General features: G+C 43.6%; 6 protein-coding genes and 1 non-coding gene across 7 annotated transcripts in view; 5 read left to right on the top strand and 2 right to left on the bottom strand.

The window, feature by feature from the left end:
* LOC8068849 (transcription factor JAMYB) overlaps positions 1-1295 on the top strand; it is a 2552-nt gene extending 1257 nt beyond the window's left edge. Inside the window, exon 2 of the mRNA XM_002443324.2 lies at positions 194-1295. Coding sequence (XP_002443369.1) covers positions 194-869 — 676 coding nt within the window. The 3' untranslated portion in view covers positions 870-1295. The remainder of the gene's footprint in view (positions 1-193) is intronic.
* Positions 7824-9662, top strand: LOC8068081 (putative pectinesterase 63). Its single transcript, XM_002443323.2, has one exon. The coding sequence runs from the start codon at positions 8044-8046 to the stop codon at positions 9340-9342; it is 1299 nt and encodes a 432-aa protein (XP_002443368.1). The 5' UTR covers positions 7824-8043; the 3' UTR covers positions 9343-9662.
* On the bottom strand, positions 25120-32410 carry LOC8068079 (probable Xaa-Pro aminopeptidase 3). Its single transcript, XM_002442287.2, has 13 exons — positions 32272-32410; positions 30134-30241; positions 28895-29158; positions 28731-28823; positions 28379-28582; positions 27242-27345; positions 27010-27076; positions 26810-26917; positions 26605-26697; positions 26402-26492; positions 26201-26271; positions 25596-25724; positions 25120-25407 (listed from the first exon to the last, which is right to left on the bottom strand). The coding sequence occupies exons 1-13, from the start codon at positions 32305-32307 to the stop codon at positions 25282-25284; spliced, it is 1494 nt and encodes a 497-aa protein (XP_002442332.1). The 5' UTR covers positions 32308-32410; the 3' UTR covers positions 25120-25281.
* Positions 34224-37793, bottom strand: LOC8068848 (rhodanese-like domain-containing protein 6). The gene is made up of 9 exons (XM_002442286.2): positions 37512-37793; positions 37207-37368; positions 37000-37105; positions 36698-36899; positions 36528-36609; positions 36335-36417; positions 36101-36233; positions 35815-35980; positions 34224-35166 (listed from the first exon to the last, which is right to left on the bottom strand). Exons 1-9 carry the CDS (start codon positions 37698-37700, stop codon positions 34442-34444), a joined length of 1848 nt encoding a protein of 615 aa, XP_002442331.1. The 5' UTR covers positions 37701-37793; the 3' UTR covers positions 34224-34441.
* On the top strand, positions 37938-40461 carry LOC8068847. The gene is made up of 5 exons (XM_002443322.2): positions 37938-38300; positions 38882-38936; positions 39045-39101; positions 39223-39300; positions 39724-40461. Exons 1-5 carry the CDS (start codon positions 38046-38048, stop codon positions 40203-40205), a joined length of 927 nt encoding a protein of 308 aa, XP_002443367.1. The 5' UTR covers positions 37938-38045; the 3' UTR covers positions 40206-40461.
* TRNAG-UCC lies at positions 42511-42582 on the top strand. The gene has a single exon. It is a non-coding gene; the product is annotated as a tRNA-Gly (tRNA).
* On the top strand, positions 45166-47502 carry LOC8068078 (probable glycerol-3-phosphate acyltransferase 3). The gene is made up of 2 exons (XM_002443321.2): positions 45166-46092; positions 46191-47502. The coding sequence occupies exons 1-2, from the start codon at positions 45226-45228 to the stop codon at positions 47133-47135; spliced, it is 1812 nt and encodes a 603-aa protein (XP_002443366.2). The 5' UTR covers positions 45166-45225; the 3' UTR covers positions 47136-47502.

Below are 70707 nucleotides of genomic sequence, written 5' to 3'. Positions count from 1 at the left end.
AGCTGCACGAGTTTCAAAGCTGCACGTCTCTACTTGCTCTCTCTTTTTTTTTTCTGAGAGACTTTTCTACTTGACTTAAGCTTCTCTGTTCTCTCTCTAGAAATTTAGTTTCGTTCTTTCAGTTCTATTTTATATCCCTCGCATTCCCTCTAATTGCGTTTCCATCCTCCTGTCATTGTTAATTATTTTTCAGGTGGTCAAAGATCGCGCAGCACCTGCCGGGCCGGACGGACAACGAGATCAAGAACTACTGGAGGACACGGGTGCAGAAGCACGCCAAGCAGCTCAACTGCGACGCCAACAGCAAGCGATTCAAGGACGCCATGCGCTACCTCTGGATGCCGCACCTCGTCGACATCGCCGCCGCTGCTGCCACCGACGACGAGCACCACCACCACCTAAGCCTCCTCCACCACCACCAGCAGCAGCAGCAGGAGGTTGCGGGCGGCGCTGGCAACAACGGCGACCTTGCTGCTGCTGGCTACGCCGCCGCCGCCGACGTCCAGCTGCATGCTCTGTCGTCGTCGGGCTTGACGACGACGGGGATGACGACGACGACGACGTCGTCGTCCGACTCGTTCGCGTCGGGGTCCTACGAGGACGGCGGGGGCCTGCGTCAGTTCGCGAACGTGCTTGCCGGAGAGATGCTCCTCGACTGCGGCGGCGGAGACTGGGCGGCGGGGCAGGAGGCCAACAACCAGGGGCTGTGGCCGTCGTTTGATTATGATCAGTCGGTGCCGGCGCAGGCTGCCGCCGCCGCCGGCGGCGGCGGCCAGTTTCAGGACCCGGAGCTCAGTGGATGGGTGCAAGGCTTCTCCGAGAGCATTACCGATAACTTTTGGGCCTTGGAGGAAATTTTGAGGATCTAATCGGCAATTTGACGTTTCCCCACGTCCAATTCAAAGGGCTGAAATATACATACGAGACTAGTGATGTTGACATTAGATATAACTTAAGAAACAGAAGTCATATATAATACTCTTTAATTATATATAGTTATATATATACTAACTCCAAAGATACTATAATACGAAATATGAAAGTTGTATACCTCTTTTTTATATTTTTGGTCAGTCTTTTTTTTTTGCCTCATAAGGTTCAATTCTTATAGAGGTTGGAAAAGAGGGTATTGTTTATGCAAGGTTGAAACAATATTGTTGTGTGTACAATGTTAGTATGTAGCGGTGGCACCAGGGAGGCCCATTTATTTGTTAGCCTCCTCTAGTCTAGTGACAGAAAGGGGCAAGTATATATGAATATATTATTCCACTCAAAAATGTCTATTATTATTATTATATTGGTATTCAGAGTTTTGGACAATTATTTGTGCGTTCAAATTGAAATGACTCCTCTCTCTCTCTGTGTGTGTTCTTGCAAGTTTCAACTATTTCTCTCTCCAATGATGTATATCATCTTGTTCGTTTGGCTGATGATAAGCCGGCCATGGCAGAAAATACTGTTAGCTGATTTCTTGTAAGAGAAAAACACACTACTGAATGTGGTAGATTCAGCCGATAAGCCATGGCAGGTTAACAAAAGCTAGCAAAATCTATACCCAAGTATATACTACTCCTATATGCTATTCTATATGAAGAGGCTATGCGCCTATGCATATATAACTAATCAAATACCTTGTCCATTATTTCTTGATACTCATATTATGTCTAGAAATCACAGGAGACATATAATATAAGAGAATTGAGAACCATTATGCAGTGAGAGAGAGAGAGACTGCAAGCTCAATATGATATCTTCAACAACAACAAAAAACAAACAAAGAAAAAAAAGTCATGTGTATGTCATATATGACTAGATAGGATAACTAACTCCACTCATATTTGCCTTGCTCACAATGTGCAAGGCGAAAGCAATAGAAGCTCGCTATGTATAGAAAGATAAGGCGCACACACACACACGACTCGATCACTTTCGTACGTACGTCTTCTCATGCATCAACTAACCAAGTCGTGTCTATCACAAGTCACCAAACATTGCATCTATCTATATATGCATGCATGACTTGCACCTTGCTAGCTCCAATTAATATCTAGTAGACTAGTACATAGATTCTCTCTCCCCCATGCAAAAAAAAAAAACATTATTGGTTCAACCTCCACTGAAACCCTCCGTGCAGGCCTTACCTTCCTACACTTGTGAGAATCCACAGCCGTATAGCTTTGCATGGTCTCTAAAGCCTTTTCGGTTTGTGGTGGGCATTCAGCACATGTGTGTGTGATCGATAGAATTGGTTCAGGACTTGATCACATCATGGTCAGTAATGGCTAGAAGGCATCATCAGGCCGCCGGCCACTACATACTACGACTCTTTGCTGAGCAGATTTGGGAGGAATAAAGCTTGCTTTCCGGTTGCTTGAAAAGCTTGAGCACCCAAAAACAAGCCCCTAGATTTGGAGCTTTTGCATATGCACTTGCTTGACCTTGGTCGACAAGCAATTGAAGGTTACGGTAGAGTGTTAGGCATTTTGCATGCATTGGCCAGGGCTAAGCTAGCCAGGATGTCACGCACCTGTCCCCTTCTCAACCCCGCTATAGCTAGCTCTATGCCATGGCGGCATCACCTTTTCTCATCTGTCTTGGATACATGCGAAAGCTTTACACGCATTTGCACTTAAAGGAAAACAGAGAATAATTTTTGTCATAGTAGAAATTAAACAAGATATATATGAACGGTGGCACATGCAATAAAGATTCTCCATTTAACTGGCGTGTGATGAATAAACACGCACTAGTACAAAAAAAAAGATGAACGATTTACTTAGCAAATCATTCATAACTAGCTCCAGGAGCACAGAGCTTATAAACCGCCCCTAAAAATACATTTTTATAGGTGATTTTGGTAAGTAAACCACCACTAGAAATAGATCTATTTTTTTAAGACGGTCAGGTTAAGAGAGCCACTTCTAAAAATTTATGATTTTTAGGGACGGTTGTTTATGTCAACCACTTCTAAAAATAAGTGAATTCCAAGGATGGTTGACTTAAGTCAACTGCTGCTAGAAATTGATTTTTAGAGCTCGACGAGATCTAAAACTTATTTATAATTGATGAAATTTTTATTCAAGATTGTTTAGGGGCCCAAGTATATATTTTAAGTTCTCAGATTTTGAGTTTGAATTTTTTTTAAATGTCCTTGGATAGAGACATATCTATATATATTAAAATTGCAATGCTCGACGAGATATAAAATTTTGTAATTAAAAATTTTTTCATTTAAGAATGTTTACAAGTCAAAATATTGATTACAAGATTTGTCGTATTTATACAAATAGACAACATTGTATAAATAGTCACAAGTGACTAAGTGGTGCGGTGGTAGGGGCCCTAATGCCTGCAGGAGGTTGTGTGGAATCGAATCCCAGCAGCTGCGGTCTATTAGAAATAGCAAAGTAAATCAAGTGGGTTTTTAGGGACGATTAACTTAAGTCAATTGATTCTAAAAACTGGTTTTTAAAGGCAAACCTTTCTTGAAAATCAATTTGTAGGAACGGTTTTAAAATCTTCTCTAGAGAAATACCTTATTTTTACAATCCGTGGTATGTATCGGTTTTGCTACTCGACTCTGAAGATCTTGGTAAAAAAAAACATTTATGTACTAGTGATGGTTCTCTAGAACTAGGCTGAAATATATACAAAATGATCGATAACCATAGATTTTTAGAAAAGAACATATATTCCAGCCTCCCTTCAACCTCATAAGTAATGCCTACTTCTCAGTCCATTCTTGACGAGAGAAATGAACGTCAATGACATGCTTGCCAAGTGGATGATCTCCCTAGTGTCATCACCCTGCAACAATGCCAAACATTATTATAAGGTTTTTCCATATGTGCCATTATAAAAGATGCTCAGCCTACGTATCACTAAAAAAGTTAGAGCGGATTTGTATGCTATAACACTTTTCTTTTTTGCCTTTCATGCCATTCTGTCAGCTCTGACGTGTGGACCCGGCCAGGAAAGAAGTCCAAAATACCCCCTCCCCTCTCTCTCTCTCTACACCTTATCTCTTCTACCTCTTCTCGTTCGCCCGATACAAACACAGAGCACCGACGGCCATGGTGGCGGGAGCTCGTGGGGTGGGGCACATAGGGACATGGCAGCGCTTGAGGTGTCCCGGCCTCAAAACGCACACGCCCATCATACCATGGCCGCGCACTTCGTCGCTAGCTATCGCGCACGCCACCATATCCGCGTGCGCAGGCGCCGCACACGGCGCCATAGCATCGGCCCCAGGCGAGCGCCGTGGCTTCCGCTGCCTCATAAACTTGGTCGCCGGCCACGACCAGCTGCACTCCCGGCGCAAGAGGTTCGATCAGTCTACAGTGTCTGCAGAAGGCACGGATGCTCCATCTGGAAAGAAAAAAAAAAGTACTTAAAAGCCACCATTAAAGCACGCAAATATTTTTCTTCATAACTATAGGTCTTGTTTAGTTCGCAAATTTGGTTTTTGATTACTATAGTACTTTCGTTTTTATTTGACAAACATTGTCCAATCATGGACTAACTAGGTTCAAAAGATTCATCTCACAAATTACAGGTAAACTGTGCAATTAGTTTTTATTTTCGTCTATGTTTAATACTCTATGCATGCAACCAAAGATTCGATGTGACGGGAAATCTTGAAAATTTTTGTGAACTAAACAAGACTGATGGGTGGTGGAACAACAAAGCAAAACATAGGCCTTGTTTAGTTCGCAAAATTTTTGTTTTTTTTACTACTGTAGCACTTTCGTTTTTATTTGACAAACATTGTCCAATCACAGAGTAACTAGGCTCAAAAGATTCATCTCACAAATTTCAGTTAAACTGTGTAATTAGTTTTTATTTTTATCTTTATTTAATACTCCATGCATGCGACCAAAGATTCGATGTGACGGAAAATCTTGAAAATTTTTGCGAACTAAACAAGGCCATATTATCCTGCGTGGGAAAGAACAGAGATCTTTGTTCACGGTCCTTACGTGGAAGTTGACTTACCATTCTATATGCTTATAACAGTTTCATGAACTATTTTTTTTTTTTTGCCAAACACACAGTTTTTCTTCTTTTGTCATAAATTAAAGACATGAGTTAGGATGAAGCTGAAAAAATTATTTTATTGCAGCTTTCTTACTTATTTCTCTCTCTCATCTATGCATGAAGTAGTTGGCGAAGCTATTTTACGAAATACTTTTTTACAAAATAACTAAATTTGACCTAAAAAGTTGCTCATAATTTTTTTAAAAAAATAGCTTTAATAATAAAGTTAAGTTGTGCCAAACAAACTTTATATGTTTACATTAAGCTAGGCTGCCCTGTGCGAGCTAGGCTCACACGGTAATTTTTCTCGTGCTCTCTCCTTTTGGTTGGGCAAGTGTTGTTTCAAGCTAGGCCTTGTTTAGTTCCAAAATATTTTGCAAAATGGACACTGTAGCTTTTTCGTTTGTATTTGATAAATATTGTCCAATCATGGACTAACTAGGCTCAAAAGATTTGTCTCGTCAATTCCGACCAAACTGTGCAATTAGTTTTTATTTTTGTCTATATTTAGTACTTCATGCATGTGTCTAAAGATTCGATGTGACGGGGAATCTGAAAAATTTTGTAAAATTTTTTGGAAACTAAACAAGGCCCTAATGACCTTGATTGACACCGTTGGGCACGCCTTCGGCCGGGGCACAGGATAAATAAAACCCGGGAACTAAAAAAAAGATCGACTTCCTCTTAATAAAAAGTAGGTACAAACCCGGTCGTGAAAAAAAAAATCGAGAAGTGGAAGGACAGGGTGGTCAAAGTCAAACAGTACAGGCACCACGTGCGGAAATTGAACTGTGTCTCTGTAGAGAAGAGAAGTCACCGCGCGGCGTCGAGTCGAGGGGAGCCGCATCAGGAGCTGCCGCACATCACGGGCCGGACTGGGCCCCACCGCAGCATGCTGCCACGTCAGTCAACGGTGTAGTACTGTCAAAACAGAACAAAAAAAAAACATCTCCACGTACGTACGCATGATGAGTGACTAACTAAATTAGGGCTTCCAAGTGATGGCATGTTAGATTAATTATTAGGGCTTAATTGACGTACGGCCGGTGACGCTTGGAGTGGTACACGGTCAAAACTGTCTACCTCGATCCTCCGGGTCTCGCGCTGCCGCTGTACTTGCTCGATTTTATCCATTCTAGATGTAGCGAACGATTCACAACCGTTAATGTAGGCTAACCATCCACCTCTGCTCCTCTTTTCCTGGTTCCTTATGTCAGCATGCAAAAAACAAAACATTTATTTCAAATCACTATAATTTATAAACGGTGTGTCTATTTTTAATTCCGTCTGCAACGTGACAAGACGAACAAAACTAGACCCTAATTCCATATATTTCAAAGAAATTTATTTTTTAGTAGCAATTTATGTATATCAACTTATAATATGTAATTATGCTCTTAACTTATTCTGCTAAGTTACGTTTCTAACCTATTATGCTAAGTTGCACTGTGTAACTTATGTTTGTGTAGAATAACTTTTTATAAAAGCACAACTTTGTATGTATACTAATATATTATTTCGGTAACTTATGTACATAAGTTGTATTGTGTAACTTATATACTCCCTCTATTCTAAATTACTACCTCTGTCCACAAAAGAATGCTAACTAATTTATTTCATTAACTTATTGTACATAGTTATATATCTAACTTATGTTTTCATGTGTATGCCATCTTAACTTATTTGATGAACTTACTGCATTTAGTTTCATGTGTTATCACATTATGTTAGATAACCATGTTAGTATTTACTATTAACTAAAGTGTTTCTTCTAGTCAACTTTGTTACTTGAATTTATTATTTTACATATTATATATTTTGCATATCTTTCAATTAAAAACACATAGATGTTGAATATCATAGTTGTATAAGTTATGCAAATCTATTATGTAACTTATTATGTAGCTTTGCATTATCTATATGGAAGTTGTTGTGTAATATAAGCTGTAAAAGTTATTTTTATTTTACTCCCCCACCTTTTTTAAAATCCTTTTTTCTACGTTATTAATTTCTGAAAAAAGCCGATGAAACGTAAAGAGAATGCTATTCTCGTAACTGTTTTAATAATATAAATTTTGCGCAAAAAAAGTAATGTTGTATAACTTAGAACTACTAAGTTAATCTTAAAAGTTATGCTGCGTAACTCAGTTTTCTAAGTTATGCGTGTGGTTTAAAAAAATACAAAAGTGAAACTACCATCGCTCGTGTGGTTGCATACGAAAAGAAAAAAAAGTGCACGCAACGTCGGCCCGAAAGAAGTCTCGGAGTCACGTGCCTCTAGGTCCGTCCACAAATGGTATTATACGGGATTAAATATTTTTTTCTAAAAAAGATAGTTTGATTGGTCGGAGATCGTTCGCTGGATTCATTTCAAATAAACGTTCGCAAATTAGTGTGGTCGCTCTCAAATAAGGCCTAGGTATAGTTGGTCTGTTTCATTTTGCCGTAACAGAAGACAGGATTGTGAGTATATATACAACATACAAAAGACTAAAAGAAAAACCTTGCCCACAGTTCGGAAAATCGGCAACAAAAGGTAGCCCAACTAGCATCATTACTGGGCCTCCAATTTGAGGCTCAGCTGATGAATTATGGGCCAAGGCCTTGTGTGTTCTTTTCCATTGGATCCATGATCTATATATGTATGTATAAAAGAAAAAGTACCAACAGCTTTGACCACACCTGGAAATAATAAGTCCACATTTGTTTAGTACTCCCCAATGAAGCTATATATATAGCTAAAAATAAGCTAGACGCAGGTGAGGCGATGCATGCCTGTACCAGAATGAACTTAACAAGAACCGGCCAACAAAAATGGATACTGGCCTGCATGCATCCTCCCATTATTCGTGTCACCACTCCAAATTAACCTATGAACACAATGCCTCACAATTCCGTTCACTCAATAATCGACCATAGCAGAATCAATAATCAATAAATAGTATAAGAAGCTACTCTGATCTTCTTATTGCTTTCTGTTGCCGCCGGCCATAACATAATCCAGCCATGGCGCGCCAAAACTGCCATCGTCCGTCTGGTGTTGCTCTTGTTGCAATTGCAATAACAGCAACCACCCTGCTGCTACCATGCCTCGTCTCGGTCGCATCCTCGCCGGAGGAGGAGCCTTTGCCGTCGTCGTCGTCGTCGTCCGATGACTCGGTGGCCGGCAACGGCGGCTACGGGGCCACTAACAACAACAACATCAAGATGCCGGCGGCGGACGGCGGTGCTGCTGGCAGCTTCACCGAGTTCGTGACGGAGAACGTGGAGCTGTACAGCAACGTGAGCAGTGAGCAGCACAAGTACGGTGCCGGCGCCGGCGGCAAGGTCTGGGACCCGGAGCTTCTGGCGGCGCAGGGCATGGCGTTGCGGTACGTGGTGAGCCCCGACGGGAAGGGCAAGTTCAGGAGCATCAACGAGGCCATCAAGGCGGTGCCGGACGGGAACAAGAGGAGGGTCATCCTGGACATCCGGACGGCCACCTACAAGGAGAAGGTGGTGGTCCCGTACATGAAGCCGTTCGTCACCTTCTCCGGCAACCCAAAGAACCCGCCGGTGATCATGTGGGACGACAGGGCGGCGACGCGGGGCAAGGACGGGAAGCCCGTGGGCACCTACGGCAGCGCGACGGTGGCGGTGGAGTCGGACTACTTCATGGCGTCGGGGGTCCACTTCAAGAACGCGGCGCCGCTGGCGGCGCCGGGGACGGAGGGCGGGCAGGCGGTGGCGGTGCGGGTGTACGGGAACAAGGCGGCGTTCTACGACTGCACCTTCGACGGCGGTCAGGACACGCTGTACGACCACCGTGGCTTACACTACTTCAAGTCGTGCCACATCCAGGGCACGGTGGACTTCATCTTCGGCTTCGGGAGGTCGCTGTACGAGGACTGCGCCATCACGTCGGTGACCAAGGACGTGGCGATCGTGACGGCGCAGCAGCGGACGAGGAGCATCGCCGACGCGCTGGAGACGGGGTTCTCGTTCCTCCGGTGCCGGATCGGGAGCTCGACGGGCGCCGGGCAGATCTACCTCGGCAGAGCGTGGGGGGACTCGTCGAGGGTGGTGTACGCGTACACCACCATGGGGAAGGAGGTGGTGCCCGTCGGCTGGGACAAGTGGACGGTGCAGAAGCCGGAGCACAGCGGCATCTACTACGGCGAGTACCAGTGCTCCGGCCCCGGCGCGCTGCCGCACAAGCGGGTAGGGTGGTCGCTCGTGCTCAACGACGCGCAGGCCAAGCCATTCATCGGCATCCACTTCATCTACGGCGACTCCTGGATCCTGCCGCCGCCAAATCTCGCCTAGCCCTGCTGGCCTTCTTCAATTTGGAGGATCGATGTAAAAACCATTCCAGCGTTATATACAATCTATTAGTGAACCATTCCAATTGGGAATCGTACGTTCAGGGGCTCGTTCCAAAGGAACCGAACAAAAGCGATCGATCGAGCCCTAATGATTTTGTAACTGATATTTCTGTTCTTTTTTGTTCATAAGTTTGTTCTCGATTCGGGACGTAGCAGCAGCACCCAAGTGGACGTGTTTTATTTTAGAGAACGGCAGTTGACGTCATATTTGAAGTTTGGAGGCGCCCCAAATACGTGATTAAAGATGGTTTTATATTATTATTTAACTGTCGGTTTTTTTTTTAAAAAACTAGTACTATTTATAAAAAAAGTATTGTTTATCGTAAAGGTGTAAAAAGAAGTTCTAAAAAATCTAATTTAATATTTGAGTTCTTAGGCCTTGCTCACTTCCAAAAATTTTTAGGTTTTAGATAATGTAGCACTTTCTTTTTTTTTTTATAACTATTGTCCAATCATGAATTAACTAGGCTCAAAAGATTAATCTCGTGATTTACAGATAACCTGTGCAATTAGCTTTTGTTTTTGTCTATATTTAATGCTTTATGCATGTGCTACAACATTTGATGTGACGGACAATCTTAAAAAGTTTTTGGTTTTTGGTGTGAACTAAACAAGACCTTAGGCCTTGTTTAGTTGGGGAGTGAAAAGTTTTTAGGTGTCACATCAAATGTTTCATAAGATGTTGGAAGGAGTATTTGGATACTAATAAAAAAACAAATTAAATAGCTCGCCTAGAAACTGCGAGACAAATTTATTAAGCCTAATTAATCCGTCATTAGCACATGTGGGTTACTGTAGCAGTTATGGTTAATCATGAGCTAATTAGGCTTAAAAGATTCGACTTGCAGTTTACAACCAAACTGTGTAATTAGTTTTTGTTTTCGTATACATTTAATGCTCCATGCATGTGTCCAAAGATTCAACGTGATGGATGAAAAAAAATTTAGTGGGGAACTAAACAAGGCCTTAGACTGTCTCCAACAGGAGACTTATATGGGCACCTAAATCCAAAATGGGTCGCAGGAGACCTAAAATTAACCTCCAACAGATTATCTCTACGAGAGACCTATGAGTATCCTCTCTCTAAAAACTCATTTGAAGAAAGAATTCTCTTTTGGGTCTCGAATGAGTATTGAACATTTTGTCTGTAGCATTACCAAACATTGAATAAGTTTTGTATTTTAGGTGTTGTTGTTGGAGATAGTCTTAGTTTTTTTATCTAATCTAGCATGTTACTAATGGAAAAAGTCCACATTACACTATACCACAGCCTATCTATAGCGGTCTGCGGTTGGTCGCTATAAGTCAGTTTAGTGGCCTATGGACGGTCGCTATAAACATATAGCGACCGACTTGCACGGTCTCTGTAAGTGGCGTCGGTATAAGTTATAGCGACCGACCATTGGACGATGCCCTAACCATATATCGACCGACCGTTGGACGATGCCCTAACCATACAGCGACCGACCATTAGTTGATGCCTTAACCATATAGTGACCGACCGTTGGATGATGCCTTAACCATATAACGACCGACCGTTCGACGCCAGTTACAAACTTATGGCGACCAACCACCAGACGCGATATATTATATAGCGACCAACCATCAGTCACTCAACCAATGCAAGAAATTAACAGCATAATTATCCTTTAATTAACATTAGGATTAACACTAATCATATAATCAAACATACGATCAATGAACCATGAAATCACCAATTTTATTTTGGACAATACACAATCATGACAATGAGGTTTATCATAGATTACAATTATATCATATATCCATAAGCTCAACTTGGATAAATAAGTTGCATCAAAGCAGTTTGGCCATCAAGATAGAATAATACATAACTCAGATGTTTGCACTAGTTGCACAGTTCACATCTCATATATATGTAGTGCTTGCACTCATTACAATTCATCACTTAATAAGTCTTAACAGCAAAAGCATTCATCTCTAATTAGGATGTCCAAAATAATGCACTAGCCATGCACACTTCCGATCCATCCAACTGCTTCATGGTCACCTCTAGCCATTACCTCCCACCTGCAAATAAAGATTAAATCCATCAATGAAAACTAGAGATCCAAATTCTACAAAGTTCTTAAATTCATGAGTGCAACAGTTGTACACAGATAATAGAATTAGAGTAATGCTACAAACCGGGTCCAACTAATATACCACGTGGGCAACATCATTTGCACTAGTTCCACTCATTACAGCAAAGAGTCCAGGAAGCTAAGAACATCACACTAACAGAGTAGCACGATTAATAATGCTACAAATTGGGTCCAGCTAGATGGCTTAAACAAGTTATATGTTGTTGATACTGCTACAGCCAACATAGTTAATAAGATTTTCTCACAAAAGAAGGTGGCAAACTTCAACCAATAGTTTCCTTGTCACATGGTGGCATTCAGACATGTGGGAAAGCAAGTATCAGATAGGTGGGAAAGCAAGACAGGTGCATCAGGTATCAGAAAAGAAGGCAACAAAACTTACTGCATGGTTCACTTATGAAGAGATGGTTTTCCAGGCTGCCCTTGGCCATGTACTCCACCAGTAGGACCTCCTTGTCTTCCCTGCACAACACCAACAGCCTCACCAGGTTGGGATGATTTTGATGTCTTGCAAAGCTTCAGCTGTTAGAGACATCACTAATTAATTCATCGGATATGGAAATAAGAAACAAGAAGAGGAGTTGCTTATTACCCAATTGTATAGCCATGCAATTCCCAGGTCCTTTGCATCAGCCATAGTTTCAACACCAGCATAAGGACGAGGTAACACAGCATCTCTTTTCATCACAAGCCTAACAGCAACTTAACAAAATTGCCTTCCAAGAGCCTGTCACGCAGCTAGGATTAGTTGCAATAATGATCTCTTTGGCCACAGGTTGACTATACTTCATGTTTAGATAAAGTATAACTTCTCTGCCAATCTGAAGCAAATGATGGTGTATGAGAATTGTATCAACTAATGAAAACACCATTCTTGCTAAAAAAAATTAAAACACCATTAACCTAGAAGATAAAATTTATAGGATGAATGAGAACTTACATATTCATTATATGAAGAACAATTGGCATCACCATTCCTTGTATCGATGCCCAAACGAGGCTGCGACTACTGGACATGAACATGGCTGGATTGAGGGGGCTGCTGGGGGATGGGGCTGCTCTCATGCTAGATTGAGGGTGTTGCTGGGATGGGGCTGCTCTCATGGTGGATTGAGGGTGCTGCTGGGATGGGGCTGCTCTCGTGCTGGATTGAGGGTGCTGCTGGGATGGGGCTGCTCTCATGATGAATTGAGGGTGCTGCTGGGATGGGGTTGCTCTCATGCTGGATTGAGGGGGCTGTTGTGCTAATGTGTCTGCATGAACAATGCTAGACTGACGATGAGAAGGTTGTTCTAATGGGGCTCCACTAGTAGGGATGAACGGACGAGGCTGCATAAATAGAGTTGCACACATGGGGCTAGACTGAGGGCGTTGCTGGACTTGGGGGTGTAGCATGCCTACGCATAGTCGTGTAGTCACACTCATTAGATTGTCCATCATATGTATCATCATCTTCATGAAATCTAACTTCAAGATGTGTCCCAACACCATCATCTTCAGACCTTGGGCTCTATAAACATACAAGATAGATTAAAGATCAGATTTATGTAGCACATGATAACCATGAATTATAGTATATTAGCCATGAATTAGAGAAGGTGTAAATGATTTACCACGTGATGTCATGAATTAGAGCCATTCTGTGAGATGTTTTCCATATTTGACCTTTCATGTGCTAATCTTTCCTCCAACAGTTGTTGTTCTAGCTCTAGAACACGTTGTCGTAGAGCTTCTTGCTCCGCTTCTGCATCTCTACGGGTTGCTTCTGCTTCTCTACGGACCATCATTTCCAATTGAGTCCTTGTTGGTATGTAAGACTTCACCCCTGTTGTACCAACACTTTGGGGAGTTGGACCTAGACCCAAAACAAGCACACATCCTTTTGGCTCTTTTTCTCCACAAACAGCAGCAAAGGCATCGCCTTCTTGGATTGTCTTTTGTGTCAACTCAGGATGTTCCTCAATAATTAATTTTAGTTTATTCTAAATATATAGAGTATCATTGTTAATACACAATAAAGGATTTCTAGCTGCGACAAAATTCATTAAAGGAAAAACTTACAATAATTGGTTCTGCAGGTGGTAATGGAACTCCATTCTTTCTTGTATGTGTTGGGACATACACTTCATCTCTTCGAGCAGGACGCCTTAGTGCAATTCCCTACATGTGTTTCACTCTCAATACCAAAAAAATGTAGCACATTAGTGTATTAAATAAAACTCAAATATAGTCTGACATACCATTTTATACGCTACTTGAGCAAAGCTCCTGCTGCCTGATGTATGATGTATGGTTAACTTTGCACGGTTGGCTTTTGCTTGTATTGTGCGAGCCTATGACAAAAAATATTAACTTCTACAAAATCATTGTTGAATTCATATATTTGATTGTACTTACTTCACATTCTTCGGATTCCCAATACTCCTTTAGTTTTTTCCAATCATCATCATTCACTCTTTCACCATGTATTTTCCTTATTTCCTGTTCGGTTAATTTGGCATTCAAATACTGCTTCTTTAAGTCTGATTTATAATTCTTCCATTTCTTTGCAGCATCACGCAAAAACCAGGGCACGACTTCATCACTAATATCAAAGGTTTCCTAATGAAATATGGAAAATAGCAAATGAGTACTTAGATTTCAGAATACTATCCCGCCAATATCAAATACAGTAATAACAATTTAATAGCCAATAGCTAAGAGCCTAGGACATACCTTTATGTTTGCCCATACAGCCATCTTTTTTTTAATATCAATTTTCCTCCAATCAGGACAAGCAAGTTTCTTTCTCACATAGCACCCAACAGCACTACAGAAGCGTCTATAGTTGTCTCCAACAGGCTGACCAAGGTGATTCACTGCAACTTTCAGCAGGATGACACCAACTAGATCTACTCCAACATCTCACTGCTCCTACTCCCTCCTGTACACTGAGAAGTCCATCAACACAATGAAAAAAATATTTCAACATAGCAAAATTCTATGAATCTAGAGGTACAGAGAAAAAAAAGAAAAAAGAGAGAAAGCTCTCCTAGACTTACTGATATTTTGTCGCTGTCTGGTAAAGTTCGTAGCTCCGGAGAGAGGATTGGGGAAGGAGTTGCCAGCCGTGGAGGGGTTGCTGCTGAAGGGTCACACACTACCAAGGCGGAAGTCGCCTACATCGCGGGGCAGGATAGGGTGTGGAGCGCAGGGGAGCCGTCCAGGGGCGTTGGGCTGGGGTGCCGGCAGAGGGCACCGAGCAAGCCGCCGCTGGCGCTCGGGATCTTGAAGGGGCGCCGGGTGGGGGGCTGTTCGGGAGTGCGGCGTGGAGGGGAACCACCAACAGTGCTGTGATCCGCCGGAGGCCGTCAGGCGGAGGGTCGGCAGGGGCGTCAGGCAGGACCAACCGGATGCACCAGGGAGCCGCTCCAGGAGCCGCGCGTGGGACTCGGCGCGCGCGAGAGCAGTTGCGAGCGCGCCGACAGGGGCTGGGGAGATCGAGTGCGGGCGTCGGGTTGGGGAGAGTGCGGGCGGCGGGGTTGGGAAGACTGGAAGGGAGGGATACGGGCACGCGCGCATTAGGGTTATCCCAAATCAGACTTGGGCTGGATGACAGGTGGGCTCCACTAAAATTTCAGGCGCTAATATATGTGGGATGCGTTAGATTTTAGGCGCGAAGTGGTGAGCACAGGCCCATTCCAATATAGTGACCGACGGGCAGACCCAAAACTAAGATTTAGCGACCATCTGGGGGATGCTAAACCAAAATAACTATATTGTCTGATGGTTGGACGCTAAAGAAAGATATAGCGACCGACCGTTGGCCACCATGTTATACCGTCCGACCATCCAACGCTAGTTCCGTACTTATAGCGACCCTCTGTTGGACGCTATGTTGAGCTGTGGTATAGTGTTAGCTCCTCGATTTTCATTAAAATCCGTCTTTTCTCCTAAACTCCAAAACCGACCAAAACATCTCTAGACTTTTAAAATCGTTCATCTTACTTCCCTTGCCATGTTATAAATAGTTTTGAAGGTGGTTTTGTCTTTTTTTATTTATTTTGGCTGAATATTTAAAAAAACATAGTAAATCACAATAAAATTATAAAATTTAAATTTAAATTTTGTTAGAGTCCACACCAGTAGATCTACATAGTAAATATATAATATAGTATGCTTTAGTTTTTTATTGTGACTTTAGATATATACTTATCTGTAATTAATTGTAATAATTTGTAATGAAAGTTTTAATGGTTTAATTGTAATGAAAGTTTTATGGTAGATTAATTATTGTGTGACTGAATTGTAGTAAAATTTTTATACTTTTAGATCATCTATAGTTTTATTATAAATTTATTTATATTTAATAAGCATGTAGAGAGCAGGTCGAGAAGTAGTAGCAGCGTGCAGAGAGCAGAGTTGAGAGACGAGCAGACAGGTTGCTTTCGTGGGTACCGGCGTATATAGGCCAGTCCGTCTGCGTGCCTGTGTGGACGTGTGGTCGCGTCGCGTGGATGAGTAAAAATACCCGGTGATGATGCAACCGCCGGCAGCCGCAGTCGAGCGGGTGATGTACACGGGCTTGTTAGTTCAAAAAAAATTTCAGATTTTTAGTCACATTAATTCATAATTAGACAATAATTACCAAATACAAATAAAAAGTATCAAAAAATTTCACCAACTGAACAAGCCTAATTTTTTTCAGATTCGGCTACTATAACACTTTTATTTATATTTAGTAATTATTGTCTAATCTTGAATTAACTATGCTCAAAAAATTTATCTTGCAAATTATAGATAAACTGTATAATTAATTATTTTTAATTTATATTTAATGTTTTATGTATATACCGTAAGATTAATAGAAAATCTTTGAAAAGTTTTAAAATTTAGGGTGTAATTAAACAAGGCCGTCCAGCATTCATCAAATCCAGCAGGTTCCAGCCCGGCCACTTTGAATTGAATGCACTCCCACCCAGCATTCAAAACCATCAACGCACACGACAGCTGTTTATTTGTGAATTTTTTTAGTTTTAACTACAATAGCACTCTCATTTATATTTAATAATTATTATTCAATTATAAATTAACTATATTCAAAAAAATTACCTTACAAACAAACTATATAATTAATTATTTTTATTTATATTTAATCCTTCTTAAAAACTTTGCAAATTTTTTGACAAACTAAACAGCACCAGTAGCTGCCACTCGATCGAGAGCTTCGTCGCTCTGCTATGGTCCTGTGATTCCTTCCAGGTTTTACGGAGTATACCCCGGCCGTACGTAGTACTCACGCACTGCTACTGTAGCATCTCGGTAGACGCCAACCAGCAAGGAGTGCTACTACAGTACAATCTACAGCGTAATTAAGAAAATGGATCCATGGACAAGCATATGCATGCTACTACTTTCTTTAGGTAAACAACAGCAGCAGCAATTAAGTTTATAAAAGAAAAATTAAATAACAGACGTACGGTACATGCGTGGATTATTCAGAATGGAGGACACATATGTATCAGACGACCGAGCGAGCTCTCCCATCTCGCTCGTCGTCGTCGTCTCCGATGGATACATGAGTAGAGATCTTCTCCTCCTCTTCAATTTCTGTTTTTTTTTTTTCTTCAGTTCCTCTGACGATGCGTATGGTGGTGGTGATTGCTGTGGACGAATGAATGCGGTGGACACAGTATATAGTAACTTTAAATAAATGGCCATGGCCGCCGGCCGGCCCGGTGGGTGGTGTAGCTATAGCTAGGTAGGTGCACCGTGCACGTACGGCGGCGGCCGAGATCGATCATCATCCCTCTCCCATCAGTTCTTGGCGGCCACCGCCTCGCCCTGAACCACCTGCTGATCGCCGCCCGTGCTCATCTCCTTCAGCTTCTCCTCCACCTTGTCCACGCCGTTCGCGGCTGCTGCCGCATCCTTGCCCCCATCCTCGCCAACGGCGGCGGCGGCGGCATCTTCCTTCTTGCCCTCCTCCTCCGCCGCCGCCTCTTTCTTCTTCCCCTCCTCCTCCGCCGCACCCACAACAACGCCGTTGCCGTTGCCGGCAGCAGCAGCAGCGGCAGCGGCACCGGCACCGGCACAGCCACCGACGTTCCTGGGAACAACAACGCGGCCGTCGTTGGCCTCGAACGCCTCGACGGGGAAGCTCCGGGAGAGACCCCCAATGGCCTTGCAGTGGAGCTTCCCCTGCGGCGGGTCATCGACGCAGATCTCGTGGAGGGTGACCCAGATCAGCATCTCCTTGGCCTTCACCCCGGTGATCTTCTTGAGCCGGCCCTTGTCGGCGACCGCCGACACCTCGGCGCCGTAGGAGACGTGACGGCCGGCCTTGGCGAAGTAGTGGTCGACCTTGCGGCGCTGCTTGAGCCACACGAACCCGGTCTCCTCCACGTACCCGCACTCGATGATGTCCTGCAGCGGGAGCAGGCCGCTCGGCAGGCCCGTCTCGTGGAGCAGCAGCCGGGTCTTCTCTTGCCCAGCTTCGTCGCCGAGATAGATCTCGGCTTTCGCGCGGACGTCGTCCGGGATCGTCAGCGTCATCTTCGCCGCCGGCGGCGGTGGTGGTGGTGCTGGAGGTGTGGGAGTGTGGGTTGGTTGGTTGGTTGGAGAGAGTGGTGGAGCGAGGAGGGGGAGGCGAGGGTTGCGTGTTTGGAGAAGAGAGCACGAGCTGCGTGGGCTTATATAGGACTACTACCACGGCCATTGCCACTACTAGGGAGAGGGAGAGAGATGGGTGAACATTTAAGAGAGCGAGTGTCCCAGCAGATAGATAGCTCACTGGATTTGGGTTTAGATTTGGGCCTTGTTTATTTACAAAAAAAATTTGGAAAATGTAAACAGTATCATTTTTGTTTGTATTTGATAAATATTGTTCAATTATATATTAGCTAAGCTTAAAAGATTCGTCTCGCAAATTATATGCAAACTGTGTAATTAGTTATCTTTTTTACCTATATTTAGTGCTACATGCATGTTGCGCAAGATTCGATGTGACGGAGAATCTGGAAAAATTTAGGCCTTGTTTAGTTGGCAAAATTTTGGCTTTTTGGCTACTGTAGCACTTTCGTTTTTATTTGATAAACATTGTCCAATCACGGAGTAACTAGGCTCAAAAGATTCATCTCACAAATTTCAAGTAAACTGCGTAATTAGTTTTTATTTTTATCTTTATTTAATGCTCCATGCATGTAACCAAAGATTCGATGTGATGGGGAATCTTGAAAATTTTTGCGAACTAAACAAGGCCTTAACAAAATTTTTTGGGAACTAAACAAGGCATTGGAGTTGGATTTGCATTTTGCTTGGAGGAAAGCAATGGAAGGAGGGGAACGGACAAGAGAGGAGGGGGGATGTGGTTGGGGGTTGGAATATACGTGTTTCATTTCATTATTATGTTGGATTGGATGGGGAATGGATTTTGGTTGGGTTTTCCTTTGGATTTGGATTGGTGAGTGATGATGAACAGGTCAAGTGTCCAAGTCGGCAATAACGTTGTGATAATACATACGGCGATCGCAAATTTATCTACTTAGACCTTGTTTAGTTTCTTGGGTGAAAAGTTTTGTTTATTATAGCAATTTTGTTTGTATTTGGTAATTATTGTCCAACTATGGGCGATCGCAAATTTTGATTTTCTCTCTCTTCTATGGTGGTTGAGCCATTTATGGAGCAAATTAAACCAACATTTTTAAGGTACTAAGATGAATTAATCAGGGGAACATGTGGTTCTTTCTTGATTTTAGTGGACTATTGGTTAGTTTGATGGATGTAGGACTAGGTCTACATGTAGAACTAGGGTTTGAGTTTTTTTACTAATAGCATTCATATTACTTTTTTCAGAAATGGGATTAAGTTTTTCTAAAGGATAATTGGTAAAATATTAATTGTTGCTAATTATTTTCTTTGAGATTGTTTATTATAATTAAGGAAGTGGAATAATGGGATTAAGTTTGCATTAAGGATATATAGTGGGTAAAATATTAATTGTTGAAGGATATATAGTGGGTAAAATATTAATCATTGCTAATTATTTTTAAAATTTTTTATTATAATCAAGAAAGTGGAGAAATATATTATTTCTAATTTGGTTGATAACGAGGTTATATGGGAGTATGTAGATTAGCTCGGAAAAATGGGTTGGGTGTAGTGCAGTGCAGATTTGCATTTGCTTTGCTTCGCTTGGAGGTAGCTTATGCGAGGCGACAAGAGAGTAGGGGGATGTGGTTGCGAGTTGCGATAATATGTTTTCATTATTCACTATATCCTTACATTGGATGAAGAAGGACGAATTTGGTTCGGTTTTCATTTGGACCAATGAGTGATAATACGATGTAAAGTGTCTAAGTTGGCACGTTGTTGTTATACATCATACGGTGACGCAAAGTCATTGTCATCGTTACTTAATCAGGCGAACAATGTTGTACCCTTATTATTTAGTCTTTCTTCCTTCATTTTAGTTGACTATTGGTTAGTTTTATGGATGTAGATCTACATGTAGAACTAGGGTTTGAGTTTTTTTACTAATAACATTCATATTAGTTTTTGTTTCAAAAATAGGATTAAGTTTCTATAACATATTAATTGTTGCTAATTATTTTCTTTGAGATTGTTTATTATAATCAAGAAAGTGGGATAACAGGATTAAGTTTGCATGAAGGATATATAGTGGATAAAGTATTAATGTTGAAGGATATATAGTGGGTAAATGTTAATAATTGGTAATGATTTTTTGAAATTGTTTATTATAATCAAGAAAGTGGAGAAATATATATTTTTTATTAGGTGGATAATAATGAGGTTATATAGGACTATATAGACTAGCAGGTAGAAATGGGTTGGGTGTAGCGCAGTGCAGATTTGCATTTGCTTTGCTTCGCTCTTGGAGGCAACTTACGGGAGGTGACAAGAGAGTCGGGGGGATGTGGTTGGGGGTTGCGATAATATGTTTTCAATATTCATTATCATTACTACGTTGGATGAAGGACGAAAATTTGGTCTGACTTTTATTTGAATCAGTGAGTGATACTATGATGTAAAGTGTCCAAGTTGGCAAAGTCATCGTCATTGTTACTTAATTATTGCTGACTACTATTTTCTTTGAAATTGTTTATTATAATCAAGAAAGTGAAGAAACATGGTTAAGTTTGCATGAAGAATATATAGTGGGTAAAATATTAATTGCTGCAAATTACTTTCTTTGAAATTGTTTACTATAATCAATAAAGTGAAGAATATATGTTTCTAATTAGGTGGATAATAAGGTTATGTAGAAGTATGTAGACTAGCAGTAAGAGATGAGTTGAGTATAATACAGAGGTGCACTATCGCTGGATTTGCATTTGCTTTGCTTCGCTTGGAGGCAGCCGCTTTGGGGAGGCGACAAGAGAGTAGGGAGGATGTGGTTGGGGGTTGCGATAATATGTTTTCATTATTCATTACTACGTTGATTAGAGAAAGGATGGATTTGGTTCGGTTTTCATTTGGAAATTCTGGATCAGTGAGTGATACGACGTCAAAGACACGTCGTAGCTATACACGTCGTAACGGCGACCCCAAATTCCGTCGTACGTCATCGTTATCGTTACTTTAATAATCGCTACGGTGACCACACATGACCGTTTTAATTAATTTCACAGCCTGTGACTGTGATTCTCTCACGATGCCACATGTCCGTGCCGTGGTGTGGCTGTCCCAGGCACAGAGCACAGTGCACAGTGCGCCCTGCGGATGCATGGATGGGCGGATCCAGACCGTCCATCGGGGATCAGACGGCCGCATGTGAGCCCAACAGCGCTCGCCCACCGCCCACCTGCCCTGTCCCTGCCTGCCATAAATTGGGGACGGTTGGGACGACGAAACAAGGAAGGAGAGAGACAGACAGCAACGAAATGAATCCACTGCTGCTGGTGCTGGTGTGCACCGTGGATCCAACAATGCCATCTTGTTGGAGAACAAGCCTTGCGTAGGCCTTGTTTGGATGCAGCATCAATCCACATGTGTTGGGGTGGATTGGAGTGGAACCTAAACTAAATTCTACTCCAATCCGCTCCAACACATGTGGATTGAGGTGAATCCGATAACATCCAAACAAGGCCTTAGATGTGAAATTTTTTTGGATTTCGCTACCGTAGCACTTTCGTTTGTTTGTGACAAATATTGTCCAATCAGAGACTAACTAGGATCAAAAGATTCATCTCGCGATTTACAGGCAAAGTGTGTAATTAATTTTTGTTTTCGTCTATATTTAGTGCTCTATGCATATGCCGCAAGATTCGATATGACGGAAAATCTTGAAAACTTTTTGGATTTTGGTGGGCACTAAACAAGGCCGTAGACATGATAGTTTTTTGGCCTTGTTTAGTTCTAAAAAATTTTACAAAATGTAGCACTTTCGTTTATATTTAACAAATATTATTTAATTATAGACTAATTAGGTTCAAAAGATTCATCTCGCAAATTACAGGCAAATTGTGTAATTAGTTATTCTTTTAATCTATATTTAATGTTTTATGCATGTGTCGCAAGATTCGATGTGACGAAGAATCTAAAAAGTTGGGAACTAAATAAATAATATCAAAGAATCAATTAGCAAGGTAAGTTTTTTTTCTCCGAAAGACGACAAGAGTTTTGTTCGATTTTTATTAGACGAAGGTTAACAAGGTAAGCCATCAAATTAATTGTATAGAATTCCAACATGACTAGCAATGAAAGGAGTAATAATAGAAACATTGATATGTAAAGCATGCTATAGAACTGAATTAATTGTACTCTAACAGGATACGAGCTTCAGTTTCAGGCTCTGGCTGACCTTTATAGCAGGGCTCCAATAAACTTAGAGTTTGCTTAGCTGCACTTTGATCTACATGGGTTAATTTCTTCCCATCTCAATCGCTCCAAACCACGAGACATTGTGGATTGAAGTGTGTAACCAAATAAACCTTTTAGGCGCTCTTTGGAACACAAGATAAGAAAAAAAAATATATAGAAATAGGAACATGTTTAGCCAACCCCATAGGAATAGAAAACACAAGAGACAATATGAGATGGCCTTTGGTAGCACTACACGAGAAATCGACGATTGATGCTCTCAGCTTTTTGAATTTGAACAACTGTTGTTTGCATGATGGCCACCTTCCCGCCAAACACACATGTGACTGACACACAAGGCTGCTTTCCCACCAGGATTTTTTTTTTCAAGAGATCAGACCTCTTGCTTCCTTTCTTATGAAATCAATCCAAAGGAATACAATCATGTGGAATCAGTGGCGGAGCCGGGAATTATGCATAAGGGGGGCCAACCAAAAAATGTAATTTGTCAAAACTGAGCACAACTGGTGACCGTCTAGCTCAATTCATCAACTTGACACAGTTACTCGTATTTTCTATATGTATTTAGGATCAAATGTGTTATTCTTTCGGTGGTAGGCGATAAACCCTTAACAACAAGATATTTGAGATGATTTTGTAAACCTTAAGATATGCGTCTCAATTTTTCTAATGTGTTTCATAGTATTATCTAGTTATGTTTTGTACTTCCTCCATCCCAAAGTATAAATCATTCTAAGAATCTTAGAGAGTCAAAGTATCTCAAGTTTGACCAAAACTATAAAAAAGAATTGTAAAGATTTATGTCATCAAATAAATATACTGCAAAAATATAATTAATAATAAATATTATTATCTTATTATATAATTTGGCAAAATTTAGGATGCTTTGACTCTCGAAAATTCTTGAAATTACTTATAATTTAGAATAGAGGGAGTACAATTCTATTATTTTGAGAATATTAATAAGTATATATGACAAAAAATTGTAATACTTCTCTCTTAACATAAATGAAAATCTTAAATTGTTGATACTTGTTATGGGGGGCCATGGCCCCTGCCAGCCCCCCCTTGGCTCCGCCACTGTGTGGAATGTTTTCTATTCTTTCTTGTGAATCAAAGGGGTGTGTAGGGAAAATTCCTTAGGAATCCGGATCCTCCAAAAATCCTTTGCGAATCTTCCATTCCAAAGGGGGCTTAACGATGCTATGATTCTATTTCATGGAGTTTTATTTGACCCCGGCTTAGGTTTTTCTATAAACCACTTCACCGGTCATTTTTAGTAAATGGACAATGTTTCTCTCTCAATATTTCAGCATAAACATCAACATAAGACGAATTTTAGCGAAACGAATAGGACGGCTCGAAATAAGTTTATTACGAAAACATACTGTATAATTATCTGATGAGACTGGTTTGGTATTATAAATGTTAGTATCTCTTTTATATGAAGCTTAAAATCCATTTGGCTATGGCCGTGTTTAGTTCTTGAAAGAAAAAAAAAATTTCGCGACACTATAACACTTTCATTTATTTGTGGTAATTAATTACTGTCCAACCATACATGGACTAATGAGGCTTAAAAGATTCGTCTCGTAAATTTCGACTAACCTGTGCAATTAGTTTTTATTTTTGTCTATATTTAATATTGTCTAAAGATTCGATGTGACGGGAAATCTTAAAGAAAAAAAAAGTTATGTTTTAGGCTGACGTGCCGCGGCATGCATGGCAGGACGATCCAGACCGTTCCTTTTTTTTTCCTGTCGACGACGACATGTATGGACGGATGGGCGGGCGATGGATTCAATGCGAGACGCATGCATGGTTAATGAGCTTGGAGCCTCCATGTCCATGGCACCAGGCAGAAGAAGAAGAAGCAGGAGAGCTGTAGCATGCAACGCAGTTGCCTCCGCCTCCGCCTCCGCCTCCGTCTCCGCCGTTGCCATGCGACTCGATCTGACGCGGCTGCAGCAGTCTGGCCTTGTTTAGTTCACTCCAAAAAGCAAAAAGTTTTCAAGATTCCCCGTCACATCGAATCTTGCGGCACATGCATGAAGCATTAAATATAGACGAAAGCAAAAACTAATTACACAGTTTAGCTGGAAATCACGAGACGAATATTTTGATCCTAGTTAGTCTATAATTGGATAATATTTGTCACAAACAAACGAAAGTGCTACAGTACCGAAATCCAAAATCTTTTCAGAACTAAACAAGGAAAGCGTGTGGCAGTTGGGCGCGCGGTTTGTGCCTGCCTCGCCCGCACCTGCACTGCCACTGCCACTGCAGCTCCATCTCTTCCGCTGCACCCGCATGGACCCCTGCAGCAAAAGCAGGCCCGCGTCCATGCATGCATGCATGTGCACTGCCACTAATGCTCTGCCGGTGCCGGGACGCCTTCAATCAAGAGGGGAAGTTCCCGGGCGCCTGCCAACTGCGCCTGCGCCGGCTTAGTGGCAGTCCAGCGCGATACATCTGTGCGCCACCACGGCACGTCACCTGCGCTGGACCTCCTCACGTTCAAGCACCGGCACGCATGCCCGCTATCTGCTGCTAGCATGCCCATGGCATAGCCCTCTCATGGTCATGGTCATGGTCATGGTGTGACCCGTGTCTGGCTGCATGTAGTGTCCGTGTGTGTGGTCAGTGGTCACCATGCCACGGCTCGCGGTCAGATTCGGGCTCCTTTCGGCTAACCGCCCGGGACGGCGACCGTTAACCGTGTAACCCCCGGCATCAACAATGCGGCCACAACCGCGCATGCACAATGACACGCCTTGCTAGTCCCTGTTCGCTTTGCTTAGCATTCAACAGTGTTATTCTCTCACAATAAATTAGCAAACAGTGCTTTTCAGCTAAGCGTACAGTACTTTAGAGTCTAAAGATCTAACACCGCCGTCGTCGACCTCCTCTCCTCTCCTCACGGCACGCACGCAGCCTCAGCTGCAGGCGGCTCGCAGCTCATGGGCGTCCGCCGCCGATCTGAGGTCGCCGCCGCCGCTGCCGCCCATGCTCATCAGCGTGGTCAGGTGCGAGACCTCCTTGGGCACCGACGCCGTCAGCACCTGCATTGCATGCCGACAAGGCCAATACCACCACCACCATGATTCATTCATTCGTGGGTCGTGGCTCAACAAGTCAACAGTAGCAGCAGCATGGATCGAACCAGAACCGAACCTCCCCCAACGCCCAGCGTTGCTAAATGTTATTGAGTAGTACGTATATAGTGAGTACTGAGTACTGGAGTACGTACCTCGTGGCCGTCGTCGGTGACGAGGACCTCGTCCTCGATCCGGATGCCCATGCCGCGGTACCTGGCCGGCGCGCGCTCGTTCAGGACCGGGGCCGCCGGGATGTACACCCCGGGCTCGATCGTTATTACCTGCACAACGCACACGCACATGCACCACAACATGTTTTGTCACTCACTCACTCACTCCAAAAACTCCAAAATGGTGATCGACCTGGCCCCCCAACAACAGATTTAATTGGTGCGTGCAGCCGCCTGCCTGGCCGATCCGGCAACGGCAGCACGCACTACATGTCTGCAGTTAGTGAGTGACGGTACCACGGAATCCTTCACAGAGAATAAGCAATAATAATAAAGCAATTACGTAGCGCTATTGCTGAAAACAGAAAACTCGGCGCTATACTATAGCTTCGAATTCTGTGATGAGCTACTGTTAGGTCTGTGATATGCGGTATGCCAGATCGAGACAGGCCAGTTGGGTTGTTGTTGTTGTACTTGTGTCGTCCAGGATTCAATCGAAGCGTGGACACAGCAGCAGGGAAAAAGGCGATGGTAAATTGAGATGATTAAGGTAGGAAGGGGAGGGAAAACAGATGAGATCAACTTACGACGCCGGGCTCCAAGGGCTTGTCCTTGGGGAGTGTCATGGAGTCATGAATATCCATGCCTAACGAGTGACCTGGAAACAGGGACAACACACAAAGGGGGTCATGTTAAGTTTTGGTCCCCCCGGACCCCGCGGTACCACCACAAAATGCATTCAAGACCAAATCTAGAGAACAGATGGGCAGCCAGATGGTGGGACATACCTATTGCGGTTGGGTTCAAGTAGTTGTATTGGATCGATTTCCCCTTCTCCAGGATCCCCAGTTCTTGGAATCCCTTTATCAGCAGCTTTACCTGCATTTCACAGATTTTTTTTTTTTGAGACATGGGTCTTCTTTGAATTTTTCATGGTATTTAGTATATGTTATTTACAGAAATAGCAAGGATGATACCAAGAAATACATACCGAATGATTGTGTATCTCGTTAATGCTTGTGCCCGGTTTACAGAGCTTTATGCACTCCTTATTTGTCTCCAGTATTAAGCTGTACAGCTCTTCCTGGGTTCAGTCAAGATGAGGATTCAAACTCCTAGCTCAAATCTTCAAAACACCAAACTATACCAACTGTTTCTCTAGTATATAAATAGGGCAGTAAAATTTGAGCAGTTACCTGAGCAGGTGAAAATCTGCCGCAGGGTGGCCATGTTCGAGTCAGATCGCTAAGGTAGCCATGATACTCACAGCCAACATCCATGAGCAGAAGATCCCCTGTTTTGATCTGTCAAACAGCTGCATCATTGACTTTTACAAGAAAATAGCTCTGAGATGTGGAATGAGCTAAGTAACAAGAGACAAGAAAGAAGCACTTACTTTTCTATCATTTCTTGAGTAGTGTATAATGCTGCCATTTGCTCCTCCACCAACTACAGGATGGAACCTAAGATATGGCAATCAAACACAACGTAAATAAATTGTCTGATACTAGGACCCTGCTCCCTGAACAAAAAGAAAGGTTCCTCGATCCACACCTATTCATAAGAACACAACTAAATTATCAATAAACAAATGAATGGATAGCAAGGATACACGGCAGAAAGCTTACGCCATTCTTTGAGCACCTCTCATTTTGCACTCGTATTCAATCTTAGCTGCCAACTGGCTTTCCTCTCTGTGGGTCCTCGACAGCAACATTGTTTGTAGAAGAGACTGTGGTCAAGTTGAGAGAATCTATCAGTGCTCCAAAAAATTCAAGCTGTCACACATATTTAAGTCAGTTGTTAAATATACTTTCTCCGCCCCTGAATAAATCAATTCCTAGACTTGTCTCAAGTCAAACTTTAAAAAAAATGACCAAATTTATAGAAAATAGCACCAAGATTTATGATACCAAATTAGTATCATTAGATACACCATAAACTATATATTTTCATAATATGCTCATTTGGTGTCACAAATATTTGTATTTTGTTCTATAAAGTCGGTCAAACATAACAAAGTTTGACTTAAGACAACTTGCTCTTGTGTTTCAGAGGCTTGATGCCTTGCGTCCTGCATGCATACTGCAAGTCGCTAACTGAACTAGAAATTCCAGGCATACTAAATTTTCAGTGGGCTTTGTTGGAGGCCCAACCAATAGTAAGAAGAAACAGTAAGTGGGGTGTCTGGGTGCACAGCCACGAGGCAGGGAATATGCGCAGGCAGCATGGAATGGAAAATCATTAGGGAATCGTTTGTAGCCTTGGTTTACCAAACCAAAAAGGACTAGATATTTCCGATGGGCTCTTGTTGGATGCCCAACCAATAGTAGGGAGATGCACACTGTGAGGTGCTTGAGTGCACTAACCTGAGTTATGGAGCCAACCAGGAGGCAGGGAAATATGTGCAGGACAGTGCGGTATGAATAATCATTAGACAAACAGTGTACCTTTGGTTTTACCAAACCAAAAAGGACTACATGTTCATCCACCTATCTAATTAGCTCGTCCTTGTGTCCCTATCTAGTCCTCTACTAGTGGGTTTTCCCACATCAACTCCAAAAGTTCACCTAAGAAATAAATACCATCTTGTCCCTTCCCCAACCAGAATAACTCCAGCTCCTAATAATTGTATCACAAGCAAGCTAGACTAATATTAGGAACTGGAACATCAAACACACTACAGAAAATTCTCTATGCAGGTCTGAACTGATTAATACTCTGTCCTAAGACTGGATGCCAAAGGTAAACATTTAACCAAATACCTGAGAAACTATGGACGCTGATTCCCTCATCAACTTAATTTCTGATTTTGACTTGACCCACCGTAATTCATCGGTGTAATTTGTAAGATCTTTTACTTTATTGTTGAGTGATGCCCTACGGAAGGCATCCAAGTTCTTATAAGAAGATGCTGTCTTCACATTGTGATACACCCCTTTTGATCGCTCAATCAGTTCAGTAAGGATCTGCATATTAGTAGCAATAGCATTAATGTGGTCAGGTGGAGGATTCAGTAAGATCTACACCAGCAAAGCATTATCACTAGCAGGAAGTAACGACTAGTGATTAAAAGTGATGCAGTAGATAATGCTGGAAGAAAATCTGAGTGCTGACCTTCTGCATCTGACTAAGTGGAAATGCTTTATCTGCTTTAAAGAAATCCATAGCAGCCTCAACTCCAGCAGTTTGACCTTGCCAAACTACATCCTAGCTCAATAATACATTAATAAGAATTGTGTGGCTTACATAAAAAACCTATCAAAATAAGGGCTCATTACCTCCTTATTTGTATCTGGCATGAACATGCACAACCCTGTTTCTTCACTCAAAACTGCTACACCACCAGGTTGCGTACAACCTGTAATATACAGGTAATCACCATTCTGTCTGAATGGATATGGCACTACATCAGTCATCATCTGCTGATCAGCGGAAGCAATAATGGCCAAGCTCTTCTCTGGTAGCACCTCCAAAAGCTTTTTTCTTCTAGAGATGTACTCCTCATTTCTGATGCCTGGTGTGATCTCTCCATCAGCTAATAACTGGCTCATATAGTAGCAATGTTTAAGAAACACATACAACTAGTTGGTTTAACAAAATAACAAAACCAATAATAAGAGCAGAATTTAACTAGATTTGCAGAGACTGTATTTTAGTGGATGAGAAGTCAACATATCAGCATATTCGGCCTAACAGCACCCACTGTGGAACAAATTATAGCTCTAGTAACTTAAAAAGGCATATTAATTAGTTTATTTGATAAATAAAGTACTTTGTGTCGACTCAGATCATGAACCTATATAAGATTATAAGCAATGATAATCTTCTACCCCAACTTCAACTTCTCTGTATGAAAGAATTCTGGCACTCAAGACTAACTTAAGCTTCAAAATGAACTAGGTGCCAGGCCTTAGATATACTAATAGACACTAGTACATTAAAAGAGGAACAAAAGGTGACACAATCTCATTTAGAATGGCATAAAAAAGTCATTCCTTTTTGGGCTTCCTTTTTAGATGCATGTGTTTTTTTGGTGGTCCTGCACTCCTGCTGCATCGCTCACAAAAAAAACTCAAATTTTCATAATAAGATGAGAAAGTATACATGCAAAGTGAATTGCATGCCTTGTAAAATGGTACTGAAATCGGTACAAGCCAACATAGGGCACCAATGAAAAACAGGTGACTTAAAACATACTTTAAGAACTAGCAAGTAGCAACTAGTTAAGTCTCCAAAAACACAATGCGACTAGCAGCGGCGGAGCTTCTACAGGACAATAGGGGCCATGGCCACCCATGAACTTGTGTAAACTACATTAGTTGCAGCCATTTTGGCTTGATAAAACTAAAGATTAGCATTGTTCTCTAATGATTGGCCCCGGTTGGATTTAGATCCAAGCTCCGACACTGGCGACTAGTATCAGTGTCTAAACGGTAAATACCAAATACGCACAGCCAGGGTCAACATGCCTGCAAAATCTGGTACCAGCAGCAAGTAAGAAATGAGATTGGCAATACCTCAGGATGAGACTGGGGTGTTGGTTGGCCAACATCAACTATACCACCGGCTGTGTATGCAGCTCGCTGAACCAAACCATGGGAAGCAGATAGAAATCGAGATGCCACCTGGGTGCAATGCAAAAAGAAAGATGATTCACTATCATGGTGCTAAACAATACAGAGACATTTGTTTTTCATCAATGCCATCTAACTGCAGGTAAAGTTCACATTTCACAACAATTTAAGGAGGAAAAAGAAAAAAGGATAATGTGTAGATCAGCCTGTGAAGAATTTGCCACTTCTCTCATCTGGAAAGGATACTTCTGTCTAACAAAAAGCTGGGCACTTAGACTACCAACCAGGTACAATTTGAATGTTCAATGCTTGTAGCACTGTAGCAGTAATCCAGTTGACAATCAGGAAATATAAGTGTGTCTGTCAAAGAAGACAAGTAAACATTGCCTTTTACAAGGGAGGCAGGAGATATGCAATCCACACAATTTCAGCCCATGCTAACCAAAAGCATCATCTAAATCAAAACTTGACAAAGCTTTACTGGCACAAACACTGAAACACATAGGAAATTTCCCTTAACAACCAATCTAATTATCCCACTGAAGCCAAATCATCCCAAACTATCTTGCCTACTGGCTATACTATATGTGGAATCCATTTCTGGTATCACCAAGACTTCTACTAGGCATAAAAAAAGACTTAGACAGGGGGAGAGATGCCTTGATTTTTTCCCCTAACAGGATGGTTAGCAGAACTGCAGTAAAATTCCTTCCTTCAAGATGGTTCCTTCAAGCTACACACTCCCTGTTCCAATCCCCAGAATATCTGAGTTTCTGTTCTTTGGACCCCCAACAAGCACAACGCACCCTAAGAATTAGAGATTCATGAGAGTCATCATAAGCAAGGAGCATAACCTTATTGTTTTGGTTGAAACCTCGAGCATATAAGATGTACTCCCTCTGTTCCAAATTATTAGACGTTTTGGTTTTTCTAGATACATAGCTTTTACTATGCAGTTAGATATACACTATGTCTAGATACATAGTTAAGGCAATGCATCTAGAAAAGTCAAAACATCTTATAATTTGGAACGGAGGGAGTACCTCACCACCTATAGATATTGTCATCTCCAGCACATCATCTCCTGTTGTTCTTGTAGTTGCCCAATTGGTGCCATGCAAGCTGGAGTTGTGTGTTAATAACTCTTCCAACACTTTACTTACAGATAATCTGGCCTATGTGTGTGCCATCAATCACTTGGTTTGAGTAAGACTCCGAGCTCCAGGGGAAGTGATAAGTCAACAAAATGGGCAATCAACTCAGAAGCCGACTTTGCCTTATCATCATCCAAGTAATCTTTCCCCAAGGCTAGCTCTTGCAACACGCCATCTTTCCCCAAGGCTAGTTGCTGCAACAAACCAGCATGCACGGTCATGTCAGATGACATCTTTTCATCCCACACAAACTCACTAGGCACTTCATCAAACACCTCTTGTGCAGCACTCTCTGATACAGCAGTGGAGGCCCTGGAGACTATCCGCTTAGCCTGTGCTATTGTGCCATCCTTAAGAGACAAACATCTCACCTAGAGAATCCACATTAAACTCCAAGAGAGTGAGCATTGCTGAGCTGAGTCTGAGTGAACATAATGTCATTATCTGGCTGAGGAAGTAGCTTCCTCCCCTCACCACCACAGTACTCACCAAACCCTGCTACTTGCTGAAACAGCCTGGTCTTGCAAAGCATGTCATCAGACACATCTTGTGCAGCAACTCTCGATGAAACCGCAGCCCGGAACGTCTTCTGCTCAGCAGGTGTTCCTGCGTCATCCCATAGAGGCATTTCCTCGAACAACTAGTGGGCATCCTCCACAGACACCACCGTTGCACAGACACCACCGTTGCCAATTACCATGGAAACTAAACTACTTCCTCAGCCATACCGCCATCTGCGCTCCCGGAGGCCCGGAGTATCGACTCGGCCGCCGCACACATGCACGCCGTCACCCAAGGCGACCAGCCAGGCCACAGAATCCCACCCTCCCCTTCTCCCAGAAAATGAAAAAAAAAACAGAAAAAGGACGAGAAGGGAGGAAGGGGCGAGGAAGTGATGGGAGTGGGGTGCTTCAACCATCTGCTTACCTCGGTTGATCGCAGCAGACGCGCCGCCATGGCCATTGGCAACAGCCTCTCTAAAACCTTTGCTCGAGTTCGCTTCGCCGCTCTCGGGTCTCCCTCCGGCCCTGCGTTTTCCCTCTCTCTGTAGCTGAAGTTCACTTTGCGTTCTCTCTCTAGCTGTCACCAATCTTAAAGCACACATCTAGCCTTTAGTTCAAAAAATTTTGCAAAATTTTTCAGATTCTTCGTCACATCAAATCTTGCGCACATGCATGAAGTATTAAATATAGATAAAAAATAACTAACTGCACAATTTACATGTAATTTGCGAAACGGATCTTTTGAGTCTAATTAGTCCATGATTGTACAATATTTGTCAAATACAAACAAAAGTGCTATAATATATATTTTACAAAAAAAAAATTAGAACTAAACAAGGCCTAAGTATTCCCTAGTTTGCTATGCCATTTTGTTTTCTTGCTCGAGATTCGAGAAGACGGAGAATACAAAAAATTAATTGCAGTTGACCAGAATTTGAAACACACATCTACAATATTGACAAGTATTTATTCAAAGAACCACAAATTGGAACGTAGAAAAGGGTTAACCTGAATTCGAAGAAAGTGGTATTGACAAGTATTTCTTCAAAGAAATGGACAATGTTATTTTGTTGTGTCATCTTGTTTCTAAGGGCAGCTGCAACGCAGGCAGACAATGCTAAGAGGCAGCTGCAACGCAAGCAGACAATGCTAGTAGCCTTAGAAAAAAGATACGTTCCATGTATGAGTAACAACCAAAGCTAATTTTTCTCCAATCGAAGCATACTGCTATCTTCTCTTCTTTGATCCCCCCAGTGGCGAAGCTACATTGTAGCTTGTGGGTGCAAATGCACCCACAAAAATTAAAAAAATCACTACTAAAATTATTTTTTCACCATGATTGTTGTTTATATTTTTACATCGATAAGAGAAGCGCACCACTCTTTAAATTACTCTAACTTCGCTAATGGATCCCACCACTATCCTTAGTCTCCTGTCTCTTTTTCTAAAATCAGCTCTGATGCACACACTCTCTCTCTCTTTCTAGTGGTCCTAGAAAACTTCACTGCTACATAGCCACAACGCTATCTCGATTAGCTGCTCTGCGTTTTTGTCAGGTGAAGCAAACGGTTCTTCTGCAAGAGCATCTAACAGCCTGCGAGGCTATACTTCAGTGTGACATGGAACTTTGGTGGCGACATGGACCTCAGAGCAGCACAACATGTAGAGTTGGGGACGGCCTAAGGCCTGGTTTAGTTCACCCTAAAAACCAAAAACTTTTCAAGATTTTTCGTCACATCGAATCTTGTGGCACATGCATGAAGCACTAAATATAGATGAAAATAAAAACTAATTGCACAGTTTGTCTGTAAATCATGAGACGAATCTTTTAAGCCCAGTTATTTTATGATTGGACAATGTTTGTCAAATAAAATCGAAAGTGCTACAGTGTTAAAATCCAAAAAAATTTCAGATCTAAACAAGGCCTAAACATGTAAACACCTTTTTAGGTCATCAAATCAAACTTGTTTGTCATATTGTTCCAGTTCTTAAACTCAGAAATCGCATCATACCATCCAGTTTCTAACCCACAAATCACGAACTTGTTTAGCTATATATATATCATCCAGGTCTCTAGACTTGCTACTCGCTAATCGTGTAAATACTCAATCTCTATTCATGTGTCACTAGCTCTAAGACCTGAACATAGATCGAGGACCTAAACAAGTGACTTTTGAGTCTATGGAGTATGGACTTAGATGGCACAATTGAACATTAAGAATCTAAACGGTTAATTTATAAGTTTAGAAACCATGATAACATAGCCAAGCATGTTTGAGGTCCTCAATGGTCAAGTTGTGACTTTAGAGACCAGCAACCAAACAAGTTTGAAGACCACCAGTGGACTTTACTCAATTTTCAAATTTCAAATATTTCTTATAAAAAGTTTCAAGTGCATATATCTAGAAAAGGCAAATCATTTTCACAACGCCGCGGCACCAGTAATCCCTCTGAGTCAGCATGAGGGAGAATCCCAATTTGTTTAGCACAATCAGACGCAAAACACTAATGAAAGTAAAAACGGCCAATGCCTTTCAAAACTCAACTTGTGTACACCATCAACTTACAACAGAATACAATCACTTGAAAACATTTCATTGGAAATTGGAAAGAAAATCCTTTATTCGATCGATGTAGGGTGACCGGGTGGGGATTATGTGGCCCATGTCATGCTCAACAACGGAGCAGCAATCCTGCTCAAACAGACCAGCAAGTTCAGCGCTCGCCCTGTTTGCTATCTGCCTATCATGACCATCCCCATTACCAAAACAATGGAGCGAGGAGAGCTTGATTGGTTCGTTGCCAAAATCACCCACAGGTGCTGGATATCCGGAGCAGAACATCCCAAACCTGAACTTCGGAGAGCCACAGATCTTCTGCTGCTGCCTGCAGAATAAGGCAGCCATGGCAGCGCCCTGAGAGAAGCCCAGGATTCCATCGAAGCTGCCCATTTGAGAGATTGCATTTTCAAGGTAGATGTATGATTCCTCAAAGCCTTCAGTTTGTTGCTGGTACTGAAGAGGGTCAAATGGCACATCTGCAGCCCTCCAGTATTGCTCAGGGTTGTAGTTGGAGTTTGGAGCAATGAGCCATGCAAACTTCCGTTTTGGTGTCACAGATAGAGGTGAGGGTTTGTCCAAGCAGTGGCCCTGAATTGGTTGATATACAAAGGAAAGTTCATGTGGTGCATCTACAAAGACAAGCTCAGCAATGTGCTTCAGCTTCTTAGCAAGTGCTGACGTCCTTCCCTTAAAATTGGACGCGTTCTGGCGGAAACCATGCAAGCAGAGGATCCTCAACCTTTTCAGCTGCTCACTACCTGTGTAACATTTCATTTACTTAGAGCAAGGTCAACCTAAATACAAGTAAATATAGCTAATTCAGAGAACTGCATGCTTTATAGTTTGGACTGAATGAATTAGAGAATGGAGTACCAGAATAAACAGATCAACTGATTCAGTGGACCAAAAATGCAAATGGACTCAAACCACATGCAAGCTACTATTACTTTAAAATTGGTGAGCATTTCTAACGAAGCTTTAATATTGTTCTTAAGGTTACTAAACCTACTCCCTCCGACCACGAAAGAATAAATTCCTAGAGTTGTTCTAAGTCAAACTTTTTAAACTTTGACCAAATTTCAAAAAAAAATGTTAAGATATATGGTATGAAATTAGTATCATTAGATTTATCATAGAATATATTTTCATAAGATGCGCATTTTATGTCAATAGATGTTGTTACTCTTTTCTATAAAGTTAGTCAAACTTTAAAAAGTTTGTGTGGCATGGATTCTAGGAATTGATTCTTTCGTGGACGGAGGGAGTACTATGCACTTATCTATCTTGCTCAAGCTCAGCACCCCAGTCCATGCACATAAGACCCATGTGGCCATGTGCATATTTGAGTAGGAACATAAATAAATTGTCATTCAGAGAGTGCAATGGAAAACTGATACAGACCTTACCATCACTCCAGGGAACTTTGGAAATCGCATTGTGATAGCTTATGGGTGGTTTTTCAAAGCTTTCAGATAGTCCTATCTGAATTTTGCAGTCTTGTCTTGTTGATATTTGGCAGGGCTCTTTTCCATTTTTTTGACATAACTCGCATGCATATTCCTTGGTGGAATCCTGGAGATAAAAGACAAGTTTAACTTTTTTAAGCAATTATACAAATTAGTGTACAAATCAATATGACAATCAACAAAACTTTCTGAAAAGTGCACTAAAAAACATTGCTTTTGACTCAACCTGACATGTAGGGCACACTAGGACCAACATTCTGCAATGGCTGCACCGACAGCGTGATGAATAGTCATCAAAAGAAGAACCACACATCAAACACGCTCCGAGTATGTTTTCTTTAAAGCTTCCCACTGAGATTCTATGAAATGACATTGGGACAGATTAGTGGCAAGAAAAACAAACGAAACACAGCAAAGGAAGAGTTTGAGATTTGCAGGCTGTATCATTATGTACTCAAACCTGTGGTCAAATACAAAATTCTTTCCTTCAAAGTAGCCACCATCTGGAAATTGCTCCAGATACCGCTGAATGCCACCATATAGCTAACATAAACATAATAATAAACAGTCATGACTCATGAACAATACAAATTACTCAAGCATGGATAAGTACTCAAGATTAAAGACAAGCCAAACAGAGTATAGCAAATTACCTGAAAAACGTTCTCAAATCCTTCACCTTTTGAGCGAATATAAGCTGATGCCATCTCGCAGCGTATACCTCCTGTGCAGTACCTGTAATAAATACAAAAATGTTAGTTAGGCCTCTTGCTTAATGCTTGCAAATTACATTAGTCAAATTCAAAGATCCAGCCTAACGTACATAAGAATAGATTTCCCATGCAGCTGCTCAGCATGCTCGTCTATCCAAGAAGGCAGGTCACTGTATTGCCTAATTTCCGGATCTAAGGTCTTCGCATTTGGCACATTGAACTTGCCAATCCGAGTCTCGTATACATTCCTTGCATCCAAGACAACCACTTCCTTCTTCTCTGCAGATGCCACAGCATCCAAACTAGTCCCAGCTAAAAGCAGAGTCCAATTTAGAAATTATAATCCAGTCCTAAGCCAAAAATTGGCAGCCAAAACAAACATGGACAAGCCTCAGTCCGAGAATCCACTCACCAACATTCTGGAGCACCGAATGGAACTCAGCCGCCGACAAGTGTTTCCCAGCACTCGAAACCTCTGGCGGTGCTGACGTGGGGTTGGAGCACAGGGTAACTAGCTCCTGCCAATGCAGCAACAATTTTAAACACAGTGATGGATGGCAGTATGGCACTACCAGCTGGTCAAAGGTGAAATCATTCTGCTGGAAGCAGTGGCAAGAACCTTGACGACCCGGACGGAGAGTGAGGTGAAGCCGCACTCCCTGGCGACCCTCTCGTCGACAGGGTCGTCGCAGGACGCCAGCTTGAAATCCGTGCCCTCGAACAAGGCGTTGGAGCTCATCTCCTTGATATGCTTCTCCAGCGTGGTCATCCGCCCTCCGAGCTACCAACACCAAAATGCAGGGCCGGTGAGGTCGTGATAAATTCATTTGTGGACACTGCAAAGCTCGATCTTCCCTGCCCCGCACCAAAGGCGCCGCCTACGATGCCGAGAAGACAGAGCAAAGCGGGGGGGCATGTTCTCACCGTGGCGTTGACGCCGTCGGGGCCGACCCGGACGCGGCCGACGAGCGCGAGGCCGCGGCAGTGCGCCTCGTAGAACGCGGCGAGCGCGGCGGCGTCGGGCACCTCGGCGTACTTGTAGTAGAGAAGCACACCGTAGCGATCTCCGCCTCCATCTCCTGCATGCTGCTCCTGCTGCCCCGTCGCGTCCATAGCCAAACAGGCAGAAACCCTAGCTGCGGCGACGGCGACGGCGGCTGCGGCGGCGGAAGAAGAAGGACGAAACGAAGAAGATGACGAGAAGAAGCGGACAGGTTGGGCCTTCTGCGAGTCTTCAAAACGCAATGGGCCGGCCCACCATGCATATGTGAAGGCCCAAATTTCATCCCATTTAGTTGGAGGCCCAAAAGTTATCTCGGCCCACCTACCACCTTATCCTTCTCCTCGCCCGCATTTCATTTCGCTCCGCGTCCCCACACGGCCACACCGGAAAAACCCCCGGCAAGAACCTCGCTCTCCGGCGTCTCCGGCGACCGGCGGTAGTCCGGCCACATACCTATGGAGGCCACCGCGGTGCCGCGGGCTCTGTCCCTCCTCGGGCCATCGCTGCCGCCGCCTCGGATGCGTATGAACTGCTTGCGCGTAGCCATTGGAGGAGGTGTGAGGCGGAGGGGGGCCGTTGCAGTCTGGGCGAAGAAGAAGAGGGGGAAGGGCGGGGACGGTGAGGCGCAGGAGCGGGTGGACACGCACAGCTTTGCGCCCAAGGCGGGCGAGGCTGCCGGGCTGTTCCCCGAGGCCGTCCTGCTTAGAAAGGTTCGGTCTTTTTTCTGTTCATTCAATTCCCTGCTAGGCTGCCTGTAGATGCTTCTATCTTAGCGTTTAAGCCTGGGAGACGAGGAACAGGACATGGATGCTTTCGTGTTTCTGCTTCTAGACTAGATTCTTCCGTGAGTGCAACGGTTTTGGTAAATGATTTGGCAGCAGCCAATATCTGTGTAAGTAGGCCTTAATGTTGCAAATGGTGGATATGAGATTGTTTTTTTAGGGATAATCTGGTGTTATATGCTTGCGTCTGTGTGTAAACCTCTGCAATGCTTTAGTTTTCTTGTACAGTAGCCATTGCCAATCAATACAATCTTCTGTTCATGACAACAGAGCCATTTTCCTATAGAAATGATCAAATGAAATTTATGAATGAACAGTTGCTAGTACTCCACTAGACGAAATAGAAAATAGAAAATAAATTATGAAGTTTGCCCAAGGCATACCAAACATTATGGATTTGGTCATTTGCGGTTGAAACAGGAGATGCTCTTAAGTTTTGTATGGGGAAGATTGAAAGCTATTGCAATTGGCTAAACAACTACATGCTTCTTATTTCTGTTGTTTTGTAGAAAATGGTGAGAGACGATGGTCAAGTGTCACCAGAATTTGCTGATGCGGACGAAGGTTCACTTTTCTGTTATATTTTTTTACATGTCCATTTTAGTACTGTAAAGATCCTTTTTATGGTTCATGTGAATATTTTATTATTCTAATCCCTTTTTTTCTTTGCAGAAAAGCTGTATGATTTTCTTAATATTCAGCTAGAGAGTGATTTAAATCTGAAAAGAAGTAAGAGCTCTCTCCTTTCCTCTTCCATCAAGCTATTTTTTTCTATTTCTTCATGCTGGCATTACTTGCTGTTCATTTGTGCTGGCTTTCTGAGTTCAGCTTGAACTTCGTCCTTTTACAGTGCGGCACTATGAAGTAGTTTATCTAATTCATGAGGACCGTGTTGAAGAAGTTGAAAATGTTGTATCAAAAGTACAAGGTGCGTCTCTCAACGCTCATCACTCGGACATCACTTGTGTATTGGTGAAATTGTTTTAGCACACTGGAGTCCTTTCTCTCTCTAAACATGCTAACTAAATGAGTTCATCTTAATCACCTAAAGCTAAAGGAAAACTAAGGTGTAGGTTTGACACTCTTATAGGGCTGTTCCCTGCTAAACTTGCTACTGTCTGTCTGATTTGCTTTTGCTGCCTTTGTGTTTTCCATCTTTATGTGCAATCTCTAGGGCAGGAAGGAAACTGTTGTTTCTCTATTCCTTGTGGTGTACATGTTTCTATCGTATTTTTTTCAATCAGCCAATGTACCTGAGCATATATTTTTTACATTTTATGGAATAGTCTAACAGTTTATAAATATACTGCTGAAGAGTTAACGTACAACTATTGTCTTTGTTCTCTTGTAGATTTTATCAGGGAGAAGAAAGGAAGGATATGGAGGGTTAACAATTGGGGGCTGCGCAGGCTTGCTTACAAAATAAAGAAAGCAACACATGCCAATTACATTTTAATGAACTTTGAGATAGAGTCAAGATACATCAATGACTTCAAGACCCTGCTAGACAAGGATGAAAGGGTCATCAGACATCTCGTTATGAAACGGGATGAGGCAATTACTGAAGACTGCCCTCCCCCACCAGAATTCCACACTCTGCGAGCTCAACAATATTTTGATGATGAATATGAAGATGAGGAGGAAGAGGAAGAGGATGGGGATGCTAGGAGGGAGATAGAGTCTGCCAATTATGATGAGGATGATGTTGAAGCCGATGATGAGCCTGAAATTATTTATGTTGATGAAGCTGATCAGGATAATTACGAAGACACTAGAAGAAGGAACAGAAAGCTAAAGGTGAAGAAGTATATGTCAGAGAAGGTATTGAGGTAGCATTAGTGTTTTTCCAGTTAGTTTAAGTCTTTTTAGTTCTTATACAAAAGACCACCTGTATCTGTACTATGAGGAAGCTTCACTTAGGTGCTTTTTCTGGTGCCAAGGACCACTACCATGATAATGAGATAGGTATATGTGCTATGGCTGGTACAGCCCTTGTAAATGCCTTCTTTAGTGCACCTTTGTTTTTTGTGTCACTTTATTTGCCAAGAAAACCAAAAGCTTAAAAACACTATATTATTAGTTCGAAATACAGCCTTCTCTGACTTCAAATAAGGTATGAGTACACACTGAGACCCCAAAAGATGCTTGCCTCAACCATTCAGTGGGGGTTGCGTCAATCTTTTAGCATTCCAAGGGGTAGCTAGTTGGAAGCAACCCTTTGTTTTCTGCTTTAAATTTGTGCATCTCTTAAGTATTTGGAGCATAAAAGCCCCTCCAATCTGTTGATCTGCAAGTTGCTGGCAGCCTTTGCCTTTTTGTTTCTTTCTCTTCATTTTAGATGGTGCTAAATTCATGTGTGCTATAAACCTGCAGTTTGTGTTGGTTGGAGAGTCCGTATTTCTTTTGTTCACAACTGAACATGCTAGATTCATTTTATTACACCACCTCCTCATCATTAGTTCACCGTTTTTTTTTTACTTGTACTTGACTAATTTTTCAAGCCAGGGAGCAGGGGCTAGCATCCGAACATCATTTACTGGAGGAACTTGTACTATTATGTATTGACAAAAACATGATCACATTGCCGTCATGCAAAGACAAGTTAGGGATGCAAATGATAGTAATTGTGAGGGGACCTTTTGCAAACTTAATTAATGATCAAACCTAAGGAATGTTCGACTGTTTTGTACTAATTGTCCCACAAGTTATAGATAGCTTGAGGTGTATCAAATGATCGACAACTAGCATTAAGTTTGGGAATCTTGCTCACTTCTCAGCTAACTTTTAGCATGTCACCTGCAAATCTTGAGATAATAATCAATGCATCTGATCTGCTATTATTGAAGGAAACTCCTTGATTGATCAGCTTTATTGTCACCATTTTGTTTCATAATCTTTCATATTATTTTTCTACAACCACTTTTCTTAAAAAAAATTGAGAATTATGGTCACCTCCTTTTCTTCTGCCGTAACTTGCTTTATGTTGCATTTAGGACTGGTATCTTGGGTTTCAGATAATATCGTGATCATGACTTGCATTAGCTGTGTATAGCCAGGGACTTGTTATCTCTACAGATAACAAGTAAATCTGCTAAACATAATCACTGCTTGAGATCACCATAAGTCTGCTAGTAATTAGAGGAATCTTCTTGATTGATCCGCTTGTTTTCTCTGTAATCTACTTTATGTCGTTGTAAGGACCACCGACAGTTTTGCTGAATAATAGTTCCGCGTGAATAATTCACCCGAGTTATTTGTAGTTTGTACCATGATCCATTTTCAAGACCGGTCATGACTACCTAACGGATTCTTGCTGTTGATGACCCACCCCATCTCGCGAGGCTGAGGCTGACGGATCTTGGATCCGAGTTTTGTCGGTAATCTGGTGTTTCAGTTTGTCCGAGACAAACTGAAACACCAAACAAAGACAGATTTCAGACTTCTGATGTGAGAACACAATGTTTGGAAAAAAAAAATATTGCGCGCACGGCTCATCTGTTCCAAAATTCTGAAACTGGTTGCACGAAATGTGATCGATCGATCTGAGCCCATCAGTGCTCCTAGTTTCATTCTGACTTCGTACAGGGGATTCAGTTGGATCATATGTTTTTGCAGTTTGTCATAGGAACTAAAAAAAGCCGTTTCCATGTACAGCCTCCTCTACGTGGTACGGTGTGCTTAGATTCTGGTACGGGTCAGTTGCTGTCGTAGGATTGCTGGCACACTACCTAACTGTTTCTCACGAACTATAATAGAAACTGACTGATGTACAGAATTGGTGGCCGATTAGAGGCATGGATCATGTGTTTACTGACCCAAAACAAGTATTCCACTGTTGGTTGCCATCGATTCGGTTGTTGAGTCAAAAAATATACTCCCTTCATACTCGTAAAGATTAGACAATGATACGGTCTTCAAAGTCTAACTTTGACTTTTTGTTTTTATAAAAATATTTATTAAAAACTAGTATATTATATGGTTTTCATATTTCTAAACTTAACAATTTAAAAGTTATTTATGATTTATATTTCCAATGTTTGACTCAATAATTGTGCAAAATAACTTTCTTTATGGGTGTAGAGGGAGTATATATGATAACAATGATATTAAAAGTTTCAATAGATATTATTGCATCAAAGCGTTTGTAGTCCAACGGTTAGGATAATTGCCTTCCAAGCAATAGACCCGGGTTCGACTCCCGGCAAACGCAAGTTCTTTTTCCCTAGATAGATGTACTTTTTTCTTTTACAGTTTTTTGATAGACGTAGTACCTTTTTCCTTTTTATGTTTTTTTTCCTATATAGAGGTACCTTTTCTTTTACTGTTTTTTGATAGACGTACTTTGTTCTTTTTATGCTTTTTCCCTAGATAGCGGCACTTTTCCCTTCTACTGTTTTTTGATAGAGGTACTTTTTTTTCTTTTACTATTTTTTGGTCAGAGACTTGATATAGGAATTGGCAGCATAGATATGACTTGTATCCATGTGAAAAGGCACCTTAATTTGGGAAGTCCATTGTCCATATTTTACCATTAGTTGATTGCTCGCAGTTCCATAACCCCGTTCCCGTTCTGTCATAGTCATTTTTGTTGTTCTCTTCAAAAGTACATGAAACAACAAGAATATGTGGTACACGGTCCATCTTAAATTATAAAACGTTTGACTTTTTTGACATCAAGTCTGACCACTCATCTTATTTTTAAATTTATGCAAAATATAACTTAAGACGAATGATCAAACTTAAGATCAAAAAAGTGAAACGTGAAATAGAGGAAGTATTAATTTAGAATTTAAATTACAGCTCTATATATTTCATCGTTATGGTAGGAGTAGCATTTAATTTTCTCGACACTTGTCTTTCTATGTGTGTCGACTGTCGATAAGTTTTTTAAGGCCTTGTTTAGTTATAAAATATTTTACAAAATAAACATTATATTATTTTTTTTGTATTTAACAAATATGTCTAATTATAGACTAACTAGGCTTAAAAGATTCGTCTCATAAATTATAAGTAAACTATATAACTAGTTATTTTTTATTTATATTTAATGTTTTATATATACCGCAAAATTTGGTGTGACGAAAAATCTTAAAAAACAGACAGATGCTGGACCCATTTAGACAAAAAAAGGTTGGAGCCATTCGATCTTTAAAAAATAATTTCTGCTAGGTTCTATACCTGATGTCTGGATATACGCGGGCCAACGTACACAACTCTTCCTTTCAAGTTTGGAGTATATCTTTTATCTTATACTAGGAGAATTACTCGGGTGTTGCCACAGATATAAGGAAGGAATATAAATAGGTTAGAATGTTAATCACTAAAAATCAGGTGATGTAATATGTATGATGTTGTTAATGCAGCAATATATGTTAATAAATGATATGATTTGTTAATGTAAATAGTTTGATTGAAGACATAATGACATGTGTTAGTTGGATGCGTTAGTGGATGCTAATGTGGACACTTTGCATGATGAAATAGTTGAATGTGCTAGTGTAATATTCTAGTAAATACCGACATAGACACTTTATATGAGAAGATAAATAGCTAGTAGGGTTTATCTTTATAAAAGATATAGATTCTCATGTGTTGGATTGAACTCCACGGTTGTCCGGTGGACTTCAATGGGCATACATAATTTCTTTGCATTTGGATATACCATTTTGTTTGGAAAAAGTCAATTCGGGTGGTTTTGATTTTTTCGATAATGTGACGTCTTAGCTGATGATTGTGCTCTGGAGCACTCTCCATATATCCAAAAGAAACGTCACTTTAGGATTTAAAATTTAAAGGTAATGTATTTATAAAAACTGAAATCTTATAATTTAGAAAAGAAGGAGTAGCAAAAATATCCTTTTAACAAGACAAGACAAGACAAGACAAGATATCTTCGACACTCGATAGAGCCTATTCGTTGGTCTGAAAAACTATAGAATTATTGACTTGTAGAAAAAGTACGGCTTATAAGACAAGTGAACAGACGACAAAATAAGATACCGAGGTTTTACATACCAACAACAACTAAGAGGTCAAGCAACTATGAAACCTAAAACCTACCATTGTTCTATGGTTTTCACTACCCTTGGGCTCATCTTTGCTTGACCGGTGATTGGATCATGTTATTGCGCCATACATAGTATTCTCTCTATTCTAAATCATGAGATATTCTAAAATTTCTAGTTATTTTGTTCGCTTGAGTTTATCTGTCGAATCTACCAGCTATTTAATAGTGTTTTTTCTCTTACAATAAATCATCGAACATACTCAGCCATGGCTTATCAGCTAAACGAACAATACTATATATGAATTTAGATATACCATATATTCATCTAGATATATAATAAAATCAATATATGTAGAGAAAGTAACAACTTCCTATAATTTAGAATGGAGGAAGTCGTGTACATCAGATGCAAATTTAAAGCGACATTGATCTGCCTGATCTTTTGATCACGTTGTTTAGATTCGCAGATAAGTCATGGTCTTACAGGTACACATATATATCTCCTTTTTTGCATTCGATCACGTACAGTTCCATATTTAATCCTGGAAATTTAATTTGTGTGGCATCCAATATACTACGATGGCTATGTTACCTCTTTAATTCCATCATTATAGTCACATCACTCCAGCAACAAATTAACTACAGAAAGAAACAGCTCTCTCTCTCTCTCTCTCTTTTTACGAGACAATAGCTCTAAATTTTGGTCTCTAGCGCTATATATGATAATTCCTCTAGGTAATAGTTACTCTCATATGTATATCTAGATTTAGGACGTATATGATCTGATAAAGTGTATGTAGAAGAAATATATAATTATACTAAATCATCTATATATATTAAGTATGCATGCATAGTCATTTAGCTATCATCACGAAGTGGTGCAGGTGCATGTGCAATAGCAGCTACCTAGGCCTCCCCATCTCCATGGCGTCAAAGATCCTGCCAGCGGTTAGCGAGCTCTTTCCCGCGCTCGTCCGGGCCGGCGGCGGCACAACCACTGCTCGCCGGCCACCGCCACCACCAGCCGCACGCAGCAGCCCATCGCCCACCACCGTCCACAGGCACGCCCCTCCTCCCGCGGCACGGCTCGCCGGCGGCTCGGGGACAACGACAACGACGCTGGTGGTCGACGTCGACGGCGCCCTGCTCCTGTCGCGCTCCCTCTTCCCCTACTTCATGCTGGTCGCCCTCGAGGCCGGCAGCTTCCTCCGCGGCCTCGTCCTGCTGCTCCTCTACCCCGCCATCCGCTGCCTCGGCGCCGGCGACCTGGCCGTGCGCGCCATGGCCGCGGTCGCCTTCTGCGGCCTGCGCGCTCCAACGTTCCGCGCCGGCCGCGCCGTCCTCCCGCGGTGGCTCCTGGAGGACGTGGCGGCCGAGGCGCTCGACGCCGCGCGGCGTGGTGTCGTCGCCGACCCCGACACGGCAAGGGTGGTTTGGGCCAGCGCCATGCCGCGCGTCATGGTGGAACCCTTCCTCAGGGAGTACCTCCAGCTCCAGGTGCCGGCCGCCGCCGCCGTCGCCGCCAGGGAGATGAAGACGGCCTGGGGTTTCTACACTGGCCTCATGGAGGGAGACGAAGACTGCAAGGCCATGGCGGCGGCGCTGATGACGGCGTCGTCGGCACGGGACGGCGTCGGCGGCGACGTCGTCGTGGGGTTCTCCGGTGCAGGCTCCGTCGAGTTCCTCTCCAGCCCTCTCGCGTCCATTTGCAAGGTCGTCGTAGCTTCCTTTTTTCGATTAACAGCTCCTGAATTGATTAATCCCCAATTCCCATGCATGACAGCGATGTATATATATATATATCTCTGCAGGAGGTGTACGTGGTGAGCCCGGCGGAGCAGAGCAAGTGGCGGCGCCTGGCGCGGCGCGACTACCCGACGCCGCTCGTCTTCCACGACGGCCGCCTGGCGTTCCTGCCGACGCCGGTCAGCACGGTGGCCATGTTCACGTGGCTGCCGCTGGGCGCGGCGCTCTCCGTCGTCCGCCTCGCCATCTCGCTCGCGCTGCCGTACAGGGTCGCCACGGCGCTGCACGCCGCCACGGGCCAGTCGTGGCGCCTCCGCGGCGCTCCGCCGCCGCTGCGGAACGGCGGCGGTTCCTCCTCCGGTCAGCTGTACGCGTGCAACCACCGGACGCTGATCGACCCGGTGTACGTGTCCATGGCGCTGGACCGCCCCGTGCGGGCCGTGTCCTACAGCCTGAGCCGCGTGTCGGACCTGCTGTCGCCGATCGGCGCCACCGTGCGCCTGGCGAGGGACCGCGCCCGCGACGGCGCCGCCATGGGGAGCCTGCTGGACCGCGGCGACAGCGTGGTGGTGTGCCCCGAGGGCACCACCTGCAGGGAACCCTACCTGCTGCGCTTCAGCCCGCTGTTCGCCGAGCTCGGCGGGGACGCCGGCGTCGTGCCCGTGGCGCTGGCGGCCGAGACCGCCATGTTCTACGGCACCACGGCCGGCGGGTGGAAGGCCGTCGACCCATTCTACTACCTGGCCAACCCCAGGATGTGCTACACGGTGCAGTTCCTCGACAGGGTGGACACGGCGGACGTGATGACGACGACCGGCGGCGACGGGAAGGGGAGGAATCAGGCCGCCAGCGCCGTCGACGTGGCCAACCGCGTGCAGCGGCTCATCGCGGAGGCGCTCGGGTACGAGTGCACCATGCTCACCAGGAAGGACAAGTACCTCATGCTCGTCGGCAACGATGGCGCCGTCGCCGCCGCGCCGCGCCGCCGCGTTGTCGCCAATAAGAAGTAAGCGCGTGCCGATCGACGACATGCATGCGTCTGTTCTCGTGCTCATTATTTGCCTCGTTGGCTGCACATATGACCATATCCGATATCGATTGAAGCTGTTTGATGCATTCATCTTTTTTGTCATCCCACCTTTAAGGAAAATGTACTAGTAGAATGTAGAGGTTCATGTGTATAAGAAAATGTACTGTACTTGTACTTAGACCGGTTGTTTGGATGTTATCGTATTCATCTCAATCCACATGTGTTGAAGTGGATTGAGGTGGAATTTAGTTCAAATTACACTCCAACCCATTCCAACATATGTGGATTGATGTGAATCCGACTACATCCAAACAAGCCCTTAATAAGGAAATAGTGTTATACTGTAATTTATATATGTCATATTCACCATTATTATATATATAGGAGTATATACACAAGAAGATGAGTTTGTTTGGTACTTCAACAGTTCAACGTAATCAAGGTTTCGCTACGGGTTGCTAAGCACCGTACGAGATATAGTGATCATCTTTTTTCTAATCACGATATAGACACTTATACATGCACGTACACACCTATTTTGTACACATGGTATATGAACGTACACTCGGTATATGAAAGCAAATACAGTCCACCTTCTAAACAAGTCCCTATTCTAAATCTAGGAACTTATCTAAAAAATCAACTCCAACCCACCTCCACCTCCTACTTGGGCTCTCATTTTTCATGCCCTCCCAAATTATTCCAAATTATAGTTTTAGCTCCTCACATTCAGAACTCCCCTATCCAGTGGGTCCCACCCACTTTCCTCTCCCCACAAATCAAGACAAGAATTACAAATGGTAAAGTTGATGTAGAATTTGTCAATGACAGATGGGTCCCATGTGAGATAATGACTTGGTCTGTTTTTTTTATTGGAGTTGAGTCTTAATTTGAGCCCCTACTTTTTTTATCATAGTCTGTAAATAAAAGTTTAAGGGCTTAATTTAGGGACTTGGGTTGGAGTTGCTCTTAAATTTCTATTTACCCAAGTCCCTAAATTAAGCCCTTAAACTTTTATTTACAGGCTATAATAAAAAAGTAGAGGCTCAAATTAAGATCCAACTCCAATGGAAAAAACAGACAAAATCCTTATCTCACATGGGACCCACCTGTCATTGACAAATCTTACATCAACTCCACCATTTGTAATTCTTGTCTTGATTTATGGGTGGGGAGAGGAAGGTGGGGTGGGACCCACTGGATAGGGGGGTTTGGGATATGATGGACTAAAAGTATAATTTGGGAGGGCATAGAAAATGGGAGCCTAAGTAGAAGGTAGGTTGGAGTTGATTTTTTGGATCAAGTCCCTAGATTTAGAATAAGGACTTGTTTAGAAGGTGGACTGGAGTTGCTCTAGTTGTTCATTATTCAGGGCAAACCATCGTGTAAACAAGCTAACTAATAGTCATAACCTGACGGTAGACCCTTTGATTAAACAAACACAGCCGATCCATGGTTATAAGTTATTTTGATTTTTTGGTATATGGATTATAATATATTTATATATAATAATATCAAAACAACTTACAATTTAGAACAAAGAGAAGAGAGTATAGCATACCGCTGTCTCAACTCTCTAGTGCGTGCAATGCACTTCCAAGAGAGTAAATTGCGTCTTATTAGCAGCCAGAGTCGTGACCTCATCTCTGAAGGCAGTCTGTTTAAGTTCCAAATCTGAGTTGCTTTGTCAGGCTGGTCACCAAGGGCGGCGCCGGTATGCTCGCCCGACAAGTAACAAGTTTATCACTTCGTTGGAGTCAGAAAAAAATGGCTCAACAACATGGGCACAACATCAAAATGAAACTGAAACACTTCTGTTTCTGTTGGAATAATACTGGGCTCACATTCAGAAAACAAGACGGGAACGGACGGTAGGATGATTACATTTACATATATACATGATCATCCTTTTCTAGGTAATCCACCTCTTGTTCTTGTGACCTCATCGAAAAATGTCTTTGTTTCTTCACCTCTTGTTCTTGTGACGTCTCCCACATTTGTGATAATTCCGGTGCAGTGGGATTCGTTACTGTAGCTAGCATTTGATCTCCTGCAATACATCCACACATTTAGGTTTTCAGATAGGTAAGCATTCAAGATTCATTAGCATGGCTGCAGATTTTGGAATAATGGTAGCATGGGCGTTAATAAATGAGCTTGATGAGTTGGCATTCTTGTTCTAGCTTGCAATGTTGCGTTTGCCATTCAAAGGTTTAGCGGCAAATGATGAGTCAGCATTTCTGTAGCTCATAAACCATCACTGTTGCATTGGACTGAAACTGAAGGACAAGTTGGAAGAGCTTGCAAGAAAAACCGATCAGATGAGACCACAACTGCTACAGGAATGGGTGTAATTAAACTGCCAAGAAGGCAAGATTTTGGACCAGGAAGAATATGATCATGTAGCTAGCCAGCATGTATTTGTACTGCAACATTTGCATTAATGCTTTGCGAGCTGTTTGTACTAAGTTTGGCTCCAAAGGAGGGTGTTTTAGGCATCAGTTTGATGTACAATTATGCAAATTAGTCGGTTTTTTTCTTTGTTATAAAACTAGTACTTACAAAATTAACATTTATGAAAATATATTTCATGAAAAAACCAATGATATTTTGCCACTGATACGTATCCAAAATAATTCCTCTTAAATCAAAAATCAAATCAAATCTAAATAGGTTTGAGTATTCTGACTTGACGCTTTATAAAACATCACATGGCTGTAAACGAGCAAGCACATCGTGCAGTTTCTGGTGGCGGCTAAAAAACAAGTTTAAATCAATGCTGAAGATCTTTCCTGATGGGAACAATAAATTCCCTGGACTTTAGAATTTGGTATAAGACAATAACGACAACACGGGTGCTATTGGGCTGATAGCAACTGTCCTGTCCACAGAAATTGTGCTGCATACTGTACATAGGAAGAAATAGATTACATTAATAAGGCGGCATCACCTAGTGTGTAGTTCCAAAATTTTTTAGAAATCGACACTGTAGCATTTTCGTTTGTATTTAACAAATATTATCTAATCATAAATTAACTAGGCTCAAAAGAATCGTCTCGTCAATTCCGACCAAACTGTGCAATTAGTTTTTATTTTCGTCTATATTTAATACTCCATGCGTGCGTCTAAAGATTCGATGTGATAGAGAATCTGAAAAATTTTGCAAATTTTTTTGAACTAAACAAGGCCTAAAGTTCCTTGATCACAACATCTGGCAAGCTGAAAAACCTGGACGAAGTCAAATGGAATCCCAGACCAGCAGCAGCAACACATTGACCAGGTTCAGAACTGCATAAAAGCGTGTGAGACTGGAGAGCATGTAGTGCTTGTGAGGCTGAGGCCAGTCGGACAGACTGCAATGCAGCTGGTACATTGAAGATTGCAGGGTGAATTCAGTGTCAGTGATGTGGATTTTGACAGGGGGGCAAAGGCAGCCTATCGCCGTCTCGCCACCGCCTTGTCGGCGTTGTGGTTGGGGACGACGGTGCACAAAGATTACTCCCTCCTACCTAATTGCATTTTTTGGAAGCTCTAGCAATCACTAGCAACGACATTGTGACCCGATTTATGATGCCATTCATCAATTAACTGCGCAAATGGTTGCCACGTTCGATGTTGCTGTCACGTTGCATTCTGGGCGGCCTGTCGACGCCGCTCGTCGGCCTAGTGAGCGGCGGCGCATGTCACAGAGCCTGGTAGATCAGGTAGTAGTTATTGGGTCAGCTTTGGTCAGATTTACACTTAAGGCCTTGTTTAGTTCATCAAAAATTTTGCAAAATTTATCCGATTCTCCGTCACATCGAATCTTTAGACGTATGCATGGAGTATTAAATATAGATGAAAATAAAAAGTAATTGCACAGTTTGGTCGAAATTGACGAGACGAATCTTTTGAGCCTAGTTAGTCTATAATTGGATAATATTTGTCAAATACAAACGAAAGTGCTACTATTCCTATTTTGTAAAAAATTTTGGAAGTAAACAAGGCCTTAGTTGAAGAGGTGAAAAACTTTTTGGTACTGTAGCACTTTTATTTTTATTTTGTAATTATTGTCTAACCATGGATTAATTAGATTTAAAAGATTTGTCTCATAAATTACAGACAAACTGTACAACTAGTTATTTTTTATCTATATTTAATGTTTTATATATATGCCGCAAAATTCGATGTAACGTAATTTTTTTGAAAAGTTTTTAGGTTTTTGAGTGAACTAAACAAGACCATGTTCCATAGGCTGGCAACTCTCATCATCATGCTCGTGCAGTAGCATCAAGACAAATTGAAACAGGTTGACCAAATAAAGGTCAAATTGGACAGTTAGCAGTTGTGGCCGAAGGATCAGCTCGGTCTGCACTCTCTTGATTGAGGTAAAATGCTGTTATAGTCAGTTCTTCAGACTGAGGCCCTGTTTAGTTCTCCATTAAAAAATTTTCATCCATCCCATCGAATCTTAGACATATGCATGGAATATTAAATATAGATAGAAAAATAAACTAATTACACAGTTTAGTTGAAAATCGCGAGACGAATCTTTTAAGCCTAGTTAGTCCATGATTAGCCTTAAGTGCTACAGTAACCCACATGTGCTAATGACAGATTAATTATGTTTAATAGATTTGTCTTGCAGTTTTCTGACGAGCTATGTAATTTGTTTTTTTATTAGTTTCTAAAAACCCCTTCCGACATTCTTCCGACATATCCGATGTGACACCCAAAAATTTTTCATCTTCAATCTAAACAGGCCCTGAGAAAGGTTCAGATTGTCAGCATCTACTTTGAGATTGAGGTAAAATGCTGTTATAGTCAGTTCAGACTGAGAAAGGTTCAGATTGTCAGCATCTACGTCGAGACAATTACTACTGTACAGCTATGAACATCGGCCACCAGCAACGTAAGATCATCCATCAACTAGGGCCTTGTTTAGTTCAAAAAATTTTAGATTTGGTTAGCATTTTTATTTGTATTTAATAATTATTGTTTTTTTCCTTTCTTTGTACTCTGATTTCTTTTCATTTGATACTGTAACCTTTGTTCTCTAAGTAATAAAATTTACCTGTAGGCGCCCCGGCCCCTCCAGTTTCTTAAAAAAAAAGATTCATCTTATAATTTTTAATGCTCCATGTATATGTTAAAAGATTCGATGTGAATCTTAATTTTTTTTAAAAAAACTAAACAAGACCTAGAGTAATGTGGATCTGTTTGGCAAGTTTCCTTTAAATCCTTGATGATGCAAAATCTATTAGTCCTCAACTTTTTTTTTTCTTCTTTTGTCCTCTGACTGAAATCTTTGCTCAACATGACAACAGAGAATTGCAGTGCAGTACATTTTAAACGTGTCAGAGTTTTGTCTTTACCCAACCTAACTACTCCGTACGTGTGTTTGGCAATTGCAAGGCTTCCTCATGAACTCTGAGGAACGGTAATAAACTAGCTTTATCGAATGTGAACTATGAAGCCATAACAACGCAAGTACCCAACATAGATTATCCGTCGGAGAAAAGAGGAGACGGTCATCATTTTCATAGGCCTGCATTATGCAACCTACCTGCTAGCACGAGGAAATCCAACTGAAAGTACTAGAGGGAAGTTCTACTCCCAGTGCGCAACAGTGCTTAACTACAGATTAGAAACTAATTGTATCCTACAACTGCAATTGCCTTCACAATCATGCATAGTTGCATACAGGAGTTGAGTCAAACACTAGTGACCAAAAGAGACTCTCTTTACTTCCCCTTCCCTAGAAGCTGCAAAAGATCCTTCTCAGTTGTCAGTTCCAATGCCAGGTCGTCAGGCATAACTTCCACACTTCAAGCTAGCACATTGTGTTACTTGTCAACCTGCAAAACATTTTGAATATAAGCAAATGAGGGGCATACAATGCTATGAAATCATGAAGTTTCAAAACTAAAGGCATTAGTATGTAAGAAGCTTGGTGCAGGTATATTTCTAGGAAAATACACATAACGAATTGAACATGTCAGATTAAGTATTCTATCATGTTCGGTGACTGGTGCCAAGATGATGCCGAGAAATCAATGATATATACTCTGTTTTGAGGTCACATTAGAGAAGTATATGAGCTTAAGAGTGAATGAAAGCTTTAAAGTTCCAGCATGTTTTTTTTTCTCAAGAACATGCAGGCTACATGTCATTATATTAAGTAGGATGAAAGGTTGGCAACCTATACAAAGGCAAACAAACTGAACGAACAGAAACAAAAACAAAAATACCAGAACAGAAAACAACAAAAATGAAAACATAAGACGCCAAACAAAACACATGCTAACACAAACTCTAACAAGAACTCTGAATATGCTTACTGAAGTCGCATGTTAGGAAACTCATTGCAGAGGGACAATGCTGCGGGTGAGGAAACAAAACACATGCTAACACAAACTCTAACAATAACATCTGAGAACAAATGTGTTAGCTGTCCTGCATCAGATATGAATAGCAAGTCTAATGTAAAACTTGGATCTCTGAGACGCCTTAATCAAGGCACCTCCGAGGTTGCAACTCATCAAAATTGGTGAAGGATTTGTAGGCTGATTTGGTAGAGAAGACACCTCCAGCTTCGGTTGGCCACTTGTGATCATCTGGGACACCTGATTGCAGAACCACTTCAGCAACGATAAGCTGAAGAAAATCTACCAAGCCCACAACAGTTAGATTTCCTTTGATGCACCGCATCAACAATTGGGATGCAAAGCCTGGCACACCGATTGCTAACTGGCTGCTCGTCAAGATAATACCGCAAACACATGAGGTGCAAGATATGCCACTGACTTCCCATGCAGTCTGCAGTCCTAGCAACACAAAGTACTTTGTACCGTGGCCCGGCCCACTTCAGAGGCAGTTAAGACTGAGAAGAGAGCCCTTGAGTTAGCATGTCTTGTTCGGTTTGGCCCTTTCAGTTGTTAAAGCATGGTTGCAAGAAGATTGACAGATTGGAATCAGAAGCATCTATCCTTGGGTGCTACATAGGTCCTTCCTAAATCAGTAGCACAGGTCCTGCCAACATATGTGATGCATATTTTCAAATCTGTGAAGATTTTCGCAGGAGATAAGAAGACAAGAGGAAAGGTCATTTATTACATGGGGAGCAAAATGGTCTTTTTTTTTGAAAGATCCGGACATTGTCCGGCTTTGATTAATAATAAGGAGAAGGAGCAAAACATCCGTTTACATGCGCGAGCAGCGCCCCCCCACTGTGGCCTAGGCCGCGCGGGAGTAGGAAACAGCTGACTAGCTAATTACTCACTAATTATGTGGACAACAAAGAGAGACTGTAGAACAGAGCCACCAGCCAAGCTCCATTGATGCGTTGTATCCTTTATTTCGATTAGCAGTGCCTGTGCTGTTCTCCATTCTTGCCTGAAGACGACTGCATTCCGTCTATTCCAGATGCTCCACAGGGTGAGGATTGCCAGGGTGTGACTCTTCTTCCCTCCTGATGCCAACATTTGACTGAACCAATCTTCAAGCTCATGCTTAACCTCCCAATTTGCCGGGTGTAGACTGGAACAAGAGCTCCATGAAGCCACAAGCTGCCAAACAAGGCGGGAGTAGGGGCATTCGAAGAACAAGTGATGTGCGGTCTCCAGATTTCTCTCGCAAAGAGCACAGAAGTAATTGTTTTCCCATTGACGTCGTAGTAGCCGTGCCGCTGTCCACAACCTGTCCTGGAGTAACAGCCATAAGAAAAATTTGCATTTCGGCGGCGCCCAGGCTTTCCAGATCAAAACTGGGTGAGCCAACTGGAGGTGTCCTGCAAACTGGATTGAGCTCTCCAAGGTCCAAATTATGGTATCCTCCCGGCTATCTTCAAAGTCGAGCTGCACTGACTCTCAATAGCAGTCCATAACGTGAAGTACTCCCTTAGAAGATCATGGTTCAGGTTATGTGCAATATCCAGGATCCATCTTCCACCTAACAGTGCTTCCCTTACCGTTCAATTTTTGCGCTTGCTGTGTCTGTACAGCCGTGGGCACAAGCTTGCTGGAGGGCGCCCTTCAATCCAGCTAGAATGCCAAAAGGAAGCCTTCCGTCCATTCCTGACTGTGACCTTGGTGGCCGCTGGCAGTTCAGATCCCTGCCATGCTCTCTCTGGATTTGTCCAACTGAACCAAAGCCATCTTAGTCTTAAAGCTCTACTAAACTTTTCCAATTCAATAATGCCTAGCCCACCAAATTCTACTGGTCTCGCTACGGTTGTCCATGCTACTTTGCACTTTCCCCCAGTCACCTGCCCAGAGGAAGCGTCGTCTCATCTTGTCTATGTCCTCTGTCATTTGTTTTGGGGCCTTAAGCGAAGTCATCAGGTAGATTGGTATGGCACTGAGCACCGAGTGAACTAGTTCTCTCCTCCCGGTTGGGTTTAGTAACTGTCCCTGCCATACAGCAAGTCGGGATCTTGCTTTGTCAATAATGTTTTGGACATGGACTACCTTGAGTCTTCGCAAAGACAATGGCAAGCCCAGATATGTTATTGGAAAGCTTGATTTTTTTACCCCTGAAATCCTGCAGAACATGGTCTAGGTTGGCTGCCGCACATCTGATTGGCGCAACCGTGCATTTCTCAATATTTAGCCTCAGTCCAGTTGCAGCCCCAAAAAGCTCTAGGATACTGAAAAGTGCTCTTACTTCCTCCCTAACCGGGTTGATGAAGATTACAGCATCATCAGCATAGAGTGACAGCCGCAACTTGGCATTTCTCCCTCGTAGCGGAGACAAGGTACCATTCTCTGTTGCCACCTCTAAGATCTTGTGTAGGGTGTCAATGGCGAGAATGAATAGGTATGGAGATAGAGGGTCACCTTGCCGGAGCCCACGGACATGGTTAACGTCGCTCCCCTCAGTGCCATTTAGGAGAACAGTGGAGTGCGAGGATTTAAAAATGATGGTGAGCCACTCCCTCCACCTGGCACTAAAACCTCTGTGGTCTAGCAGCTCCAGCATGTATTCCCAGGATACCGTGTCAAAGGCTTTGGAGATGTCCAGTTTAAATAGCAGTGCCGGGATCTTCTTGCGATGGTATGCACGGGGCAGGTTTTGAACATACAGGAAGTTGTCCTGGATGCAGCGTCGTTTTATGAACGCACTCTGGGCATTGGAGATCAGCTTGTCAACATGTGGCGAAAGTCGGATAGCCAGGGTCTTAGTCACAAATTTACCAAAAGAATGAATTAAGCTGATCGGTCTATAATCTTTTGGTGACTCCGCTGTGACCGTTTTCGGAATGAGGATTATGTTGGCTCCATTCAAACTGCTCGTTGGGCCGGTCCGTAGTCCATGAAAACTATTCATTGCAGCTAGCAAATCAGCCTTGATGGTATCTCAACATTTCTTGTAGAAGAGTCCAGTGAATCCGTCCGGCCCTGGTGCCTTCTCTGCCGGCAGCTCATCGATCGTGTGTTTCAGTTCCTCTAGCGTAAATGGCCGGTCTAGATAATGGTCATCAAGTCTGCTCAGGTTGAGGCTGTCCCATTCTAGCGTCTGGCATCTGTTTAACTTAGTGCCCAGAATCTCTACAAAGTGTCGGTGGAGTATACTTTCCTTTTCACTGTGCTTCCAGACTAGGACATCAGCTTTATTTTTAAGGTATGCAATCATGTTTCTTTTTCGACGCCCTTTGGCTCGCTGATGGAAAAACTTAGTACAAGCATCACCTTCTCTTATTTGTATGATTCGAGAGCTTTGTCGTCGCCTTGATCGCTCAATAGCAGCCCAGCCAAGGGTTTGTTTTTTAAGACGTCTGTGTAATTCCAATTCGGCATCAGAGAGTGACCTGGATTCTTGAGCAATATCCAACCGCAGGATTACTTCGTTGGCCATTTGCAATTGCATACGGGCTTCACTGAAAAGGGATCTGCTCCAGTTTTTGAGAGCAGAGGCTGTGTTCAGCAACCGGTTATGTAGGATTAGTAGTGGGTTTAAACCATGGACAGGCTTCTCCCAGGCCTCCTGTACCACTTCCAGGAAGTCCGGAGTGCGAGTCCAGAAATTTTCAAATTTGAAGGTCGCTTTACGGTGCGGTTGTTGTTGGTTGCAGAGGACCAAGGGGCAATTGTCTGAGCATGAACTATTTAGGGTTGACAGTGTGACCCAGGGGAAAAGCTCATCCCAAAGCAGGTTGCAAAAGGCTCTATCCAGTCTTACAAGCGTCGGGTTTCTCCTCCCGTTGGTCCATGTGTATTTCCTGTTCTGCAATTTGATCTCCATTAGCTCACTGGCATCTAGGGCCTATCTAAATCTTCTCATATGTGCTCTATTGATGTTATTATTGTTTTTGTCTTGAGCTTCACAGATCAAGTTGAAATCACCAATGCAGAGCCATGGTCTGTTCACTGGTTGACAGCTAGTGAGCTCAGCCAGGAAGGCTTGCTTTTCATGATTGTTGGCTGGACCATACACAGTAGTTAGTATGAATGAGTTGTTTGTTTCTATCACGGTGACTTCCGGGGAGAGACAATAGGTATTCTTTAGGACTGAGCAGCTTCGGATGAAGTCCTGGTCCCAGGCGATTAGCACCCCTCCCCTGGTTTGTTCAGCAGGTAGGTATTCAAAACTAGCGCAAAACTTTGCCCCCCCAAAATTCCATGGCAATAATACTGTCAATAGCATCTAGCTTGGTCTCCTGCAGGCAAATTATATGAGGTCTAGCTTGCTGGAGAAACAATTTCACAGCTTCCCTCCTCGCTGCACAATTTAGTTCCCTCACATTCCAGTTCAGGATCTTTGCATCATTCTCACCCATAGGGACTGAGAAACAACAGAGGAATTGCATTGGTGGCCAGCAAACCGTCATCATCATCTATTAAAGTAGCACAACATAGAGGTACACCTCCCTTCAGTCCACAACTGGATGACATCCCACCTAAGGTTCCACCCCGGCTGTCATCAAACTGACCCGCAAAATCAGAAAAAACAACACAACAAACCAACAATCCTAACTCCACCGGCTGAACACCGGCCGGCGCTGGCACTGAACTGACTAACATGGATCCACTAACATTACACAAGGAAAGCTGCACTCAACACTAAGCCTCTAGCTCTAGGGTGTCCGCCTCCTGCACGATTGCCTCGAGAATCTTGGCCAGCTTCTTGTTCCCCAGACGAGTTGCAGATTGGATGGCTTTGATCGCCTTGGCAGGGTTTCAATATTGTAGCTATTTAATCAAGCTCTTCTTGCAAGACACTAATTTAGTTTGCAGAGAGTGGGCATACAAGATTGTTAAATGTGAAATACCACCAAGTAGATGGAGCAACTGATATCGTGTTCAGGTCACAAGTGTCTTTGCTATGCAGAGGAGTTGAACCTAGGTTTGAGCTATTGAAGAAATGACTAGTTTGGAGTTGGTTCATGCAGCAAATTTCAGGCCCATTAGCCTCATCCACAGTTTTGGAAAGCTTATCACAAAATGTTTGGCAAATCACCTGGCTGCGGTGTTGGACCAGCTTGTGCAGAATAATCAGAGTGCTTTCATAAAAGGGAAGCCTACATGACAACTTTCACAATGTTCAGCTTACCTGCAAGGCTTTACATAGGGCTCGTAGGCCATGTATACTCCTCAAGGTGGATATAGCTAGGGCTTTTGATTCTGTGGATTGGATCTTCCTGCTGGAAGTTTTGACGCACATGGGCTTTGGGCAGCGTTGGAGAGATTGGATTTCTGCCATTCTAGCAACAGCCAGCACACGCATCCTGTTCAATGGGCAGCCAGGGAGAAGGATCTGTCATGCTCGGGGTCTCAGGCAAGGTGACCCCTTGTCTCCAATGCTGTTCGTGCTTGTAACGGAAGTTCTGAACCTTCTCCTGCTTTGGGTAGAACAAAAACAGCTTTTGACACCAGTGAGTGGTATTATTGGCTCAAGGGTCAGCTTGTATGCCGATGATCTAGTCATCTTTGTCGCGCCGGCGGAAGAGGATCTCTGGACCATCAGGATAGCAAGGTCGCCTGGCCAACTGTCTGCAGGCCAAAGGAGCTTGGTGGCCTGGGCGTCACTGACCTGAGGCGAGCCGGAATCGCGCTACGCGTGCATTGGGTCTGGCGAGACCGTTTGAACGGCCGGACGCCGGCTACCAAAGAGGGCGCTGTGCTGGCGCTGTTTCAGGCGGCAACTGTTTTCCACTTGGGGAATGGCCAATCGACTTTCTTCTGGACCGACCGGTGGCTGAACTGGTCCAGCATACAAACGTTGGCGCCAAATGTGTTTCAAGCTGTCAAGGCAAGAAAGAGGAAGGCAACTGTGGCGGAGGCGCTGCATGAATTTGCTTGGGTCCGGCATATCCAGGGAGCACTCACCATGCAGCTTCTGGTCGAATTCACAGCTCTCTATGACATGCTAGATCAGGTACAACTTTCCTCTGAGCCGGATACGTTTGTCTGGGGGCTCACGGCGGATAATGGATATTCGGCTGCTTCGGCCTTTGGTGCCATGTTCTTGGGCTCCTCGACGGTGCTGGGAGCCAAGCAGTTGTGGAAGACCGCTGCTCCGCCTCGGGTACGATTCTTCTTTTGGCTCACGATGCATGGTCGCTGCTGGACCGGGGACCGGAGGTTCAGACACGGACTTCAGGACTCCAACGACTGTGTATGCTGTGACCAGGCGCCAGAAACGATGGATCATATACTGCTGGGCTGTGTGTTTAGCCGGCAGGTGTGGCATATTTGCATGCTAAAGCTTCAGCTACAGGAGGTCATCGTCGTGGCTCAAGAAAATGCAATGCATTGGTGGCTTAGGAGCAGGAAGCTGGTCCCAAAGCTGCTTAGACGTGGCTTCGACTCGTTCTTCTTCTTAGTCGGTTGGTCGCTCTGGAAAGAGCGCAACGCCCGCACATTTGATCGAAGAACTGCAGCACCGCCGGACCTGGCTACGTTCATCTTCAGTGAGGCGGCCTGCTGGCTAACAGCTGGGAACAGACACCTCGGTCCTCTGCTTGCTCGGGTTTAAGCTGCTCTTCGGCTTGTAGTTTTTTGGTTCGCTCTGTAATCGTTTCTCAAAACAGGTTACCTTAGCTGCTGGTGTTGTTCTGCTTGTAACTTGGTAACCTGTTTGTTATCGGGTTGTAACACTCTTTCTACTTAATGAAAAACACGCCTCCGCGTGGTCTCAAAAAAAAATGAAGAAACAGCTGTATTCCATGACAGCCATCACGACAAATATGAAGAAACATCTGGATTCCTTGACAGCCATCACAACAAATTTAGCCAAGTAAAACCTGAAGCAGGTTTGAGATGGGTGTCACAGCTTATAAAAAATGATGGTCATGAATGCCACGAAAATCTTATCTGAAATATTTACTAGTTATGATTTGAAAAAGGTTCTAAACAAATTTTTACCTGATCAGATGCAGGATGGTATTCTTTCAATTTTAGCCAGACATTTATGAGAAGATAAGAATTTTTACAGCGTGCCAGTGTTCCAAGGCAGTAAGGCAATTAAGGTATAGTGCCATGGATATGCCTCATCGCCTAGGCGATTTACGCAGATGGATGCCTAGGTGCGCCATGCGCGCCTGTATAGATCAGAAAAGTGTTAGAAGATAGATGGGTTGCCACTCTTAGATCAGCCAGTCCTTGCAACTCAGTTAGCCCATCTGTCCACTGCACCTAGCCCTCATTGTATAGGCAGCAACTTAAAACCATGATGTTCACAGTGCCCACATGCTTGCTTTGAGCAATGGGGTCACAAGTTAGTAACAATGATGGTGGAAATCGGGAAATATGGAATACTATATGGTCCACTGATGTACTACAGAAAATCAAGGTGTTTACATGGTGTCTTGCTTGCAATGGTTTGTCTACCTAGGAGAATCATCATTGGATAACACACCTCCTCCGGATGACAAACGTAAAGCTTGTGGAGTGGGAGAACCATGTATTACTAGATGTTGTCCAGACGACAAACTATTAAAGGCTCCGTTCAGTTTCCAGTGAATAACAAAGAGAATTCATCCTGCTCACCAGAAAATGAAAATAAAAAGGAAAAGGGAAACTTGTTGAGGGGCAAAAAGAGAATTGTAGGGATGTTAGTAGATACATTGGCCACGGTGTGATAGGAAAAATGTGAACCGCCATAAAGGATGGTGTGAACCAATGTAAATCCATCTTACCAGGAAGATTGATGGAAGGATAACATTGATATTGGTCAGGATGGCAGGGGTTATGTTTTTACTGTGTGTACTATCCAGTGGCAGTGGTGGAACCGTGGAAGGTGAAACTTTACTATGTCTAGAATGGATTATGTTTGATTGCTGGCAGAGTGAGTGCATGTTTTTTTTGAAAGATCCGGTTAACCGACATATCATTAAAATAAGCGGCGAGAAGGAAACGACACTTTTACATGCGCGAGTGGCGCACCCCCCCGACAACCTAGGCTGCAGGGGGGTTAGAAAATGAAAAGGTCTATTACACACTAGGGTTCCTGGCAACAGTTAGCGGTTTAAGGCACTTTCCCCCAGCATTGGACCACGTAAAGCAAGTGTCCCTAATATCTTCAAACAGCTCAGCGCTGTCTTCCTAACCTCCCTGAATACGGTGTCATTTCGCTGCTTCCAAATACTCCAAGCGGTTAAAATTGCAAGTGTATGGGCCATCCTGCTCTTTCTCTGCAACAGGTGGGAGAACCAGTCCTCGATGTCAAGCTCCTTTCTCCATTGTGATGGGTGTAGGGAGCAACACTGACTCCAGTCTGCTACAAGGGTCCAGACTGTAATTGAGTAAGGGCATTCTGAGAACAAGTGCATTGCAGTTTCCGGATTCCTTCCGCATAGGGCGCAAAAGTAATTATTTGTCCAGCCGCGGAGTTGTAGGCGAGCAGCAGTCCAGAGTTTATCCTGGATTAGGAGCCAAAGGAAAAACTTACACTTTGGCGGCGCCCACGCACTCCAGATGAGGTTGCCAAAATCTGTGATGATCTGCCCAGCAAACTGGATATATTGTAGGCTGATTTAGCTGAATATTCTCCTGAGCTCTCAAGCGTCCAAATTATTTGGTCCTCCCGGTTATCATCCAAGTTGAGTTGGGCAGATTCTATCGCATTCCATAGCTGAAAGTACTCCCTTAGGATGTCATCATTCAGTTCATGCGCAATGTGACCTATCCAGTTCCCCCCTTGCACTGCCTCCCGTACAGTTTGGTGCTTCTTCCTGCTGTGACCATAAAGAGTTGGGAATAGTTTAGCAGGTGCCTAGCCATCAATCCAGCAGGAGTGCCAGAAGGAGGCTTTGTTCCCACTGTAGACAGTAATGCGTGTGGCTGCATTGAAGAGCGCCAAGTCCCCTGAATCTACCGGTAATGTCATCTCGTTCCATGGTCTTTCTGGGTTGGTCCATTCGAACCATAGCCATCTTAACCTCAAAGCCCTGCTGAACTTTTCCAGGTCTATGATTCCTAAACCACCGAATAGGATTGGTTTTGCCATCGTGACCCAGGCCACCTTACATTTGCCACCATGAAACTCACTGTCTCCCGCCCAAAGAAAACGCCGTCTTGCCTTGTCAATATCCTTGAAAAGTTGTTTAGGTGGTTTGAGTGAGGTCAGTAAATAGATGGGTATTGCACTAAGGACTGAACGCACTAGTTCTCGGCACCCAGCCGGGTTTAAAAGTTTCCCTTGCCATCCGGCCAGCTTGGATCTTGCCTTGTCAATAATTCTTTGCACGTGGACAACCTTGAGACGCCCTAGAGTGAGTGGGAGGCCTAAATAAGTCATCGGAAAGGTAGCTCTCTGGCCAACAAAGTTGTCCAGTATTTCATCAAGGTTGAGCCCAGCGCATCTGATAGGTGCCACTACACATTTTGCTAGGTTCAGACGCAGGCCTGTGGTTGAACCAAACTGATCTAGTATTCTTAGCAAAGCTCTTACTTCCTCTTGGATGGGATTGATAAAGATCACAGCGTCATCAGCATAGAGAGATAGCTGAAGTTTTGCATGTCGTCCCCTCAAGGGGGATAAAAACCCATCTTCAGTTGCTATATCAAGCACCTTTTGCAAGGTGTCAATGGCCAAGATGAAGAGGAAGGGGGAAAGGGGGTCACCTTGCCTAAGCCCTCGGGCATGTATGATCTGTCTTCCAGGGACTCCGTTTAACAGTACTGTGGAATGGGAGGTCCTAAACAGTGATGCCAACCAGTCACGCCATTTTTGAGAGAACCCTCTGTGCTGTAATAGTTCTAGCATATATTCCCATGAGACAGTGTCAAAAGCCTTGGAGATGTCAAGCTTGAAAAGAAGTGTTGGGGTTTTTTTTTCTATGGTATGCCCGAGCTAGGTTCCTCACATACATGAAGTTATCATGTATGCACCGGCGCTTCACAAAAGCACTCTGTGCCACCGAGATCAACCTGCCTATGTGTGGGGAGAGATGGGTTGCTAGAGCCTTTGTGATCAGTTTCCCAAAGGAGTGGATTAGACTAATGGGTCTGAAGTCTCCCGGCCTCTTCGCCAAATCTGACTTCGGAATGAGGACGATGTTCGTGCCATTCAGCTTGTCCAATGGACCCACACGTAAATCATGGAAACTGTTCAAAGCCGCCATGACATCGTTTTTAATGATCAACCAGCATACCTTGTAAAAAGTTCCAGTAAATCCATCTGGCCCAGGCGCCTTCTGAGCCGGCAACTCCATTACAACTTTCTTGATCTCATCCTCAGTAAATGGTTGATCCATAAAGGGTTCATTTAGGCGTGGGAGATCTAGCCGCTCCCAGTCCAAGGTGTGGAGCCTTGCCCTTTTGGTGCCTAATATTTCACTGAAGAACTGGAAAATAATTGCCTCTTTTTTGGTATGCTCCCAGGTGAGTTCCCCGTTGGGTTTCTGGAGGTGCAAGATCAGATTCCGTCGTCGCCTTCCTTTAGCCTGCTGATGGAAAAACTTAGTGCAGGCATCACCCTCTCTGATTTGTATCATATGTGAGCTTTGTCGCCTGCGAGATCTCTCCATTGCCGCCCATCCCAATACCTGATGTTTGAGGTCCCTAAGTAGGCTGGCCTCGGAGTTTGTCAGAGGCCTTGATTCCTGGGCGATATCTAGTCTCAAGATAACCTCGTTTGTGAGTGAGAGTTGCAATCGTGCTTGGCTGAATAGGGACCTACTCCATTGTCGTAGCGCCTGAGAGGTGTTTAAGAGCTTGTTATGGAGGAACATCAAAGGAGATGTCCCTCTAACTGGTCTATCCCACGCTGATTGGACAGCTTCTAGGAATCCAGGTGCTTTCACCCAGAATTGCTCAAACCTGATGTTGACACCATTTTTGGGCACGTGTCTAGGATAGCAGGATAGGGTGGCAGTACGATGCGGGTTGCTGATGAGGATGGTTGCCGATGAGGAAGAGGTTGAATGTGACTAAGTCCACAGGCAGTAATATGGTGCCGATGGCTGGATAAAAAGGTCTGCCGATGACTATGGCAAGGGGATTGCCGATGATGCGAAGGAGGAGTCTGGAAGCTGCCAGTTGTCATGTGGAGGAGTTTCGGTTTGTCACGAAGGATAGTTTTATTATTTCCTTAATTATTTGCATCGTTTTGTATACGGATTCCGTGTAATTTGGAATTCGAATTCTAATCGTGTCTGGTTGTAGCTCTTTGAGCAGGGTATAAATATAAACCCTAGGACCTTGTAATAAAAAATCAAGAAATCAATCAAACACACGTTTTTACTCATATTCCAGCATCTACTTTTCGACGACTTCGTCATACTTTTTCTCTTTTATTACGAGTTCTTAGGAATTCGTCGACTTAAGCTCGGCGTGTTCTCAAGTTCCGCGTGAGTACCTCTTAGCCGTGACATCCGGGCGCATCGCTGTTGTCAGGACTAAAGTATTCGAGTTATCACCTTTGCCGATAGTAAGGTCAAATCGGCTGGCACGCCTTAACGTTTGAATTGGGTATTAGCCCTTTGTGTTTGCAGATCAGTTTTGCATCAACACATCTTTTGGCACGCCCAGTGGGACAGATTCAAGATCAAGATCAACATGTCGATCTCTGACCTCGATCAAGAGAACGTCATCCCCGTGACGGAGGCCAACCTCAAGGATGAGCAAAAGCAAGCTATTGCCCAAGCCATGGAAGAGTTCAAGCAGCAATGCCTGAAGTCTTTCAGCATAAACAGGAGCGGCGAAGTGGTCCAGAAAGATGCACTGCCGGCACCACGGCAGGTCACCTTTGACGCCAATCCTGGCAAGCTTCAAGATATGGTTGACAATGCCATCAATCGAGCGTTGATTAACCAAGCTGGTGTACTGTCTAATACGGTTTTCAACGCCGTGGCAAGAACTTTCAAGGAAGGACAAATCCCGCCAGATTATGTGGGGCCCTCCCATCATCAGCCAACGGCACCAGAGGTCACGGCTCCATCGGCTGCCTTGACGAATGCAAGTGCACAGTCTGCCGTCCCTCCAAGTACATTGGGGACTACTGGTGCACTATCTATGCCGATGGCAACCAACCCACAAATTTCAGTTGGGCAGCATAAACTGACAACAGATATGTTGGCATCGGCAATGTCAGGGTTGACTCTTCCTCCCAACTGGTGGGGTTATGGTATGCCTCGAGAGTTGACGCCGGGAACATCACAAATAACTGACATGAGGGGCAAAACTCCTATGACATCGGCACCTCCCAATGCGCCGGTGAACCAGAGTCCTCGGTATACCACAACTACTACTGCAAGGCCTCACACTGGGAATCCTCAAGATTCAATGTTTCAGATGCCCAACGCATCGGCAGAGTCAATGCTCATGCAACAGAGGCCTATGGCCCAGTCGGGGTATGTCAATTCAACGACGGTACCCAATTACCAATCATCGGCAGCACCTATGCCGATGAACGCTAATAATGGATGGCTTGGACAGCAAGCCTTTCCACAATCGCCCCAGCAGGGTTATCAGACTACAGGGTTCCAGCAAGGGCAGGTCTATCCCGGGTTCCAAGGTTAGGGGATTCCCAACCAGCCAATAAATTTTGGACAGCAACTCGGAGGACAGCCAATCGGTGGACAGCAGTTTGGTGGTCCGCAGATTGGAGGACAGGTGACCAATACAATGTTCCATGCAGGTCACGTCCCAAACAGACACGTGGAGGTTCGCCACCAAGTGCCAGATCCGCAGCCGCCTCATCGGCAAGATGCCGATGCGTATTGGGCCGATAAGATTGCTGAAGTAATGAGGGAACAATTTGGGATAAAACCCAAAGTCAACACTTATTCTTATCGGACACCGTATCCTCCAGCGTATGATTTGATCCCGCTTCCACATCGGTACAAGGTACCGGATTTTACAAAGTTTTCCAGACAGGACGACACGTCAACCATGGAGCATGTCAACAGGTTCATTATTCAATGTGGAGAGGCTGGTAACAGGGACGAATTGAGGGTTCGTCTATTTTCATCATCATTGTCTGGATCGGCCTTTACTTGGTTCATATCATTACCTCCCAACTCAGTAATTACTTGGGCCGATCTAGAGAAGCAATTCCACAAATACTTCTTCTCGGGGGTTCATGAGAAGAAGATCACCGACTTGGTCAAGTTGAGGCAACGTAATGATGAGTCGGTTGAGGGATTTGTGCAGAGGATACGAGAGGTCAAGAATAAATGCTATAGCCTGGTTCTGGATGATCGGCAGCTAGCCGATTTGGCTTTCCAGGGTTTGTTGCCACATATCAGGGATAAGTATGCCTCTCAGGAGTTCGAAAGTTTAAGTCATTTGGTGCAGAGGATATCTGATCAAGACATCAAGCCTTTCGAGCCTAAGAGGGCATGGAATAAGAAAGTGTCATTTGTTGATGAAGCAACAAGCTTAGATTCCGATGAGGAACCAGTAATCGGTTTAGCAGAGTGGGTAAAAAACAAGAAGCCGATGTCTTGTCCTTTTGGGCAGAAGGAACCAGAGAAGTTTGCCTTTGACACCGCCAAGGCCGATAGGATATTTGACTTTCTACTTCAGGAAGGTCAAATCAAACTGTCACCTAACCATGTGATCCCATCGGCAGAAGAGTTGAAGAGGATGAGATATTGCAAGTGGCATAATGCAACTTCACATGACACCAACGAGTGCAAAGTATTCAGACAGCAGCTGCAATCGGCTATAGAGTCAGGGAGAATCAAGTTTGACAGTTCCAAAGCCCAGAAGCCGATGAAGATAGACCAACATCCTTTCCCGACAAACATGTTGGATGCTAAGGGGAAGGCTAAGGTCTTAACGTCGGAGACAGCTGAGAAGAGTGCATCGGTAGATCCTCAGTATCAAGTTACTATTGCCGATGCAAGAAGTAAGGGCTTGGTCCAGGAAGGAACTAGCTCGGGAAGGCTTCCTCGATCTGGTATCGTCATAACTCATAGGAGGCCTCGAGAAAAATGGCAACAACGGGAAGATCAGTATCGGCGCCAGCAGGAAGATTATCAACGGGAAGAAGAAAGACGCCGACAGGAGTGGAATCGGCATAGGGATCATTGGAATTGCCCATTCTTCATCCATTGTTGGGAGGAAAATATCAAGCTTCCTACTGTCAGAGACTGCCCTGAATGCAATGGTTATGATCGGTACGATAGGAAAGATCGGCGTTATCATGATGATGAACGGCGAGCTAATGGGCCGATCAGAGGAAGGGTGTCAGTTCATGACCGGCTGGGGGGCAGATTCAGTGGGCACAATAGACTTAGTGACCGTGTCCAGTATTTTCCCAGGAACCAAGAGGAGCTCGAAGGAATGGCTGATGTGCGGGTTCCCGATGAATTCATATTTTGCAGGGATGCTAACACGCATCGCATGGAGTCAAGGGAGAACCGACGCCCGACGACAAGGCAAAGGCCACTTCCTCCATGGTGCCCTCGAGGATTAACCAAGACACAGAAAAGGAGATTGCAACGAGAAAGGCAAGAGGAGCTAAGCAAGGGAGAGAACTCTGGAAGTCAGCAGCCGTCAGACACTAAGAGGAAGGTCCATCGGCAGGCGTCAACATGGTCTTCATGTTGCCGATGGAGTTTCTTGCACCAGCCAGTGACGATGAGTTGGAATTTTCTGATCAGATAGCTCAGTTGGCTCTGGATCCGATGACGGCTATCTTTGAGAAACCTGCCGATGACGAGAGGCAGCATCTTAAAGCTTTGTTCCTCAAAGGAAGGGTTGATGGGCAGCCAATGACCAAGATCCTAGTTGATGGTGGAGCTGCTATTAATATTATGCCGTATGCAGTATATCGGAAGCTTGGGAAAGGGGATCAAGATTTGACCAAGACCGATATGATGCTCAAAGACTTTGAAGGAAACGTGTCTCCAGTCAAGGGGGCGATATGTGCAGAGTTGACCATCGGCAGCAAAACCTTGCCGACAACTTTTTTCGTGATCAGCGGCAAATGGTGCTGGCAGTAAACAGTGACTTACTTGCTTCAAGGCGATCTCTTGCCTTGGACTGGGAGGTGCTGACGGAGCTGCAGACGGACCGGCCAAAGATGCCGATGGAACTGCAGGTTGATCGGCTAAGGTTGCCGATGGGACGATATCGATTGAAAGAAGACAAGAAAGGTTATGAGACTAAATGAGAATGAGTTCATCGGCAACGGTATTGTTAAAGTATGTTACCTGGAGGGGGAACAACGGTTGTCTGAATCGGGAGAGCCGCCGGTGATATAATTGGACCCACCGGACCAGTTGCTTGTTCAGCCACATCGACTGATGTACTTTCTGTTTGAGGCTCTTCCTGCTGGGATTCTTCCATCTGTGGTGCATCCTGCATTGGTTGGGGAGATGGCACTTGCTGTGTCTGGACTTCTGGAGAAGAAGGAGAAGACTCTACTGGGATTGGAGATACCGGAGGAGGAGGGGGAGCTGCCACTTTTTGGCGTTTCGTTTCGGCCCTGGTGCTCTTGACACCCTTCCTCTTTGGCTGGCTGGACTGGGTGGCATCGGCACCTTGAAGTGTGACCTTTGCCGATGCACTGGTTTGCTGCAATAACGAACAAGGGTTTGTAAGTATAAATAAAGCCGATATAAAGATAGTCGGCGTAAAAGATAAAGATTTGACAAATTGCCTTGAAAGCCCGCGCCAGAGTAGGGGCAGCTACCGTTGGTGATGTCTGGGTTCTCCTGGTAGTAACTTTCCTGAGGCGCGCACCCCGATGCACGATGGAAGCCTGAGTGGGAGCATTGTGGCCGATTGAGGAAATCGGGCCTGATGGAAACAAGTCAATCGGCTTGCCACTCCTGCTAACCAATGGAGGAATATTGTCAACCTGCAAAAGGAATACAAGGGTAAGCTGCCGATAGAAGTAATAGTGAGAAAATGAAACGTTAGTTTGAGTTACTTACAGTGTCATCGGGAACTTCGTATTCGGGGTCAATCATGCCGCGGTATGAAAGTGCCGATCTGCAGAATAGATGCTCTTTCCATTCTGCCCACCATAACTTGTATGCCTGAGTGATAAAAGCAGCCGGAACCCATTCTGACAGATCTACATCTACATCGGCGTTTGGTGGTAGTTGGGCTACTCGAGTCCACTCAAGAAGGTTGTTGATGGTTTCTCTGGGTTTTATTACATCGGCATAAGGAAGTGCAATCGGCAACTGGCCAAAAGCTAACTGGCGAGCTAATGCCGATGGATTGTAAAATTCGTAAGTCTGGGGAGAAGTTTTCGTGCTACCGAAGAAATTCACTGGAATGGCTCTGGGAGTCACAATTGCCATCATCGCCTCATTGTCCCTATCGAGAGCTTCATCAAATGGATTGAAGGTCAGAGGGAGCATGCTATCTGGGTCATCATAAGCCAGCCATGGTCGTTCATCTCTGGCCAGACCCTCATACAGAGTCTCGAAGAATCGGCCGATCTGATCCGGGTTGTTCCCTGAACCGGGTAAGACTATAACGGCTTCGCCAAAGTTCAAGGGGGCACGCGTTGCCGATTCCTCTTCACCCAACACATGATTTTCGGCTATATCTCTTGGGAAGTGCTGTGAGAACAAGTTGAAATCAAGGCGCTTATGCAGGTGCAGATTGAGCCACATATTAATAAACCACCAGGGGCCTCCCAAGTTGCCGATGGATTGGCCAAGCAGGAGTTTCTGGGCTACCTGATGAAGAAGGTGGTAAACAGCGCTGAGCAAATATCGGCCGAGAGGAAATTGGCCACCGTTAGCCAGTCTTTCTGCTGCCGATAGATAGACAGAAGTCGGTCCTGCCGATCGACCACAGAATACAAACTTGTCCAGCCACATGTTCAGAAAGGTGGTTTGCTCCTTTATGGTGACAGGCCCTCTCCCGCGGTACTTCTGGATATACCCTGACCAACCGCCGATAGCGCGAGTCTCCACTTTGGCACTGGGGGCAGTATCAAAAAAGTGGGTGCTATCGGCAGAAGATATATCTAGCCCAGTGAGCATGGCTACATCGGCAAGGGTAGGAGAAGCAGGGCCGTGGCCAAAAACAAAAGCATTGAGAGTGTCTGACCAAAAGTAGGATGCAGCTATCAGCAGTGACTCGTTCCTGTGCATATCGGCAATGGATAGCCTAATGCATTGGGCTAGCTTCCTCTCACCCCACTGGACTTCATAAGAA

Source organism: Sorghum bicolor, chromosome 8, assembly GCF_000003195.3.
Source record: "Sorghum bicolor cultivar BTx623 chromosome 8, Sorghum_bicolor_NCBIv3, whole genome shotgun sequence".
NCBI classification, from domain to species: Eukaryota; Viridiplantae; Streptophyta; class Magnoliopsida; order Poales; family Poaceae; genus Sorghum; species Sorghum bicolor.
This window is presented reverse-complemented; position numbering and strand designations above follow the sequence as displayed.

Bases quoted from the DNA above. Each gene is read 5' to 3' on its own strand.
- LOC8068081 (XM_002443323.2), top strand. From the start codon at position 8,044: ATGGCGCGCCAAAACTGCCATCGTCCGTCTGGTGTTGCTCTTGTTGCA.
- LOC8068079 (XM_002442287.2), bottom strand. From the start codon at position 32,307: ATGGCCATGGCGGCGCGTCTGCTGCGATCAACCGAG. The intron at 28,824-28,894 runs GTAATGAGCCCT...TTATTGAGCTAG, and splicing joins TGCCAGATACAAATAAGGAG to GATGTAGTTTGGCAAGGTCA. The intron at 27,077-27,241 runs GTAAGCTTTCTG...GCCATATCTTAG, and splicing joins AGAGGTGCTCAAAGAATGGC to GTTCCATCCTGTAGTTGGTG.
- LOC8068848 (XM_002442286.2), bottom strand. From the start codon at position 37,700: ATGGACGCGACGGGGCAGCAGGAGCAGCATGCAGGAGATGGAGGCGGA. The intron at 37,369-37,511 runs GTGAGAACATGC...TGGTGTTGGTAG, and splicing joins CCGACGGCGTCAACGCCACG to CTCGGAGGGCGGATGACCAC. The intron at 36,610-36,697 runs GTACGTTAGGCT...TATTTATTACAG, and splicing joins CATGGGAAATCTATTCTTAT to GTACTGCACAGGAGGTATAC.
- LOC8068847 (XM_002443322.2), top strand. From the start codon at position 38,046: ATGGAGGCCACCGCGGTGCCGCGGGCTCTGTCCCTCCTCGGGCCATCG. The intron at 39,102-39,222 runs GTAAGAGCTCTC...GTCCTTTTACAG, and splicing joins TGATTTAAATCTGAAAAGAA to TGCGGCACTATGAAGTAGTT. The intron at 39,301-39,723 runs GTGCGTCTCTCA...GTTCTCTTGTAG, and splicing joins TGTTGTATCAAAAGTACAAG to ATTTTATCAGGGAGAAGAAA.
- LOC8068078 (XM_002443321.2), top strand. From the start codon at position 45,226: ATGCATAGTCATTTAGCTATCATCACGAAGTGGTGCAGGTGCATGTGC. The intron at 46,093-46,190 runs GTCGTCGTAGCT...ATATCTCTGCAG, and splicing joins CTCTCGCGTCCATTTGCAAG to GAGGTGTACGTGGTGAGCCC.